Source organism: Bison bison, unplaced genomic scaffold (genome assembly GCF_000754665.1).
Source record: "Bison bison bison isolate TAMUID 2011002044 unplaced genomic scaffold, Bison_UMD1.0 scf7180017864107, whole genome shotgun sequence".
NCBI classification, from domain to species: domain Eukaryota; kingdom Metazoa; phylum Chordata; class Mammalia; order Artiodactyla; family Bovidae; genus Bison; species Bison bison.
The window spans coordinates 360,801-412,877 of record NW_011494679.1 but is presented as its reverse complement, the minus strand read 5'-3'; the positions used below and the strand labels follow the sequence as shown (position 1 = coordinate 412,877).

Below are 52,077 nucleotides of genomic sequence, written 5' to 3'. Positions count from 1 at the left end.
TTTTCCTCCACTAAAGCCACCTCATGAATATGCATGTACCCTTAGCCTAAAACTTCCTTGAATTTTGCTGTTAGGGGACAGATCCCCAGTATTCTCCTTACTTGCTGCAAGTAATATAACTTTTTTTCTCCTGATCTTTGGCTTTGTTTTATCTAATGGCTCACACTCACCAAGAGATGAATCCACTTTTTGGGTAATAGTAGCAATTCCCATTTTTTCAAGCATTACCTTGACACTGTTAATCACTAAAGATATCTAATAATGTAAAATTTGGAATTTTACACCACTGTGAAATATATTCACTGAAATGAGAGGGAAGGTGGCAGGGCACAATCTTTAAAAGAATGGCATAGCCATTGAGGATATCACAAAAACTGGTTAGAACCAACTAGGTCCAAGATGGTGGAAGATCTGAGGTCCAGCTGACCTCGAGCTTCATTATATACTCATTGTAATACAAGTGACACATGTAATAATAATGACACAGCACACTAAATGACACACCAGCCATGACGTATTTCTAAGGCCAGCCATAAAAGGCCAGAAAATGGGAAGTGGCCAAAATCCTGGAAATCCTCACCTTTTCTCCAAAATAGTTGGAATAATCTTTCCACTTATTAGCCTATGAAATTAACCAATGCATCAAAACTAACCACCCGATATTGCAGGGCTACTCTCAAGCCTTTTGAGATGGACTGTATTCTGTCTATGGAATGTGTATCCCTCTAAATAAATCTACTTCTTACCTATCATTTTGCCTCTCACTGCATTTCTTCTGTGTTGAACCTCATTAAGCTTCATTAGATCCAACAGAGTGCCTGATGAACTATGGACGGAGGTTCGTGACATTGGACAGGAGACAGAAATCAAGACCATCCCTAAGAAAAAGAAATGCAAAAAAGCAAAATGGCTGTCTGAGGAGGCCTTACCAATAGCTGTGAAAAGAAGAGAAGCTAAAAGCAAAGGAGAAAAGGAAAGATGTAAGCATCTGAATGCAGAGTTCCAAAGAATAGCAAGAAGAGATAAGAAAGCCTTCTTCAGTGGTCAGTGCAAAGAAATAGAGGAAAACAATAGAATGGGAAAGACTAGAGATCTCTTCAAGAAAATTAGAGATACCAAGGGAACATTTTACACAAATATGGGCTCAATAAAGGACCGAAAAGGTATGGACCTAACAGAATCAGAAGATATTAAGAAGAGGTGGCAAGAATACACAGAAGAACTGTACAAGAAAGATCTTCATGACCCACATAATCACCATGGTGTGATCACTGACCTAGAGCCAGACATCCTGGGATGTGAAGTCAAGTGGGCCTCAGAAAGCATCACTACGAACAAAGCTAGTGGACGTGATGGAATCCCAGTTGAGCTATTTCAAATCCTAAAAGATGATGCTGTGAAAGTGCTGCACTCAATATGCCAGCAAATTTGGAAAACTCAGCAGTGGCCACAGGACTGGAAAAGGTCAGTTTTAATCCCAATCCCAAAGAAAGGCAATGGCAAAGAATGCTCAAACTACCACACAATTGCAGTCATCTCACACGCTAGTAAAGTAATGTTCAAAATTCTCCAATCCAGGCTTCAGCAATACGTGAACCATGAACTTCCAGATGTTCAAACTGGTTTTAGAAAAGGCAGACGAACCAGAGATCAAATTGCCAACATCCGCTGGATCATGGAAAAAGCAAGATAGTTCCAGAAAAACATCTATTTCTGGTTTATTGACTATCCCAAAGCCTTTGACTGTATGGATCACAATAAACTGTGGGAAATTCTGAAAGAGATGGGAATACCAGACCACCTGACCTGCCTTTTGAGAAACTATATGCAGGTCAGGAAGCAACAGTTAGAACTGGACATGGAACAACAGACTGGTTCCAAATAGGAAAAGGAGTATGTCAAGGCTGTATATTGTCACCCTGATTATTTAACTTCTATGCAGAGTACATCATGAGAAACGCTGGGCTGGAAGAAGTACAAGCTGGAATCAAGATTGCTGGGAGAAATATCAATAACCTCAGATATGCAGAATGACACCACCCTTATGGAAGAAAGTGAAGAGGAACTAAAAAGCCTCTTGATGAAAGTGAAAGAGGAGAATGAAAAAAGTTGGCTTAAAATTCAACATTCAGAAGACGAAGATCATGGCATCCGGTCCCATCACTTCATGAGAAATAGATGAGGAAACAGTGGAAGCAGTGTCAGACTTTATTTTTCTGGGATCCAAAATCACTGCAGATGGTGACTGCAGCCATGAAATTAAAAGATGCTTACTCCTTGGAAGGAAAGTTATGACCAACCTAGATAGCATATTGAAAAGCAGAGACATTACTTTGCCAACAAAGGTTCGTCTAGTCAAGGCTATGGTTTTTCCTGTGGTCATGTATGGATGTGAGAGTTGGACTGTGAAGAAAGCTGAACGCCAAAGAATTGATGCTTTTGGACTGTGGTGTTGGAGAAGACTCTTGAGAGTCCGTTGGACTGCAAGGAGATCCAACCAGTCCATTCTGAAGGAGATCAGCCCTGGGATTTCTTTGGAAAGAATGATGCTAAAGCTGAAACTCCAGTACTTTGGTCACCTCATGGGAAGAGTTGACTCATTGGAAAAGACTCTGGTGCTGGGAGGGATTGGGGGCAGGAGGAGAAGGGAACGACAGAGGATGAGATGGCTGGATGGCATCACTGACTCGATGGATGTGAGTCTCAGTGAACTCCAGGAGTTGGTGATGGACAGGGTGGCCTGGTGTGCTGTGATTCATGGGGTCACAAAGAGTCAGACACGACTGAGCGACTGATCTGATCTGATCTGATCTGATTTTGAGACTGTAAAGACTGTGTCAAAGACTGTAAAGTCAGTAAAATAATACATGAAAAACAGTTTAATTTTTTTCCCATTGAAAATATGCTCTTGAAACTTCATGATGGTAAAAAATAAAATAAAACACAACTGAAAGTCAGTACTTTTATTTTTTATGAGCCATGTATTATCCTTAGCGACAAGAAAGTGAAAGTGAAGTTGCCCAGTCGTGTCCAACTCTTTGCCACCCCAGTAACTGTAGCCTACCAGGCTCCTCCGACCATGGGATTCTCCAGGCAAGAATACTGGAGTGGATTGCTATTTCCTTCTTCAGGTGATCTTCCCAACCCAGGGATCAAACCCGGGTCTCCCGCATTGGAGGCAGATGCTCTAACCTCTGGGAGACAAGAGGGCCCTTTCAAATCAAAAGTGCAGGTCTGTAAGAAGCAAAGTATAAAGTTTACACTGTAATGAATGGCCCGAGAGGGATTCAGGAGATGAATAGGGCTAAATCTTGTAGGAGGTCTCTGAGAGGCTGGAGATGAGGGAGTGGATTTGTGAGGAAAACCAGAGAGGAACCGACTCAGCATTAAGGGACCCCAACACTGTCAGCGCCAGTGAGCAGAGCAGTGTGGGGGCCAAGGAAATGTCTGAGACTATTTCAGATCATGTACGCCTTTCTAGGAATCGCTGCCCCCCGACTTTGCTACACAGTCATGTCAACTCATCTGCTCTGTACTGAGTTGTGAAGGCTGTCAGTAACTGCCCATTTGTTGCCTCTGGATTTCCAAAGAAGTGATACCTAACCAAAGCCGAAGAATTTGCTAAGTCCTGTTCAAACTTCCCTGTGTAGACAACCCTATTTTTGATGGCTGAGAACATGGTTAAAATTCTGGTAACTATACACAGGTTGATATTCAAATTGGGATAGGGAAGGGAAAGCACCAGTATCAGAATTTGGGTGGAGGAGGAAAACAGATCAACTCACTACTTTCATGGGCTTTCTTCTTTGAAATCCCTTCCTTGGAGTCTGTGTACTACCTTTATCTATTTATTAAAAATATGCATTCTAGACTAGTAAAACTTGATTTATTGTTGGATGTGCCCTAAGGACTTCAGCTGATACATAATTATGTACTCCTTAGTAGTTCTGATACAACCTTCATATTTTTTTTACTTTTTTTTTTAATAGGCTGCTTCCCTACCACGGATGAAACCTGCACCCCTTGCAGTGAAAGCACGGAAACTTAGCTACTGGACCACCAGGAAAGTCTCTTACTTTTTCAACAATACAATGCTGTGATGTCTAGATAAAGCATATAGTATTGTTTTATCACACAGATGGCAAAACTGAATAACAACTCAAGTAAATGTATTATCCAAGGCTGCAATGTTTAAAAAGGCAAATACATCATTTTAATGGTGGTTCTCATTTTAAGAAACCATTTCCAATATATGTCAATTTTCCAAAATACAAGTTTGGGAAGTATACAGTGTAACAAAAACACAACATCCATCTATGATTAAGACTGTGAAAATGCACATAAGAACATACCTAAACACAAGCTGCCTGCACTCACTTGTGGTTTTCTCTGCCATTCATCCAAAGCCATGGGTTCACTATGTTTTCCTTTCCCTCTGTCGTCATAAGAAGGAATTTTCCAGATAGTGGCTACTCTTGCAGTCTGAGCCCTGGAGTGGATGAGAGTCTCTGTCAGGCTGTAATTGATCTGCTCAGGCACACTGCTTTTAATGGCATTCTTGATGGTTCAGTGGGTGAATTACCCGCCTGCAATGCAGGAGACATAGGAAACTCAAGTTTGATCCCTGGATTGTCAACATTCCCCTGGAGAAGGAAATGGCAGCCCACTCCAATATTCTTCCCTGGAGAATCCCAGGGACAGAGGAACCTAGCAGGCTACCATCCATGGGGTCACAAAGAGTCAGACATGACTGAGTGAGGCCAGTATAGCTCACAGCACACTGTTTTAGGATGTAAGGGGATACAGCACATGCTACATAGTTCTGCACTGCAGGGCCTCTTGAAAACACCAGAGTTCTTGTGGGCTTTACTAAAGCTCCAAAATAGGAAGTCCTATTTTATCATCCAATTTCTACCATTTTCTTTTTCATTTTTTTTTTCGTATTGCAATATAGTTGATTTACAATGTCATGATAGCTTCAGGTGTATAACAAAGGAAATCATTTATACATAAACACATATCCACTTGTTTTTAGATTCTTTTTCCATATAGTTCATCACAAAGTACTGAGTAGAGTTCCCTGTGCTACACAGTAGGCCGTTATTAGTTATCTATTTTATATATGGCAGTGTGTACGTGTTAACCCCAAACTCCCAATTTATCTCTCTCCTCCTTATCCCCTGGTAACCATAAATTTGTTTTCTACATCTATAATTCTATTTCTGTTTTGTAGATAAGTTCATTTTTATCCCTTTTTTTACATTCCACACATAAGTAATATCCTATGATATTTGTCTTTCTATGTCTGACTTACTTCACTCAGTATGACAATCTCTCAGTATGACTCAGTGAGTTCATCCATGTTGCTGCAAAGTCATTATTCCATTCTTTTCTATGGCTGAGTAATGTTCCATATGTGCCACATCTTCTTTATCCATTTCTCTGTTGATGGACATTTAGGTTGCTTCCATGTTCTGGCTATTGTAAATAGTGCTGCATTAACATTGGGGTGCATCTATTTTTTTGAACTATGGTTTTCTCTGGATATATGGCCAGGAGTGGGATTGAAGGGTCAGCTGGCAGCTCTATTTTTAGTTTTTTTTTTTAAGGAACATCCATACTGTTTTCCATAGTGACTGCACCAATTTACATTTCCACCAATAGTGTAAGTGGGTTTCCTTTTTTCCACACCCTCTCCAGCATTTATTGTTTGTAGATTTTTTAATAATGGCCATTTTGACTGGTGTTGAGTGATACCTCATTGTAGCTTTTATTTGTATTTTTCTAATAATTAGAGCATCTTTTCATGTTTGTTGGCCATCTGTATGTCTTTGGAGAAATGTCCGGTATTTAAATCTTTCACTCATATTTTGATTGGGTTGTTTGTTTTTATATTTAACTGCATAAGCTGCTTTCAGATTTTGGAGATTAATTCCATGTTGCTTGCTTCGTTTGCAAATATTTTCTCCCATTCTGAGGTTTGTCTTTTCGTTTTGTTTTGGTTTTCTTTAATGTGTAAGAAGTTTTAAGTTTAATTAGGTCCCATTTGCTTTTTTTTTTTTTTAATTTTCATTACTCTAGGAGGTACATCAAGAAAGATATCTTGCTGTGATTTATTTCAAAGAGTATTCTGCCTATGATTTCCCCTAAGAGTTTTATAATATTCATTCTCACATTTAGGTCTTTAACCCATTTTGAGTTTATTTCTGTGTATAGCGTTAGGGAGAACTCTAATTTCATTCATGTAAGTGTAGAAGTTCAGTTTTTCTGGTACTACTTATGAAGAGACTATGTTTTCTCCATTATATATTCTTGCCTTCTTCATCATAGATTAGGTGACTGTGGGTGCTTGGGTTTGTTGCTGAACTTTCTATCCCATTCAGTTGATCTATATTTCTGTGTTTGTTCTTTTGCTTTTGTTTTTTTAGCTATGCACCATGTGGGACCTTAGTTCCCCACAGGTGGCATGGGATCAATTCATGCCACCTGCAGTGGAAGCATGGAGTCCTTACCACTGGACCACCACCCAGTACCATGCTGTTTTTATGACTATAGTTTTGTGGTATAGTCTGAAGTCAGGGAGCCTGATTCTTCCAGCTCCATTTTTCTTAATATTGCTTTGGCTATTTGTGACCTTCTGTGTTTCCATACAAATTATGAAAATTTTCTGTTCTAGTTCTGTGAAAAATGGCATTGGTAATTTGATAGGGATTGCACTGAATCTGTAGATTGCTTTGGATAGTATAGTCATTTTCACAATATTGATTCTTCTAATCCAAGAACATGGTTTATCTCTCCATCTGCTTGTGTCATCTTTTCATCAGTACCTTTTAGTTCTTTGAGCATGGTATTTTTGCCTCCTTAGGTAGTTTTATTCCTGGGTATTTTATTCTTTTTGATGTGATGATAAATGTTTTTTTTTTTTTTTCTTGGTTTTTCTTTCTGATCTTTCATTGCTGGTGTATAGGAATGCAAAAAAAAATTCTGTGTATTAGTATCTTGAAACTTTACTAAATTCATTGATAAGCTCTAGTATATTTTAGTACCGTCTTTAGGATTTTCTATGTGTGGCATGCATGGCATATGCAAACAGCAACAGTTTTACTTCTTCTCCCATTTGAATTCCTTTTATTTCTTTTTCTTCTCTGATTGCCATGGCTAGGACTGCCAAAGCCATGCTGAATAATAGTGGTGAGAGTGGATATTCTTATTTAGTTCCTGATTTTAGAGAAAATGCTTTCAGTTTTTCACCATTAAGAATATTTGCTGTGGGTTTCTCATATATGGCCTTTATTATGTTGAGGTATGTTCCTTCTATGTTCACTTCCTGGAGAGTTTTTATCATAAATGCATGCTGAATTTTGTTGATTAGGTTTTTCAGCATCTATTGAGATGATCATATGGTTTTTAATCTTTAATTTGTTAATATGGTGTATCACATAGATTGATTTGGGTATATAGAATAATCCTTGCATCTCTGTGGTAAATTTCACTTGATCATTGCGTATGATCCTTTTAATATATTGTTTGGTTGTTTTCAAGTATTTGGTTGAGATTTTTGCACCTATGTTTGTCAGTGATACTGGTGGCCTTGCAGAACGAGTTTGTGAGGGTTCCTCCCTCCGCAATTTTTGGGAGAGTCTGAAAAGGATAGGTGTTAGCTCTTCTTTAAATGTTTCATAGAATTCTCCTGTGAAGTCATCTGGTCCTGGACTGTTGTTTGTTGGAAAATTTTTCATTTTGTTTTGTTTTGGTGAAATAAGTAAACTGTTGATTAGGAGGAAAAAGGTTACAAGTGACTAGACACACAAGCAGACTTGGAGAAAGACTGTTGGAAGATTTTTAATCAGTTTCAATTTAAGTACTTGTGTCTGTTCATATTTTCTATTTCTTCCTGGTTCAGTCTTCCTGGTTCAACCTTTCAGTTAGAAAGCTTGTACGTTTCTAAGAATTTACCTATTCCTTCTAGGTTGTCCATTTTATTGGTGTACAGTTATTTGTAGTAGCCTCTTATGGTCCTTTGTATTTCTGGGGTGTCTGTTATAGCTTCTCCTTTTTAGTTTCTAATTTTATTGATTTGAGTCCTCTCCCTTTCTTTCATAATGATTTTGGCTAAAGGTTTATCAGTTTTGATTTTAGAACTTCAGAGAACCAGCTTTTAAGTTTCATTGATCTTTGTCATTGTTTCTTCATCTCTATATCATTTATTTCTGCTCTGATATCTATGACTTCTTTCCTTTTACTAACTTTGGGTTTTGTTTGTTCTTCTGTCTATAGCTGCTTTAGGTTTAATGATAGGTTGTTTATTTGAGATGTTTTTGGTTTCTTGAGGTAAGATTGTATTGCTATAAACTTCCCACTTAGAAGTTCTTTTGTTACATCCCATAGGTTTTGGATTGCCATATTTTCATTGTCACTTGCCTTTCTATTGTTTTCCTAGACATTGTTTTTTGTTGTTGTTGATGATACTGTCCTGTTTCATTTTTATGGGATCTTAGTTCCTTGAGGCAAGGATTGAACCCATGCCAGAGACTGAGCAGTGTAAGTGACAAGTCCTAACCACTGGACCACCAGGGAAGTCCCATAGTTTTCTTTCTCTAGGTTTATACGTACAAAAATATTTTAGAAAATTTTTGCTCATAAGGTTGTTTTGAAAGAATAAATGCTAATGTATGGAAAGGAAAGTATTTGTATAGAACCAGGACCACAATAAAGTGATATCTGACAAATCACTTAATTTCTGTATTGTTTATTGTTCTGGTAAGTTGAAATGCTTTATTTGAAATAAGGATTAAGAAAAAAATAGACTACGTACAGGATATATGAATTAACACATTTTACGACACTATTTTTAGCTGCTTGGATATAGATGCAACTATATAAAAAGATTTTTTTCATGGCTTCATTCTATAACCCCAAAAGCTAAGGGATGAATTTATACCCAGGATGTCAAATAGATCAAAGCTATGGCTCAGTCTTGGTCCTTTTGCCTACTGCCCTATTTGGCATAAATATATGCCCTCTGTCTTTATATATGGATAGTATTCAGTAGCTTTTTTTTTCTATAGCCTTCTATGTAACAGTAGAATATGATGAAAGATAAAAGAAGTTGTGTCTTGCCTAAAGCCACTTAGTGTCTTCTTTGGCTCTCAAACCAGAACACATGAGTTCCTATTTAAGGTAAACGCTTCAATGCACCCTTTCCTTCTCACTGACTTTTATTTTTAAAAAAAGCTTAGTACACAACAAAGAACGATAGTACTGTCATAGTTTATATATCCATTCCAGGTGCCTTCTTTATGAAAAATAAGGTATATCTGTATATTGGTGAAGGGCAAAAAAGATAAAAACTGCATAACTAGGCAATTCTATACAACTCACAGACAGTGATGCTATCAGTATGCTCCATCTGTTAACTGTAATTGGAGTAAGGGAATACTCCATTTGAGAATGCAGGTGTAGTGGTGGTATTAGGCACTGATCAGGGAAAGCATCCCATGGATGGAGGAGCCTGGTGGGCTGCAGTCCATGGGATCACTAAGAGTCGGACATGACTGAGTGACTTCTCTTTCACTTTTCACTTTTATGCATTGGAGAAGGAAATGGCAACCCGCTCCAGTGTTCTTGCCTGGAGAATCCCAGGGACGGGGAGCCTGGTGGTCTGTCGTCTATGGGGTCACACAGAGCCGGACACGACTGAAGCGACTTAGCAGCAGCAGCAGCAGCAGCAGGGAAAGCAATGAAGAAAATGGTCTAAGTGATTCCCAGGGAAATCACCTTCCCTTTAATATAACTGACAAGCATAGGTTATTGACCTTATTTGTTCATAAAGTTCTCTTAAATGCAAATGGGCTACATATATTTCCTCCTCCAAACTGTAAGCTTCATGAATGCAGGAGTCATGCCTGCCTTTTATATCCCTAAATCCACCAATTCTTGGGTTAAGTGATCACTTATTGTTTGAGTAACTGACTGAATGAGTTGATACTCTACATGGACCCAGACCTGTGTCTTTTCCTCCAAGAATTATATAGATGCAGGTAGTCTCCTATCCAGTCACTACATTCTGCTGAATCTCCAGAATCTCCAAGAATGAAAGGACTTTCTTCCTTACAGAGGGAAGTGGTTCTCTATCATCCAGTGACATGTAAACTCAGAAACAATTGTCTTTCCCCACTGTCATGCAACAAACAACAGTGGAGAAGGGACACAATAACCACAATAAACATTCCTATTTATGCCTATGTGTCTGATGAGGCATATGTTTTTAAATGTACAGTTCAGTGAGTTTTAACAAGTATATACACCACCACTTCAATCAAGACATAGAATATGACAATTACCTAAAAAGTCCCCTTGGAATTCTGCTCACTGTTATGTGGCAGACTGGATAGGAGGTGAGTTTGGGGGAGAATGGATACATGTATATGTGTGGTTGAGTCCCTTTGCTGTCTGCCTGAAAGTATCACAACATTGTTAATTGGTTATACTCTAATTAAAAGTTAAAAAAAAATTCCCCTGGGCCTCTTTGCAGTCAAGTTTTCCACCTCCATCACCACCCCAACCCAGTTCCCAAGCATCAATGATACTTGTCCTACACATAATTTTGACTGTTCTAGAATTTTCTGAACTATCAGCTAATGTTCAATTTTCCAATTGTCCCATACGTTGGGACAAATATGGGACAAAATATTGTTTACGTCATTTGAATAAAGACTCAAGTAAGAATCACATGTGAAAAATGATTGATCTGTTTTTTAAACATCTTTTACAATTTCCTTCTTTCTCCTTCACTCTAATACTTTGTTGTCGAATCTCTGTCATTTTCTTGTACATCTTCTGATAGCCTAGATTTTACTGATCACACTGAGTTTTAACATGTTTCTCTGTCCTCTACTTGCCAAAGAATAATCAAACTACCACACAGTTACACTCATCTCACACGCTAGTATATTAATGCTCAAAATTCTCCAAGCCAGGCTTCAGCAGTACGTGAACCGTGAACTTCAGATGTTCAAGCTGGTTTTAGAAAAGGCAGAAAAACCAGAGATCAAATTGCCAACATCCGCTGGATCATCAAGAAGGCAAGAGAATTCCAGAAAAACATCTATTTCTGCTTGATTGACTATGCCAAAGCCTTTGACTGTGTGGATCACAATAAACTGTGGAAAATTCTGAAACAGATGGGAATACCAGACCACCTGATCTGCGTTTTGAGAAACCTATATGCAGGTCAGGAAGCAACAGTTAGAACTGGACATGGAACAACAGACTGGTTCCAAATAGGAAAAGGAGTACATCAAGGCTGTATATTGCCACCCTGCTTAACTTTTATACAGAGTATATCATGAGAAACCCTGGGCTGGAAGAAGCACAAGCTGGAATCAAGATTGCTGGGAGAAATATCAATAACCTCAGATATGCAGATGACACCACCCTTATGGCAGAAAGTAAAGAGGAACTAAAAAGCCTCTTGATGAAAGTGAAAGAGGAGAGTAAAAAAGTTGGCTTAAGGCTCAACATTCAGAAAACGAAGATCATGGCATCTGGTCCCATCACTTCATGGGAAATAGACGGGGAAACAGTGGAAACAGTGTCAGACTTTATTTTTTTGGGCTCCAAAACCACTGCAGATGGTGATTGCAGCCATGAAATTAAAAGACACTTACTCCTTGGAAGGAAATTCATGACCAACCTAGATAGTATATTGAAAAGCAGAGACATTACTTTGCCAACAAAGGTCCATCTAGTCAAGGCTATGGTTTTTCCAGTGCTCATGTATGGATGTGAGAGTTGGACTGTGAAGAAAGCTGTGTGCCGAAGAATTGATGTTTTTGAACTGTGGTGTTGGAGAAGACTCCTGAGAGTCCCTTGGACTGCAAGGAGATCCAACCAGTCCATTCTAAAGGAGATCAGCCCTGGGTATTCTTTAGAAGGAATGATGCTAAAGCTGAAATTCCAGTACTTTGGCCACCTCATGCAAAGAGTTGACTCACTGGAAAAGACTGTGATGCTGGGAGGGATTGGGGACAGGAGAAGGGGACGACAGAGGATGAAACGGCTGGATGGCATCACCGACTCGGTGGACGTGAGTTTGAGTGAACTCTGGGAGTTGGTGATGGACAGGGAGGCCTGGCTTGCTGCAATTCATGGGGTCGCAAAGAGTCGGACATGACTGAGTGACTGAACTGAACTGAACTGTCCTCTACTTACAAGCGGTATTTCTTTATAGACACTTGATTTTGTTCAAATTTGGGTTAAAAAATAACATTCTTTTGGTTCTAGTGACAGAGAACTTAATTGCATAAGCAAAGCAGTGAGATTTATTTGCTCAAGTATCTCAAAATTCTAGGGTACAGCACAGACTCATATCGTAAAATGTCTTCTTGATTTTTCTTTCTGCTTAATTCAGATCTCTTCTGAGTTTTGGCTTCATTCTCCACCTCCTTTCAGGTTCAAGTCCATAGGAAATAAAGTTGCTTCCTGATGCTTCAGTTTCACATATCCATTCTGAACCAATTAATGGCATTCTGCAGAGTATTAGTGGTATCCTAAGACATTTTGGGGGGGATTACCATCAGTATTAAGGCAGATTGGAAGCTTCGTGAGAAAAGTCGGGATAGCTTTGACAACTAAAGGCGGTCAACGAGTCAGTAGCCCTCAACTTCTCCATTGGAGGCAGCCTCACTGAGTAACTGGGCCAGGCAGAGAGGAGCCACACCCCTCCCGAGCCACGCCCCCTGGCGGCTGTCTCTGAGCGCGTCACTTCCGGCCTCGGGCCATCCGCATCCGGGTCAGGCTGCACCTCTGGCTATAGGAGTGTGTGACTCGCGGTGGTGCCGCGCCGTCAGCGTTCTGTCGCCAGTGTGATCCGCCAAAGTGCCTACAGGCGGGGACCCCCGCGGCTTTGCGCTGAGAAGGACGGGCAGGGGACCTGGGAGCGAGCGGCGGCCGGGCTGCGCCGCTCGGGGGCGGGCTGGCGGCTCTGCTCCTTCTCTTGCTGCTGCCTCTGGGAAGCGGGAGCCAGCCCTGAGGAGTCCTCAGCAAGCAGCGACCCCCTTCCCCGGCTCGCCTGCCCGCCCCGCAGGGGAGGGCGGAAGATGCCGGTGAAGAAGAAGAGAAAATCTGGGGTGGCAGCGGCAGCGGCGGAAGACGGAGGCCTCAAAAAGTGTAAAATCTCCAGGTACCGCTGCCCCCTGCCCTTCAGTCTTTTCTTTTTGCTTCAGGACCGAAAGAGGAGGCGGCCGGGCAGGCCTCGGGCCGGGGAGAGGCGAGCCCCCTCTGATAAACCGGGGTGGCAGGCGCCGGACCTCGTGAGTCTGTGCAGGGCTCCACCTCGTGTTGGGTTGTGTGCTCAGGCGCCGCTGAGGGACTCTTGAGAGTCGCTTCCCGTCCGACTCTGCGTGCCGAGGAGGGTGGGGGAGACGAGTACCCCACCGTTCCCTAAGCCTCCCCCGCCCTCAATTCAGACCTGGCAGTGTACAGATCCGTGCAAGGGTCATTTCTAGAATTTCTCTGTAGACTGTGAAGAAAGGAGCAGAGCGCGAGGAATTTCGTCCTGACTGCTGCTTTGGGAGTCATAGAAAGAGCAGTTCCTTGTGCTGGAATTGGCCTCCAGATTTAGTATTTGGAGTGATCTAACCCGGACCATCCCAGCAGGAGCCCCATTTTCTGGAAGCATAGTGTCTCCACCTGCCAAATAAAGTGCCTGGCTATAGTGCCTCCATAGCTAAGTCGCTGTGTGCAAAGTTGAAAAGGCCCTGCATGCGTTTTGTTGTTTAGCCATCAGGATGTTGTTAGCTCTCAACATAAATATTAATAATTTGAGAGCTATTATACTCTGCATCTTGGAGAAAAAGAAAGCAAGGCAGAGTTGTAGTTGTATAGCTCTTTGGTTCCGTTGTAGCATGTCATTAAGGCATTACAGCAACACTATGCTGCAAAAAATCAGTGCGATTTACGTGTGAGAAGTGGGTTTTTTAAATCTCCTTATTGGATGTCTTGACTGTCTTACTGGTTGGCACTTAAAGTAAGAACTTCAGATGCTACCATTTCAAGTAGCCAGCATTATTAAGAGGAGATAATGATAGAGCTCTCCTTAAAGAGAAATCTGCTTAAAATGTAAGGTAGGTGACCTCTTTAGTCTGCTTCATCTTTTTTGTAATTGGTTGGATTTTTCCTCTTATTACTGTGGTTGGCGGAAGAGCCCCGAGGGTATTTGACTATTACTGTGAAAGATACTGCTGTATTCTTATACCTCTTAATAACTCATACTAGAATTTGACATATACTCCACTAGCTCATATTTGTATGACGCATGCAAATTAATTCCTTTTACTTTAACTTGTAGCAATCTTAAATGTATAACGTATTAAAATTATTTGAATTAAGCACATTAAAACGGCTGAGCCGTTAGTATTCTTAGCACTCAGGTGATACTTTGCTCTGTCAACTTAAAATTTTAATTTGGCACCCTTATGTTATATTACATTATTCAAAAACTATTACATAGTTGCAGAAGTTAGAGCATTCCTGTCATTGTGGTAGTATAACTGAGCTTGAGAAAAGTTTCTCTATTCGTTAAATCTTAGAGGCCACTTACGAACTTTCTAAATTTTAATAATTTTATGAAAAAGATAGATCCTGGGATTAAACTGCTTTGGCCCAATTATTTGAACTGGTATGATCTATTAGAGTTTTTTTTTTTCTTTCTTTTTAATCTGTGGAATCTAATTATACCTTTAAGTCCTATATTATCTTTTATCTTTAAAATGTTTAAGTTTGGTAGATGGTAAATAAACAACTCCTAATATATAATATTCTGAAATATTGATTCACTGGGTATCAAAATATACTTTGTAAAGTTCATTTTCAAATTATACACATACAGAATTTTTATGCAAATCAGCAGAATCACTGTAAAGATTTACATTTTCCCAACTACCAGTCCTGCATTGAGACCATTAGGTTGAACTTCTATGTGGATTTTTGAAATCTGGGAGCAATAATTTTAGTGATATTTTTGGTATTTGATAGTGAGCAAAGTAGCATTTGGGCTTTGTTAGCCAAAAATTTTTGTGTGTAGATTACTGTTTCAAATTGCATATATTTAACAATTCCAGTTTTTCCCTATAACACCAACTGTAAAAAAAAAAAAAAAAAAAAGAAAAAAAAAAAGACTTTGGTTTGAATTGAAGTAGTTCATATTGAACTTAGCTTTTCACTAAAAGTTGAGACTTGATAAAATTCTTAGGCATTTGTGTGTTTTCTAAGCTATTGCAGATCCCAACCCCCTGCTAGACTAATAAGTGGAGAGGAACATTTTTCAAGCAAGAAGTGCCTGGCTTGGTTTTATGAGTATGCAGGTAATGAAATTAATATAAGAAGATATCAGTCACATGCTTTAAAACTTTTTTTTTTTGGTTCATTCATTTAACAAATATTTATTGCAGGCCTGCTGTGTGTTAGTGCTCTGTGCTGAGATCAGGGTCAAGACTGAGGATTATGGTTAGGCTAAGAATTTGGTGCCCTATCAGGCTGATATCTTTTTAAATATGTAATTCAGTATATGTTTAGTGGGTAGGGTGAAACTCATTTACTGTTAGCAAAATTTGTAAATAGATTCATTATTGGTTTATGTCCATTGGCTACAGTAGAGTTGGTATTCTGGAAAACTATGTGTAATAGAACATTTTATACTTTATATGGTTCTTGTTTTTCTTTTCAGTTTTCTTTGAAGTTTTTCTGAACCATAAGCTTGTATTTTCTGAAACTTTTTTTTGTGAAACTTTTGGGAAGATATAGTAAAAGATTTTAAACTCATATATCATTCCATGACAGTTTTACCCTTTAATACAGTCATTTATTTAGCCATTCACTTCCACTGGAGATGCAATAATAAATAAGAAACTAAACAGACTGATGTTAGTATAGTATTCTATATGCTATTAATATATTAGGAAGATGCACTGTGAGAGTTCATGGGAGGAGTGTATAACCCAACCTTGAAAGTGTCAGTGAAAATTTCTTGAAGAAGCTGGTTTAACCTGCACTAAATCTTAGAGGAGGTGAATGAAAAACTCTAGGTCTAGGATGAGACTAGTTCAGAGGTAAAAGTCAAAAGCCTGGGATGAGGCCAGAGTTAAGTATATGAAAAAGGAACTTGTTTCTCATTTATTATTAACTTCTAAGTAGCAGTTAAAGGGGAGATTAATTCATATTAAATTTTATACGTTTTTCCCCCATAGAATCGTTAGAATGATTAGTTCTTTTTGGAATTATTGATTTTAAATCTGCCCTCCACTCCCAACTGTTTCCTTGTTTTAACCTGCCTCCCTGGTTGGGTTTTTTTGGGTTTTTTTCCCCTTTTACCTATCATCCTCAGAGTGTTTGTGTAGAATAAAACACTGTATATGCAGTCATTGTCTTACATTTAGTGATAATAAGGCATAGATCTCAAGGGAATTTTGAACTTAAGATTTAGTTTTAGGTTATGTATGGAAAAAAAGACTATTTTGAGAGACAGTAACTTCACTGTTGGTATCCTCTGAGCAATCTCAACAATATAATTTGAAAATTGTTTAGTAACAGAACAGATTCTTTATAGACGAGAAAAGCTGCTATTACTGGCATCCCAAGACAACCACTAACCCAAATTAAATAGAGGGAATTCATTTTCTTTTGACCTCCATTTGAAATGTTGACCCAATATTCAAAATGCCAGTTTTACTGGTATGCATGGTAAGGTATAGAATCAAAGGCTGGTCATCTTATTTTACCTATAAAGGGTACGAGATACATAAAATTAATTAGTCTTTTTTTTTTCTTGCTTGCTTGATTGTTTTACTTCTCATAGGGACTTTCCTGGGTAGCGTAAGATTAGATTTCGTTAACCATTTATTTTCTATGCCAACATTTTTTAATAGCCAGCAAACTAATTGCTATCTTTATTCTTTATTATCTAATTTTTTCCTGTGACCATTCTGCTAAGTAGGTGGTGGTATTCTTGTTTTATAGGTGAGAAACAGGCTTAGATCAAGTAATTTGCCTAAGATCATACAATGACAAGAGCCTGGGTTCAAACCCCGGTCATTCTGACCATGTAGCCTATGCTTAACTGCTACTATCTGGTTTTAAAATTTGTACGTGGCAGCCAGTTTTCCTTTTCCAAAAAAAATATTAGTAAGTATACTTGAGGTTAACTTATTTTCTGTCATTCATGGAATGATGCATATTTATGGAGCACTTGTATCCATTTGTCAGGCACTGTGCTGAGTGCTGGGAATATAGTGGTGAACAAGTCAGACAAGATCCCTGCCCTTTGGGGACTTGCCTTCTAATGGGGAAGACACAGTAAATAAGCAAGATAATTACAGATGGTGGAAGATTATAAAAGTAATGTGGTGTGATGCAGGGATGGAAAGTAGAAAGTTGGGATAGACTTTCAAATAAGGTGACTAGGGAAGGCCTCTCTGGAGATTGCTTCAGTCAGAGACCAAAACGATGAGGAGGTGCTAGATGTTTGTCAGTTAGAGTAACTGAGATGTCCTTGTTTAAAATGGAGACAATTGTGCCTTCTGAGATAAAACATGTAAAGAAAACACTTAGTACTGTACCTGGTATGTAGTTAGAACCCAATAAATGTTAGCTTTTATTAAAAAAGTGATAGTATTGCAGCATCAGATTTACTGGTTATATATTTTTACAATACTGTTCCAAAAAATTAACAATGTAGCTCCTATGTAGCTTATGTTTAAGGTGCTGTGTCATGCTTTGAGCAGATTTTTTTTTCCCCTCAGCATTTGCTCTGGCTGGCATTGTTTTAGACCCTGCAGATATAGCTGGGAACTATATGGTTATTAAACCATCAGAAAATTGATTTTCTTTTAAATTTTAAAAGCGTTTCCTGGAGGAAGAAATGGCAACCCACTCCAGTATTATTGCCCGGAAAATCCCATGAACAGAGAAGCCTGGCAGGTTGCAGTCCATGGGGTCTGCAAAAGAGTCCGACAGGGTTGAGCGAAACAACTGCAACAAAATGTTTTACTACAAATCTTCTTAGTAAGATATTGTAGGTCATAAGTGGTGTGTGAAAAGCCTGATAGTTTTTCCCCTTCATAAGACCTCTCATTTTGAGTGATACTTGCATTGGCAAGGATTCAGGAATATATTAGGCCTGTTGTTGAAGAAAGGTGTAGGAAGTGAAAAGGCATTTTAAAGTCTTATAAAGAATCAAAAAAGGAGAGATAGAATTGCTTAGTCCTAGTAAAGTAACCAGCTGGTAGAGTGAACTAAATCATTTTCATAGCTTCTTAAGTTGAGTAGAAACCCATATTGTGCCTGAAATAGTTAAATTCTACTCCAGAGGTTTTACCCTGGAAGTAGTTTTATTGGAAGAGTTTGTTTGAAGAAGTATAATTGATGTTATGTGATCTGGGGAAAAGAACATTAGTATAGACTTGGTTTTAGATTTAGATTGTTGTTATTTGTTTTGTGAAAGTCACTTGACATTTACAAAAAGGTCTTATATGTATCTTATATATCTTTATATAACACAATTTAACTTGATTCTTATCAAATTTTAATCAGTAGTCTCCCATTTTCCAGGGAGGCTATTTTTTATGACAGTAACTGATATTTCTTGATATGACTCTTCAGCTTTCTCTCATAATTACTCGTGATGGCAGTGTGGAGGGCAAGTTTGCTTTCTTGCTGCATTCAGTTAAAATATATTTTCAATCATGACTTAAAAAAACTTTGTTTTCTTCCATTCAGTTTTTTTATCTGGTTTTTATTTCCATCCAAACCACATATAAGGATGCACATTCAGTTATTTTTTTAACACCTTAATTGTGTATGTGTGCTTTTAAAATTACGTAATTAACACATTTTCATAAAAAAAGTCTCCAAATGTATATTAGGAAGTGAAAGTTTCCTATAATTATCACCCCTTAACCTTTTAACATTTCACTGTATAAAAAAGTATAGTACTTATTTAGACCAAAGAGTTTTTAAAACATTTGGTTTCAGATCATGTTGTTAATATCATCTTAGTATCTGGACCTCATCTGAGACAATAAAAGCTTAACTGGTCCCATACTGGGTGGTTACATTTTTCTACTGAGAAAAACTGTAGTACATTGGCCCCATGTTGTGCTTATGAACTAATGATGGTGATATAAAATGCCACCTGAGCAGCCTTGGTCTAGTCCATGACATATAAGCTGGAGTATTTTTAGTCCTTAAGAAAGGAAACAAGTTTCTCTTAGCTACTTTAATATTTGAAGACTGTGTTTTCTTTCAAAAACCAAGTGTGGTAAACATATTTGTATCATATCTAGTTTTAAAATTTATTTTAGCCTTTTAAATTGAGGTATATCATTATATTAATTTCAGGTGTACAACATAATGATACATGTTTTTATCACAAAATTATTACCACCTGTCACTACGCATGGCTACAAATTTTGTTTTCTTGTGATAAGAACTTTTAAGAATTTACTCTCCTGCTGCTGCTGCTAAGTCGCTTCAGTCGTGTCCGACTCTGTGCGACCCCAGCTATGCCATAGCTGGCAGCCCACCAGGCTCCCCCGTCCCTGGGATTCTCCAGGCAAGAACACTGGAGTGGGTTGCCATGTCTTTCTCCAATGCATGAAAGTGAAAAGTGAAAGTGAAGTCGCTCAGTCGTGGCCGGCTCTTCTCGACCCCATGGACTGCAGCCTACCAGGCTCCTCTGTCCATGGGATTTTCCAGGCAAGAGTGGGGTGCCATTGCCTTCTCCGGATTTACTCTCTTAGCTACTTTCAAATACACGAAATAGTATTATTAACACTATATTCCTCCTGCTCCATGTTACATCCTCAGGACTTACTAAGTTTGGAAGTTTGTACCTTTTAACCACCTTCACTCATTTTGCCCACCCCTGCCTCTGGCAACCACCAATCACTTCTCTGTATTTGAGTTTGATTGTTTTTGGTAGATTCCTTATACAAGTGAGCTCACGTCGTTATTTCCCTTTCTCTGACTTGTTTCACTTAGAAAAATGCCCTTGAGGTTCATCCATGTTGTCACAAATTTGTTTTATCAAGTCAAAAGATAACATAAAAAATAGGAGAATTGATGTACTGACTTATGTTTAGTATTACTAAGGGAAAAAATAGGAAAAATGTCCTTAATTTTTGAACTAATGATAGACATAGCTAATTGAGGGATTAAGCATTTATTTCTACATTAAGATTACATAATATTCATGCTTTACTAGGAAAATATCTCATTCTGGAATCTCAGTGTAGCCATTTCTTATATCATTATTGTTCTATCTTTAAAAAAGTATTAAATTTTTATGGATATATTTCAGAAGGTTAATGAATGACCATCTGTTTTAGTAAGAAACAGATAGTCTCCTCTGTTTACTGTCTTGAATTGTGGGTTGGTACTGGCACGTTCTAGTAGAATAAGGAGCTCAAACCTTCTTGTGCTTCTTTATATTGATGCATTGTCAAAAAATTTCTTCAGAGGAAGCTCTCAGTAAATGTATTTTTAAGGATAGATTCAAGTGATTGTACAACCTAGTGATTGTCATTAATGTTTGTTTTTATGTCCTTAATTATATTTTATAATGTGTTCAAAGAGGATTTCAAAGTTAAAAAAAAAATTTAATCTGTACAAATATTCATACTTTATCAAAGGTATGTCAAAAATCAAAGTCAGTTATTCACAAAAAAATGTTATGTATTCATAAATTCCTTTAACACAGTGGCTTCTGTTTTATGTTGATATAAAGTTATAACAATAAAATATATAAATTATTTTTGTCTTTGAAGGTCCTGATGAAGTTGTAGGGCCAGAAGGAATGGAAAAATTTTGTGAAGACATTGGTGTTGAACCTGAAAATGTATGTTTTATTTTTAAGTAGAATGGAATGCAAGTGGGGTATAGCATATTCATCAATTTCTAAAAATTGAAACAGTTTAATCTTACAAGAAAATTTTGTTTCTTCATGAATATTGCAGATTTTCATTTAGGTTTTTTTAAGTGAATTTAACTTGGGCATGTATTATCTTTCTTGATATAAATGTCTTTTGTGATAGAGTAAGAGAGATTCTACCTTCAGAAACTGTTAGAATATTTTGCTTTTAAGAAATTGACCCATCTAAATTTCTTTACAGTTAATAATTCCAGAGATTGTACTCTTTAATAGTTGAAGGATGGAAATAGTTGTATAAAAAATGCTCTCCATGATAAATATAGACATGATAATCTCTGTGCTGACTTCTCCCCTATCCTTTATGTTCTGTTCTTTCCAGATTATTATGTTAGTTTTAGCGTGGAAATTGGAGGCTGAAAGCATGGGATTTTTTACCAAGGAAGAATGGTTAAAGGGGATGACTTCATTACAGTAAGAAATTTTTTTAAAAAACAAATTTGATGGCCTATTTGAAAATCTTAATTGATATTTTGTGCTTCGTAATTTCAGGAGTAAGGCTTCACCTTAAATTAGTAGGATTGAAAAAAATTATATTATGGTCTTTGGCAAATGAACAGTTACTCCATTTTTCATATTTTCTAAGAAAGAATCTTTAAGCAGTTCTGTTAAAACCCACCTATTCTCCTGATGCATGAATTAGAGCTTTATGATAGAAGTTATTTACTCATGGAATGTTTGAGCAATGAGGGACTTCTTTCTCAGAATACAGAATTCTACTACGGGAGTAGTTTGTTCTTTGGCAGTTCTGAGCTCTGGGGCCTCCTCTCTCTTCAGTTTTATACTTAACTTAAAAAAGAAATTTGAAGTGAGTTACATGACAGTTTTAAAGAATAAAAGTAGAAATATTGTTTGGCATTAATAAATAAGTGTGCAACATTTAGCCATTTTATAGTTGTATACTTTCAGATTGTATGCTGCTTTTGAATGCTTTTATAAGTTATAAAATTGCTTCTTTTTCACAAAATTGCTTCTTTATAGAAATAATTTGATTTTGGCTTTCCAGAGTAAAGTGTGCTTAGTTTCAATTGGTAATTATATGTAATTTTATGTCATATTCCTGATGTTCATCCAGGAAGTAATTAATAATCAACATTCTAAAATAGAGCAAGCATAAATTTATAATATTTGTGGAGCCCCAAACTGGAGGTTAATTAGTTTCCTGTTGTATGTTTTTAATTAACATGCTTAACTGTTCTTTACTCTTTGTTTGCCTATCCTTAACTTTCAGAATACCTGTTTTTTCAAGTGTATTTGTTCATATGGAACGTAAATATTTTTGAATTTTCAGTGTCTAATATTTTCTAATTCTCCTTTTAAACCAGCATTAACATTTAGATATTTTATGTGTGTATCTACACTCACAATAAAGAAAAGAGAACACACTCTCACTTTTATTATTTATAGGTGAGATGATTCTGAAATTCAGAGAGGTGAAGAACATTTTTGCCAAAGTTTACATAGTTCCTGTGTAACTAAGAATAGCAGAGCTAGAATGTTAATTTCCTGATTACCAGTCTACCATACTGCGCTTCCTATTGTGTCATTCCTTTGTTAGCACTCTTTATAAAATAGAAGGCCATTATCAACTTTTAAAATCATAGTGTTTATAACCAAGACCACAAATTCTGCCATTCATCTAGGTGTCATAACATGCCAGATTAAAATAATGTTGCTTCTGAAATTCTTTGAGCTGTTTGCCACCATTTAATTAATTTTTTAGAGAAAGAAAAACTATACAGGAGTATGCAAAGAATATAAAGAATTTTATACAGCTCAGTCTGTTTTATTAAAACCTGTATTGGTTGTCACATAGCTCATTAATTGTGAGACCTTTTATTTGACATTACAGTTGCTTTTTGTACTCTTCTGCTGCTGCTTTTGTCCTACTTTTTTCAATATCTCAGCTAACAAGTGTTTGCATATTTTTAAACCAAAAGTTTCTAATTGCTTTTGAATAACTTGATATTATATAAGGAGCCTCTGTATAACATATATAAACAAAAATGTTTCTAGTATTTACATATGGCTTTAGGTATATGCTAGGAAAATTGATGAACCCATGAACATGTTGATTATTAGGAAATCTTTCCAGTAGGAAGTTCACAGGCTTTACATAATAAAAGCAATATTTAGCACTTAAAATTGACCCAGAGGTTTTTGTTTCACTCATGTATTATCCCCTACCCATTTGCCTAGAGCTCTATATTGTAGAGCCTTGAAGTTACTAAAATTAGGCAAGCATTCTTGACTGGGAAAATAGTTTTTTTCCTCTGATGATCTAGATTGCTATGTGATATACAAAGTATCTTTTCTTAGTTGGCAAAGTCTTATTATCCCCTGAATATTCTTATAAGGAACTTGTATAAAATAGTTTACAAAATAAACCAAGAGAGACCGAGCTCTTAGTTTTTTAAAAAATGTATAGTTTTCTAGTATACTTGGTTTTATATAATTATAAAGTATAAAATTTTACAGACTTGGTTCTTTTTATAGTTGTTTATATTTTTAGGATTTAATATAATCTGAACATAGTTATTTGATGATTCCTGAATCACTGTAATGTAGTTATCAGCTGTTTCAAATTAATTAATTTTAACCCTTAGAACACTTGAGTAGAGCTCTGCCAAAGAATAGAAACAGTCTGATAGTTATGCTATGCTAAGTCACTTCAGTCCTGTCCGACTCTGTGGGACCCCATAGACGGCAGCCCACCAGGCTCCCCCGTCCCTGGAATTCTCCAGGCAAGAACACTGGAGCGGGTTGCCATTTCCTTCTCCAGTGCATGAAAGTGAAAAGTGAAAGTGAAGTCGCTCAGTCGTGTCTGACTCTTAGCGACCCCATGGATTACAGCCTAACTGTCTGACTCTTAGCGACCCCATGGATTACAGCCTAACAGGCTCCTCCGTCCATGGGATTTTCCAAGCAAGAGTACTGGAGTGGGGTGCCATTGCCTTCTCTGACATTATGGTAAAGAATAGTAGAATATCATAATCATGGTTAATTAAAATCTGTAATGGTGTAATACTTAACTGTTTTCAGAATACTTTTTTTGAAAACATTTATTTATTTTAAAGCTGTTATTCATACAGACTTTCCATAACTGAATTGTCATTTTCTTTTGTGTGAAAGAATTTATGGGTATGACTTTGTACATAATTGGAGTAGAATGGTCATTTTGTAAGTTTTGGGGATGTGATTGCCATATCCTTTCCAGATATTTTGCTCTATTTTGTTTTCATTGTTTTTTATTAATAGTCAAATTTCCCTTCAAGTCAGATTTAATTTAATATATATTTACCCTTATTTTGTCTAAAATACTGTGCGCTTACTGGTGATCACAGTGAGGCATGGGACACAGCTTTTACTTAGTTACATTCTAGCAGGGCAGGGAAAGTGTTACAATACTGTAAACATAAATAAATCTCCAGTGGCTCAGCGATAAAGAATGTGCCTGCAATGCAGAAGATGTGCGCTCCATCCCTGGGTCAGAAGGGCCCCTGGAGAAGGAAGTGGCAACCCACTCCAATATTCTTGCCTGGGAAACCCCATGGCAGAGGAGCCTGGTGGGCTACAGTCCACGAGGTCTCTGAAGAGTCGGATACGACTGAGAAACAAACCATAGATCCATGTGGGATGGGACAGATGCTGAGTAAAAGTAACAGATACTGTGAAAGCACAGCTGCTAAGGGGATGAATTACCACTGAGTAGACAGGCAAGTCTTTGCTATAGGTGTGGCATTTGAACTAGACCTTGAACAATGATTAGGATTTTGATGGTTGAGGATATAGAAAAATGTTTCAAGAGAAAACTGTGAGCAGAGCCTTGAGAAGGAAAAACATATGTCTAGTTTGCTGGAATCAAAAGGTACATAAAAGAAACTGACAGCAGTTTTAAACTCCAGATAGTTGAGATATGGCTGCATTATGCAGGACTTTGACTAATATGTTGAGAGAGTTTGAACCATGTGTTTTAGCTTGAGAAGGCACCAGGTTACTGAGCACAGGAATTATCAAAGATTTGGGGGATGATTTCAATAGCGTTGATTTTCCTTTTTTTAAAAAAATGTTTTAAGATCATACACTCTTGAAAATCTTAGGGAAACTGTGAATCTTATCCCCGTTAAAATGCACAAATGTTGCTACACACAAAATGTTGCATATGGATCTTCTTCCTTGCATCTATAGCGGCAAGATTCCAAGGATACTTGAAAATTTTATTCTGCCATACTTACTGGAGCAAAGGACTTTTCTCATATGTACCAGCTGAAAGTTTGTTGTTGGAGCAAAGATGAGTTACCATGCTGCTAGAGGAAATTGTGGGCATAGATCTTTGAAAAGAGTATACCTGATTATGATCATGAAGAACGAGGGGAAAGAATAGCATCTGATGAGAACACTAGTACACTAAGCTGTCTTCCAGTAGCCTACAAATTGTACACCTTCTGGTCTCTATATTGAGCTCTGTACTTTGAAGAGTAAAGGCTTGACGGACTTTACTTTCTTAAAGGATTTAGAGAGGAATGGGGAACATTTATATAATTTTTTTTGGTGAGAGTAGAAGAGTAGATTGTATGCTATACTGTGTGTGGCATATGATTTATCGTTCACTTAGCATTTGGGGCCCAAGTACCATTTGTCGTTGGTGTGGTTCTTCCCCTTTGCTCTCCCGCAGAGTCACTGTGACTGTTTCAGAATGTCCCCTCTCCACATTTCCAGGTGCCTGCAGAGGTGGATTTTTTGTATTGTTGTGGTCAATAGACCTGATTCAGAGAATGTTCTAAATCCATAACTTTGTGAATAAAATTCTTCCTATTATAGCATCAGTGTGTCACAGCATTCTTATTGGGACTTGAAGATTAAGGAAGAGAACCTCACTTAGACCTAAATGAAAATGTTCTCTCATTTTAAAAGTCATTAATGAAGCAGAAATTAAAGTCTCTCTTGTTAATAGAACGTTTAACAATATTCAGGAAATTAATCCCCAAGCCTTTATGTTGAAATTTAAACCCATTTCTATTCATTCTAACAGCAGTGGCTTTGAAGATGGTTATTGTATTGTGCCAGTGTTCCCTGAAAAGTATAGTTTTATTTGATATTAAAAAATAGACTATTCTTATTTTCCATGCTATACTACTTATAGTATGTGTTTCTTTTTAGTTCAGAAGAAATATTCTTCCTACTTTAAGAGGTGTCAAGATTATTAACTCCTGTGAGTCTATTTTGGAGCTAGATTAAGTATCAGAATTGTGTGTTAATAACAGCTTGGGCGTGTTTACTGGTTTTGCTGGGTTCAGCCATGTCTTTATGATGTTCGTGATAAATGTGGAAGTTTGTGTTCTAATTTTTTTCACTTTTCTCTAAGAAGAAACATTGACTGTCAGTTCTATTAAATTCTTTCTCTGCTGAAGGTGTAGAGGAGCCATTAGGAATGATAGTTTGGAGAGAGCCACCCATGTGAAGATGCCTGTTAACTCAGCCTGTCAAGCTAAGAATTGTGTTACACATTTAATATATGACCCTCATTAGTAACCTTATGGCTGTCTCATTGTTTTTGTGGTTTTAAAATGAGAAACAGACTGGAAAAGATTAACTTACCTAAAGCCACATGGCTGGAAGTGGAAAACTTGGAATTTCAATTCTCTGTTTGACTTGAAACTTTGTTCTTTATCTCTGTATTATTGAGGTCTCATCCTAAGTAATATTGTTACTTTGTGTATTTCCCTGGAGAACAAAATGGCAACCCATTCCAGTGTTCTTACCTGGAAATTGCATGGACAGAGGATCCTGGTGGGCTACCTACCATCCACGGGGTCACAGAGTCAGACATGACCAAGCAACTGAGCACACACAACTGTGGAATGTAAAATATTTGGAAAGGACTGTAATCTCTTAGATTATCTCCTAGAGAGAATTGTCAGTCACTACTTACATGCTTAACAATTCTGTTTGAACTATAGTTTTCCACTAACCTTTTCCCAGATGGGTATTTTGAAACCTTTTGTAATACATCATCTACTTTGTGTTTTATTTTTGATATTCATACCTTTATTTAACAGACAGTTTTGGAATGCTGGGGCCTATATGCCAGGCCCCATGTTAATACTGTGAGGACGATTTTTGAATTCTGGAAGTATTGAGAGAAAAAAAGCTTTTAAAGTAGGGAGATATCCTTTAACTTGTTTTCCCTCCGGAATCTCAAGTCTGTTAAGATTTTGTGTGAAAATGTGAGTCACATCATTAAAAAAAGTGTGAAAAGCTGCTTGAAGAAGCTCTAAAGATGTGGAAAACTAGGCCCCTACTTAAAGGTAGGTCCTGGTGGGAACGGGAGCACCTGTGACTAGTCACTTCTAGTACTAGGACCTTCGGAACATTCTCAGTTGACAACTCTGGAGATACTGAAGTTTTGAGATGTCCCAGTTTTCAAACACTATTATAATAGCATGTAATCTCAGAATTTGTTTCTTTTGCGTATTCTTCTGGTAGAAGTTAACTGCATTTTCAACTTTCATTAAAACATTTTCATAGAATGAAGAATGTTTGCACTAGTAGAAGCCATTTATTGAAATAGTAAATAATAAATTTCTCATAAATGATAATAAATTTTTCTTATTTCTTCTTGAAACATTTTGTGTACTTATTCATATGTAAGGAAGTAGGCCCCAAACAAATTAGATGATTAACTTATCCAAACTTTGATTTCCATTTCTGGCAGTTACGGCATCCTAAGTATGCAAACAAATCATTTCCCATATTACACACCTAAATGTTGGTTAAAATATGAAACATCTTTTAAAAAACATACTTGTACTTGACTATAGAAAAATAAATCAGAAGCCAAAAATTATGAGAGATGGTAATTCCATAGGGCTCTATGGAGCTGGCATTTACCCTGAGGATACCTGCCTGTTCTTAGTCAGCTAGGTTAACCTTTTATGCCTGTTGGAAACTGTAGACAAATTGCATTGAGAATCATGTTAAAAACTCACACATTTAGTTATTGATGCCAAATCTATCCAAAAGATGACTTGTTTGCTTGGGCTTGGTTTGACACATGCAGTTGGAGACAAAGGGCTTCTAGTAGAGAGAATTTCTAACTAAAAGTGCTTTTTGGGGAGTTCCCTGTTGGTTAGGATCTCAAGACTTTCACTTTCATGGTCCTGGCTGGGTTCAGTTGCTGGTTGGGAACTGAGATCCTGCAAGCTGAGAGGCATCGTCAAAAAAAGGAGCTCTTTGTCATGAGGATGTAGACACAATCCAAAAATGCATTTTAGTCTTGTCTCAGGTAATTAGTACTCCCATGTGTTTAGTGGAAGCAGTTCTGTACAGGAAAGCATTTTAAACAGAAGCCTCAATTTCTTCAGAGAAAAGTTCAGTGATTGTTAACAATCAAAAATCACTGAACAAGTTAGGAAACAGATCTTAAACTTCAAAATAAGACTCTTTAAGGCTAGTATTTTGAGTTACTACAATTTCAGTATAAAATAACTACATTAATGTGTATTAAAAAAGAATGGTCTCAGATGATCAGATTTCAGATAATTTCTAAAAGCGAAATATATAAAAGATTTAAAACTCAGTAGATGAACTAACTGCAAAGGAGATGGATATAAATGATGACCTACCATATTTGAGGAAAACAGAAAATAGAAAAGAGGCTAAGAGCTATAGTGGATTGATTTTTTAAAATTAATTTTGAGTCTGTTTTGTGAATTTTGACTGTGTTCTCTATATTCTAGATTTAAGTCCTTCATTGAATATGTGGCTTGAAAATGTTTTCTCTGTGTCTGTAGCTTGTGTTTTTATTCTCTTACAGGGACTTTTATACAGAATAAAAGTTTTAAATTTTGATGATGTCTGGTTTATTAGTTTTTTCCTTCTTATGTGTTTTAAGTGTCAAGTCTAAGAATTCTTTGCCTAGCCATGCATCCTGAGGATTTTTCCTTACTGTTTTTTCCTAGAAGTTTTATATTTTTACATTTTACTTTTAAATCAGTAATGCATTTTGAATTGATTTCTATTAAAGGTATGAGACTTAGATTTTTGGTTTATTTCTTTATCTGTGGATGTCCATTTGTACCACTACCATTGGTGCAGAAACTCTTTCTCCTATTGAATTTTACCTTCATCAAAAAGCATCTGGCCTTACTTGTGTGGTCTCTTCTGGGTTCCCTGTTCTGTTGATCTTCTTCCACGACCACACATTCTGCATTACTATAACCATGTACTCAGTCTTGAAGTCAGGTAGACTGATTGATCTTTTCTCGAATTTTTTTTTAGCTACTACAGTTTCTTTCAACCTCCTTTTTCTTTCTTGGTCACACTGTGTGGCGTGTGGAATCTTAGTTCCCCGACCAGAGAGTAAAACCTATGCTAGGAATGGAGTCTTAACCACTGGACCACCAGAGATGTCCCACTACTACAGTCTCTTTGCTTTTCCAAAAATTTTAGAATAATCTTACATATTTACAAAAAATCTTACTGAGATTCTTGTTAAAGTGCATGTGAATTTGAGAAGAATTGACATCTTTGCTCTTTGACTCTTCCAAAAATAGATATGTCTCCATTTACTTAGGTGCTTGGTTTCTTTCATCATTTCTTTGTAAAACATGGACGTCCTGTACATACATGTATTCTAAGAGTTAAACCTAAATATTTCGTTTATTTCAGTCACTATAAATATTGTGTGTTTAATTTTCGCATCTGTATGTTCATTATTAATATATAGAAATAGAATTAATTTTTGTATGTCCTGTATCCTATGAACTTGCTGAACACACTTATTGTAAGATTTTTGTGTGTGTGCTCTTTGGGTTTTCCACATGGACAATTGTGTCATATGATTATGACACAAAATAGGGCCAGTTTTATTTCTTTTCTGGTCTGTACATCTTTTATTTCTTTTCCTTGACATATTGCATTGGCTAGAATGTCTACTATTATGTTGAATAAGTGTGGTGATAGTGGACATCCTGTTTTGGTTCCCCATGTTAGAGATAAAGATAACAGTTTTTCACCATTAAGTATTGTTATTGGTAGGTTGTTTGTAGGTTTCTTTTTTCTTTTTAAATCAAATTGAGCAAGTTCTCTTTCTGTTTTTTTGTGAGTTTTAAGGTGAATAGATATTAAATACTTTAAATACACTTTCTGCATTAAATCATATAGTCATGTGGTTTTTCTTTTTTTAGCCCATTAATGTGCTTATGTTAATTTTTTTGTGAGTACTGAATCAGTCTTGCATACTTAGAATAAATCCCACTTGATCATGGTATATAATTATTTTAAATATTGCTTAATTCTATTTGCTAATATTTTGTTAAGGCCTCATGAGGGATATTGGTCTATAACTTTATTTTCTTTTTCTTATTTATTGCGTTATAATGGACATAAAATGTTATATTAGCTTCAGATGTAAAGCATAAGGATTCAATATTTGTATATATTACAAAATTAAGGACTTCCCAGGTAGCTCAGTGGGTAAAGAATCCATCTGCAATGCAGGAGACATAGGTGACATGGGTTTGATTCCTGCAATACTATCACCATAAGAAGTCATTAACATCCATTAGTATATATAGCTGTAAATTTTTTTTCCTTGTGATGATTTTTTTTTTAATTGTCTTTGATTTTAGGGTAAAGGTAATACTGGCTTTATAAAATAAATTGGAAAGTTTTTGCTTATACTTTATTTTTTGAAGGAGGTTGTAGAACTGATCTTCAAAGATGGTGAAATTCTCCAGTAAAACCACCTGAACCTGTATATGTCTTTTATAGATGTTTCTAACTTTTGAATTCAGTTTATTTAATAGTTCAATAGTTACACAACTCAAATATTGGTCCATGTCACCTGTTTTTGTTTTTGGCTATGTTGGGTCTTTGTTGTGTTGTATTGGGGCTTCTCTTGTTGCAGAGCATGAGCTAAGTCGCCCTGCAGCATGTGGGATCTTAGTTTCCTCACCAGGGATCAAATCCGCCTCCTCTACATTGGAAAGTCAATTCTTTAAAAAAAAAATTTTTTTTTAAATTTATTTGTTTATTCATTCATCCATTTAGGGCAGTGCTGGGTCTTGATTGTGGCAAGGACTTCTCTCTAGTTGCGAGGAGCAGGGGCTGCTCTCTGGTTGTGTGTGGGCCTCATTGTGGTGGCTTCTCGTGCAGAGCCGTGCACGTGTAGCTCGTGGGCTCAGTAGTTGCAGCTTTCAGGCTCTCGAGTTGTGGCGCATCGGCTTAGGGCTCTGACGCATGTGGGGTCTTCCTGGATCAGGGATTGAACCCATGTCTCCTGCATTGACGGGTGGATTCTTGACCTCTGAGCCACCAGGGAAGTCCTGGAGAGAGAATTCCTAATCACTGGGCCACCAGGGAAGTTCTGAGTCTGTTTCTTCTTAAGTTATCAAAGTTATATCCTTTTGATACTTGCAGGTCTAATGATATACTTTGTTTCATTCCTGATACTGATAATTTAATTATTTACTTTTCCTACTTGCCATAGATTCAATCTGGTCTTTTTCAGTAATCTAAGCTCCTATTTTTGGAATCTAGATAAGATTTCAAAAGCAGGAGCTTAGATTGTTGACTGAGACTGTTTTCTTCTTTAATGTTTGTATTTATATTTAGTGCTATAAATTTCCCTCTTAGCACTGTTTTGTATCTCAAACAATTTGATACATGTTTTCATTTTCATTCAGTTCAGTATATTTTTTGGTTTCCATTCCCATGGACTGTTTAGGAGTTGGCTGTTTCATTTCTAAGTTTTACTTTCTAGTTTGGTCTCGTTGTGGTCGAAGAACATATTCTGTGTGATTTCAATTATTTTATATCTGTTAAGATTTGTTTTATGGTTTAGGATTGAAAAGAAGTATTTTGTTGCCATTGAGTAGAATGTTCTTTCCAAGTCCATTGGATCCTGTTGATTGTTGGTATTGAATTCTTCTACATGTTTACCGATGTTCTGTGTTGTTCTGTCAATTGCTGAGAGAGAGAGATTGAAATCTAACTGTAATTGTGATTTTGTTTATTTCTCCTTATATTTTGCAGCTCTTATCTGGTGCACATGTTTGGGATTGTTCCATCTTCTTGGTGGATTGACCTTTTGTCATTATGTAATATTCTTTGCTCTGAAGTCTGCATTAGCTGATACTAGTTTAGCCACCTCTCATTTCTTTTAGTTGTTTGTACAGTATATCATTTTCTATTCTTTTACTTTCAGCCCGCCTATATTGTTATATTTAAAGTCAGTTTCTTCTGAACAGCATAGTTTACGGTGTTTGTTGTTGTTGTTCCACTCTGTCAGTCTCTAATCTTACAATTGGTTTATTTAAAACACTTATATTTGATGTAATTACTGATGTATTAGGGCTTAAGTCTGCCCTGTATTTTACAGTTCAAGAATTGTGGTTCTTTTGTTATATATTTCTTTCCTTAGACTTTCAGTTTCTTTGCTGATAGTTTCTGTCTTTTCATTTGTTTTAATTTCTTCTTGATTGCTTACTGGAGCATTTTTATAACTGCTTTAAAATCTGAGTTGAGTGATTCTAAACATCTTGAGCATTTCAGGGTTTGCATCTATTGATTGCCCTTTTGCTGTTGAGATCTTGGTTCTTGCTATGGCAGGCAATTTTTTTTTTAATTGAAACCTGGAAGATTGGAGTATGATTTTGTTATGAAAGTCTGGATCTTACTTGAGGCTTCTGTTTTAGCTAGCTTCCTCTAACACCACTTGGGCGGGAGAGTTGAGGGCCTCATTAGTTTCAGGCGCCCATAGAAAGTGAAGTTCCTCTCTGCATCCTTGACATCTGGGGAGGAGTCCTCATGACTGTCAGCGGAGGTGAGAAGCCTCCACAGATGCTTGATCTCCACTGACACTGCTGGAGTGACGGCCGCGTTCCTGGGTAAAGCTGACAGCCTTGACTCATCCTCCTCTGACACTTGCAGAGTGGAGGAGGAGTGTCTGCTTTTCACTGCCTGATGGGAGTACCCCTTGTGGTTTCCGCTGACACTGCAGAATTTGAGAGGGCGGCCTGCTTATATCCTAGTGTTTTGTTTGTTGTTTAGTCCCTAAGTCGTGTCTGACTCTTTTGTGATCCCATGTACTCTAGCCTGCCAGGCTATCTGTCCATGGCATTCTCCAGGCAAGAATACTGGAATGGGGTGCCATTTCCTCCTCAAGGGGGTCTTCCCAAATCAGGGATCCAATCCAAGTCCCTTGCGTTGGCAGGAGGACTCTTGACCACTGAGCCCCCTGCTGCTGCTGGGTTGCCATTTCCTCCTCCAATGTATGAAAGTGAAAAGTCAAAGTGAAATCGCTCAGTTGTGTCTGACTCCTAGCGACCCCATGGACTGCAGCCTACCAGGCTCCTCCGTCCATGGGATTTTCCAGGCAAGAGTACTGGAGTGGGGTGCCATTGCCTTCTCCAACTGAGCCCCCAGAGCGCCCCATATCCTGGTGAGGGTGGACCATTCAGTTCCCCCCATTCAGGCTTTGCTGGCGTTGGTAGGGGTTGAGCCAGTTTTCTCTTTGGTGTTTGACTAGAGAAGAGTGGTTTGTTGTTTTTTTCCCTTAACAATTTCTGTCTTGCCAGATTGCTTACTTTGGGCTAGAGGGGGAGAGCAGGCTTTTGTGTTTGTTTATTTTTTGTCTGCCCTCGTTGGCATTTCTGTTTTGCTGACTCCTTCAGCTCCAAGCTGGGATAGATGAAGCAAGAAGAAAACCCAGGGAACATGCTACTGTATCATTTCTCAGATTCTTTCAGAGTCTTTTTATGTTTGTTTTGTATATAATGTATAAGGCTTTTAATTGAATTAACAGGAGAGACGTGAAATAACACTTCATCTTCTTAGAAGCAAGTTGTTTCTCTTATTTTTTCTTAAAGTGAACTTTCTGCCTTCCTTCCCCATCGTACTCTACTGCCTCTTTTCTCTGCTCCATTTTAGAAACAGATTCTTTGAAAGCAATTGTCTAGGCTTCTTTTCTCTAGTTTCTCCTCTTTCGCTCTTTTAAACCTATTCTAGCAAGACTTTATCCTTATAGCTCCTCCGAAATCACTCTTGTAAAGGCCTTATTTACAAGTGAATAATCAAACCAGTTAATACTGACAAAGCTTTGGGTGAAGCTAAAATTGTAGAGGGAAGTCTGTAGCATTAAATATTATATTAAAGAGGGGGAAAAAGTCTAAAACCAAATGAACTGGTATCTAATTTAAAAGGATTAACCCAAAGAAAGGAGATAAAAAGTGTTCCAACCCTGGTAAAACAGAAAAAAGATACAATTGAGAGAATTAAGAAATTCTGACAAGGTAATCAAGAAGAACAAAAAAAAGGAAAAAATATATAATAATCATGTTAGAAAATATTGTAAATATTTTAATTGGCATATTTAAGTAAAATTATATGTGAAATAAGTAATCAGAAAAGTGTATAAATGACCAAAACTGATTCAAAAAGACATAAAAAAATCTGACTGGTCTAATAACCATTTAAAATGCTGATTTAGTAGTTTAAAGGTTTTTCTTTTCTTAGTAAAAAGGCCCAGGTGGTTTTTCAGCTGCTGAGTTTGTTCATATCCTGAATCCAATGTTGAGTAAACTTTTTTCGGAAAACAGAAGAAAGTGTACCATTTTTCATTTTGTTTTTTTGAGGCTTATGCTATAAGCTTGTTACAAGACTAGCAAAAAAAAATGTGAAAGAATGAAATTTACAGCCAGTCTCATTTATGAACAGCAGTGTATAAAACAGGTAACATGACCAAGTTTGGCTTATTCTAAGAATGCAAGTGTTAAGCAACACTAGAAATTTATTCAGATATTTTACACATTAATAAAATGATAAGTTACTACACATCACATTGTTGATTCAGAACAGTGAAAGGCTTGGTTAAATCTGAGAATGCTAGGTGTATTGTCATGAGTACTGAAATCAGTTTTGCGTGGAAAACTATTGGTCACAGTAGATGGCACAGCTAATTTGATTGAAGGGAGTCAGATGATCTCAGGACAAACTGTGAGTTAGTTCTGATGAGAGATTTTTTGACAAAATATTAGAAGGAACAGCATATCAAGTAGATAAAATAATATGTGCTTAAAGCATAGATATGGCATTTGGGAATGGTAAGTGAATTATAACTAGAGCACAGTTACATTTTAAGGATATTGGGCCCTGGCTGGAGATGAGATTGGAAGTTTATGCCAATTGTGAAAGGCTTTGTCTGCCTTATTTCTTGCTAAATAGTGGAGTAAATCAACCCAGGTAAAGTCAGAAAGCCAGTAATACTTTGGAACATCCCATCTCTTTAGTTCCTTATATTTAGTTAGTTGTACCTTTAGAGATAACATCTATTGCTTGTTTGCATTCTTTTGTATATGTACCTGATGTAAAGTTAGGTGCTGTCACTGATATACTTTGATTTTTTGTTTACTAAAAATGTAGTGACTGAATCACTAATATAATGTATTTCCTCTGGATTACCTACTAAACTTTTAAAAGCAATCATGGTTAGTCTCTTTCACCAAGATGGTGCCTGAGAATTTGTGTTAGAGGCCTGATTAATTTTATTTGTTCTGTCATTTTAACTTTATTTGTGGTAAAAGCATATATCTTAGTATGTTTCTTTTTACCAAATATTTGTGATTTTATTCGAGGTTATGCTTGAGTTGTGGGTGTTTTTTTTTTAAAGAAAAGTTATTGGAGTGACGTTTCATAGATTGCCAGGTTTTCTTTTCCCTTTTTCCCTTTTGCATTGTATTGGTAGGTAGAAGGCAACAGTTATTCTAAATTTGTGAATCAGAGATTTTAAACCTAAACCAACTTCATAAATGTGCTCACTTTTTTACTTAATGCATTCATTCTAACCCCCAAAGATACTTTTATTTAATTTTCTTAATTATATAACATTTGATTTTTTAATTTAAGGTGTGACTGCACAGAAAAGTTACAGAACAAATTTGACTTTTTGCGCTCACAGTTGAATGATATTTCTTCGTTTAAGAATATTTACAGATATGCCTTTGATTTTGCAAGGGTAGGTGGAATTTCCATGTTTGCAATTTTAATATTTTTTTTATTATCTTGAAACCACACTTAGGAAAACTTTTTTATCTTTTGTTTTAGGATAAAGATCAGAGAAGCCTTGATATTGATACTGCTAAGTCTATGTTAGCTCTTCTCCTTGGGAGGACATGGCCACTGTTTTCAGTATTTTACCAGTACCTAGAGGTATGTATATATTTTTATTTTTAAAATAATATTTAAAAACTTCAGCTGAATGAACAGCATACCTTTGAATGAATAAAAACAAAAAGACTGTAGCTTTTAAAAAAATCTGTATAAGTGGTTGAAAATTTGTTTAAATGTATACCTATCTGCTCTCATTTAGACATGAGTTCATGTTCATTAATATATTTTGTGCATAAGCCGTGTATATTCCTTTCCTCACAGCTCTTCTCCCTTCGAAAAAAAAAAAAAACAAAGATAAATCTTCAAAAAAACAATTTTAGCACAAATGCCCTTAATGTAAAATTAGTTTCTTGGGATTTTTCAGGAGAGAATTGATGCTAGTGTACAAATCTCAAGCTTCTAAATCAAGTTTCTTTCTATATACAGAATATTAGACTGAAAAAATCAATTTTAGAGAACCAATTTTAGTATTAAAGCTTAGGCTCAATCTAAAGAATTAGAATAAACTTTTTATCTTGTTGTTGTTTGTTGCTCAGTTGTATCTTACTCTTTGCGACCCCATGGACTGCAGCACACCAGGCTTCCCTGTCCTTCACCATCTCCCGGAGCTTGCTCAAACTCATGTCCATCGAGTCGGTGATGCCATCCAACCATCACGTCCTCTGTTGTCCCCTTCTCCTCCTGCCTTCAGTTTTTCCCAGCATCAGGGTCTTTTTCAGTGGGTCGGTTCTTCCCATCAGGTGGCCAAAGTATTGGAGCTTCAGCTTCAGCATCAATCCTTCCAATGAATATTCGGGATTGATTTCCTTTAGGATGGACTGGTTGGAGCTCCTTGCAGTCCAGTTGAGTTGAGTTCAGTTCAGTTCAGTCGCTCAGTTGTGTCCGACTTGTTGCGACCCCATGAATTGCAGCACGCCAGGCCTCCCTGTCCATCACCAACTCCCAGAGTTCATTCAGACTCACGTCCATTGAGTCAGTGATGCCATCCAGCCATCTCATCCTCTGTCGTCCCCTTCTCCTCCTGCCCTCAATCCCTCCCAGCATCAGTCTTCGCATGAGGTGGCCAAAGTATTGGAGTTTCAGCTTTAGCATCATTCCTTCCAAAGAATACCCAGGAATGATCTCCTTCATGATGGACTGGTTGGATCTCCTTGCAGTCCAGGGGACCCTCAAGAGTCTTCTCCAACACCACAGTTCAAAAGCATCCATTCTTCGGCGCTCAGCTTTCTTCACAGTCCAACTCTCACATCCATACATGACCACTGGAAAAACCATAGCCTTGACTAGACGGACCTTTGTTGGCAGAGTAATGTCTCTGCTTTTCAATATGCTATCTAGGTTGGTCATAACTTTCCTTCCAAGGAGTAAGCATCTTTTAATTTCATGGCTGCAGTCACCATTTGCAATGATTTTGGAGCCCAAAAAAATAAAGTCTGACACTGTTTCCACTGTTTCCCCATCTATTTCCCATGAAGTGATGGGACCGGATGCCATGATCTTCGTTTTCTGAATGTTGAGCTTTAAGCCAACGTTTTCACTCTCCACTTGCACTTTCATCAAGAGGCTTTTGAGTTCCTCTTCACTTTCTGCCATAAGGGTGGTGTCATTCTGCATATCTGAGGTTATTGATATTTCTCCCAGCAATCTTGATTCCGACTTGTGCTTCTTCCAGCCCAGCATTTCTCATGATGTACTCTGCGTATAAGTTAAATACGCAGGGTGACAATATACAGGCTTGATGTACTCCTTTTCCTATTTGGAACCAGTCTGTTGTTCCATGTCCAGTTCTAATTATTGCTTCCTGACCTGCATATAGGTTTCTCAAGAGGCAGGTCAGGTGGTCTAAGGGACTCTCAAGAGTCTTCTCCAACACCACCGTTAGAAAGTTTAATATTTTATGTCCCCAAATATGAGAACGTACTTAGATATAGTAATTACTGAGACATATATGCTGAATTTATAAAGGAAGTATTCTTTTAGAAGAAAGGCTTTATCCTTATACCTGTTGTTGAAGGTAAGATTCTAAGAAGATACTGTCCTTTTTTTCCATTTCTTGCTTTGGTAGTGTTTTTTTGTTTTTGCAATTTTGTCTTTTGTTTTGGTGTACTTCTTACCATTTCTTGAATATAGATGCTTTTGCTTTGAAAATAATTTCTCATGAAGCTGATTGTTTATCATAGCAAGTTCCCCAGATTAGTTTTGTTTAAAGCTTGTGATAAGAGACAGTAATATAAAAAGGTCTTATATGCACACTTAAATCTTTTAGCCTAATAAAGCAGATTAGTTGATGGATATTAACCTGTCTTCCTCATATTAGTAATTTGGGGACAGAGATAAATATTCCTTGTAAAAATATTCCCATGTAAAAGTTGCTGAGAGAACTAAATATTTTCAAATGTTTGTTGTGTGGAGGGTATGTAACATACATTATCTTTTTAAATGTTTATAACACCATTTTGAATTATGTTTTATTTTTACTTAGCCAACGAGTAACTTTCCCAAGGTCACTCAATTAAGTAACAGAAGTAAGATTTGAACGCAAGCCTGAAAAATGCCAACTTCAAATGTGGCTAAAGATTTGAAGTTGCATAACCTTATGCAAAGAAACAATTTAATGAGAAACAGCAGGAGGGAGTTTACTGTGTATATGAAACATTATATAGCTTGATCTCACTGGTGATTACACAGCATATACATTGGTAAAAATTTATTGAGTTTTACCCTTTTTGTTAGTGCCCTTGATGCTGTGTTATTCCTCAGGAATAAAAAAGGAAAAAATAAATTTGAAGATGTTAACATCTAAATGACCCTGAAAATTCTCTTAGAAACACAAATAATTAAAAGAGGAATAACTGTTTTAGGAAAGACTAAATCAAAACAAAGTTACAACTATGTTTATTGAAGTCAAATCCTAATAGATATTGCTTGTTCTGTAATCCAAATGTTTATATCGTTTTCTGCAGCAATCAAAGTATCGCGTTATGAACAAAGATCAGTGGTACAATGTGTTAGAATTCAGTAGAACAGTCCATGCCGATCTTAGTAACTATGATGAAGATGGTGCTTGTAAGTATATAATACAATGTTTTCTTACCAAAATATAGTTCTTAAAGCTATTAAATGAGAACGTGGATTTGTGTAGCATTACTATAAAGAATTTAAACTTCCTAACAGACCTTCTTGTTTTAATTGTGTGGGAAGTGTAGCGGGGAGGCAGGTATAGAAGGTAGAGAACTTAGATTGAGCACCATTATAAAATGTGTGCTGGTAAATCAAATATTTTCAATTACTTGGTAGCAGAGCACTATAGCTAAATTCAGAATATAATTTCTGCAGCTAGAAGCTAAAATTCTGCTTTATTCCTGGCTTTCCTGGCATTTTACTATGTAAGAAAAGTGCAGTCATGATTTTAAAAATAGGAAAGCAAAACAGCTATAGTAGCAAAAGCTTTAATATCATAATATCCATTCACAATATGGCAAATAATGTCAAAGTAACTTCCTTCAGAAATTATTGAGTAAACAGTCAATAAACTATGATTAAAATATCTGTCAGTCCCCTTGAGTGGAAAACCCAGGATGCCATAGGTGTTGGAGGCAATGATGAATTTTTAGATAAGCCAGATGAATTTTCTAGAGCTGTAAGTTTTTCACTCCCATCACAAGTTTGGCTGCATGTGTTGTTTTCATGTTGCAAAGCATTGTATAGAAAAGATTGTTATTGCTGTTTGGTTGCTAAGTCGTGTTGAACTCTTTTGCGACCTCATGGACTATAGCTCTCCAGACTCCTCTGTCCATGGAATTTCCCAGGCAAGAATCCTGGAGTGGGTTGCCATTTCCTTCTTCAGGAGATCTTCCCAACCCAGGGATTGAACACGGGTCTCCTGCATTGGCAGGCAGATTCTTTACCACTGAGCCACCAAATGTAAACTGAGGTTAATGGACTTTTGTGACACTGAAGAAACAAAATGCTGAAGAAAGGATAACTTTATTTCTTTCTGTATATATTGTGTCTTCCATTTACAAAATAGTGTAAAATTTAATATTTTTATAAATAATACCTTACAGCAGTAAACTGGCAGCTCAAGGACTATGTCTGTCCTGTAGATATGTATTTTCATGTGCATTTGAGTCACCGTTTTAACTGAGAGGTTTTGAATAAAAATATAGCTTCTAGATTTGTTTGAAAAATTACAAAATCTGACAGAACTGTTCCTGTGTTCTTCTATAGGAATTCGGTTGGAACCACGTAGTGGCTTATGTTGTACTGGCTTTCTGGTGTGCTGGTCCACAGTATGACAACATCTAGGTTGCTTTTCAGTTGTCATTTATTATTATGCTAGTCTCCTGTTTTTCTTACAGTAGAGAAATATCCATTAAAAGCGAGAGAAAAAGTGAGCTCACCAGAGGGTTGTAAGAAGAATAGGGCAAGCATATTTCTTTATGGCAATGAGTTTTCCCTACATTTCCAAACAATAAACGGTGAGGTTTAAATATTGCCTATCTGACTTCTATAAGTAAGTAAATTTGAACTCCCTGTAATATAAAAATATCTTTTTACAATAGTTCTTAATGCAGGTGTTGATATTTATTAGGTACTTGCTTTGTGTTCAGATCTATAGTAGGTCTTGTACCTGGAACAGTATATGGCCACACCTTCAGTACACTTACACATTTCTTGGTAAGGTAACAGAAATACTACGTTAAAACACTTTTCAGATTATTTAATAATTAATTGGCAGAAAGCCATGGGCAGTTAGAAAAAGGGAGAGGTTAATATTGACCGAGTTATCAGAGAGTTCATGAAACACTTAAATCTTGAGAATGTGGTTTGTACAAATATCCATTGTGGAAAGTCCCTTATGTTTTATTTAAAAAAAAAAAAAAAAACAAATGGCCAAGAAAGCACCTATTAAGTAGAAGAGGGAGTCTGGAAGGAAAATACCTAAAGAAGGGAAAGGTCAGTTCCCTATTGTCACCATAGAGTTTGTTTTATATAATTTAAGAGATAAGTTCACTGAATTCTAATAAAAGTTGTTTCTTTTATTTCTAGGGCCTGTTCTTCTTGATGAATTTGTTGAGTGGCATAAAGTTCGTCAAGCATCATAGCAAGAAGTATTGTGAAGAAAGTGCAAACCTTTTGATCCTGACGTGTGTACAGGCTAATGAGATGAGAGGGGAAAAAACCTAAGGGGTGCATTTTCATTCATATGAAAGACTTCTCATAGTACTTTTTTTTTTTTCCTTTTTTTTTTAAAGGACGTTTTCTTGTTACATGTTATGGGCGTTGAGCCACACCTCTTCTGAGACTGAATATTGAAGTTTTTGTTTGAGTTATGTTTATAACATTTATTTCAGAACAATAAAGATTCAGATTTGTGACAAAGGCCTTAAAGTGAAGATGTCCGTTGAGTGTCAAGAGTGGTATTTATTTTTGTAAATTTTAATTCTTGAATTTTAGAAGTGTGTCATACCAGAAATTTGTGGAATTTTAAAGGTTTTAAACAGTCTTAATATTTGGCAATGTACTCTGTTCATGGTATAGCTCATATATTCATCTCTGCACAATCAGAAAGAATATTTATTGGTCTTGACTTCTTGGGTAATTTCTGATGCAGCTAATAAAATACGTTTCTGGATATTGGGCAAGTTTAGCTGTGGTTTTCTGTGAAAGTTGCCAACATATTATGCATATTCTTTATCTGAAAAGTTTACAGTTGGAAAGATTATTGTGTTGTTACTTTGTTTTCTAACCATTAAATAGTATTGTCAATAAGTATAAATCAGCATCGTATGTATACTCTTAATGTGAATTTTACGTTTTCTGTATTCTATCAGTTTAAAATTCCATTATATTAGAGCAAGTTTCATATATTAATGGTCTCAAAATCAGTTAGCCTTATGAGAAAATTAAGACCATTATTGAAGCTGTATATCATCATTATTGTTGTTGTTCGTGACATATATGTGATCTTTTTAACTATCATTTCGTGATTTGGGGAGTTGTGTTGAGGACCACTCCATCCCAATCCCCCTTCTTTTTGGTTATTTGAGAACCTTAGCTCTGATGTTGTGGATTTAGTTAAAATATGTATTAGAAAAACGAGAATACGGACTCATGGGAGAATTCTAGGTGTAATTGTGCACAACTCAAGGGTACCATTTACATTGGTACAAATTACATTGCTAATTGTCACAATTCTCTGACCGTTGGCAGTGAAGTTTCCTGAAGACAGGACCGTCTTTTTTCTAATTCACACAAAAGGTGTCTTTTTGGACTAGCAGCAGGGCTGTTTTTACATTCCTCTTAAACCATCCAATATCCCAGTGAAATGAAAACCGTGTTCACATTTACAGTCAGGTCACAGCTTCAGGAATGTAATTCCTAATTATATGGAGAAAAGCAAATAGGTTGCTTTTCCATAATAACATTTCCATTGGGATTTAAGGTAAAGGTTGGTTTTTGGTGGTGAATTTAATGAGTGATTACAGTAGTGATTACTTAGGGAGAATAGCATTTTAAATAATTTTATGTTTTTGCTTTTTTTTTTTTTGCTTTTTGGTTGAGAAAGAATGATTGCCGTTTTTATTTCTTCATGACATCACTATGTACGACTTTGTGAAACACTGATATAATAATGGAAAACAGTTTTTCCCTTAAATGTCTGATAAGGATAATTTTCCTGGAATACTGTGTCAAGTATTAGAATCACTGAATTATCGGAACTGAGCATACTGACAGTGAGTGTTACGACATTATGACTGGTGTTTTAGTATTAAATGTATTATAAGTACAGTCAGTCCTCGAACAACATGGGTTTGAACTGTGTGGTTCTGCTTATAGGCAGATTTGTTTTCAGTAAATACGCAATCAACTCTCTGTGTCTGTGGACCCTGCATCCGTGTATAACAGGACCTGTGGGATAGAGGACCAACTGTGGCTCTTGAGCATCTGCAGATTTTGGTAAACTCGGCAGCTGCTGGAGCCAGTGTCCTTTAGGTCCTGCGGGATGACTGTAAAGCACTTAGGTTTTAGACATTTGAATCTTTATGATATGACTCTTCAGGGAACAACTTGTGAATTTGAAGAATATTGCCCATCTTTATTTAATTCCAAAATATATAATTTAAATGAAATTTTATAAGTTGTCAATTTATGGCCTGAACAAAATTGTTTTGTCTTTATAAGAAACATTTAAAAATTATAGATGCCTTTTAAAGAAATAAAATATATGAAACAATTTACTTTGCTTACTTATCCAAAGATTCCTTTAAGACTTTGAATCTGGAAATTTAAATGAAACTTACTTTATCCTGAAGTCAACAGCCCCATTTTACTCAGGCTGTGCTTGGTTTACTCTGCTCTTTCTAATTCTCCAACCTTCTTAGAGTCATAACTCAACTTATTTTGGAAGCAAACTTAACTCTGCCTCATTCATCTCAGGATATGGGCTTGTCCCTTCTGGTCATTTCTTTTTTAATTAGTATTTGAACATAATTTAATTTATTGGAACTAATGATCAAGAGGTTAAGTAGTGTAAGTAAAGAGGATAGTATTAAGGAGCCAGCAGTATGAATAACAAATCTTCTGTTGGGGCTCTTGTTTTAACTAGTTAGCTTTAAGTGCCTTCCCAGGAATCCTGTTGTAAAACTTCCTTTAATGTGGAATAAAATTCACTGGTGCTTTATAATTAGAAACTACTTTCTTCTTATAGAATAACATACAGATGGAATACTACTGGAAGAAAGTAGAGCCAGGTGTTGATTCTGAACTGTGAGTGGATGGAGAGGTTGTCTCCCAACCCCTTGAAGCCAGTGATTTATTAACAAGGCATAGTATCTTTAGGAACTTGCCAGTTATTCAGGTAACTTATTTGAATAGGAGATAAAAAATGGTGTGTTGTGGGCTTATCTGACTTTATTGCAATGTTATCTCTTATTGTCTTACAATGTCTTCTTTTTTGACTGCTCACAGTAAAATTCTTGACGTAATCCATTTTTGGTTGTAGTAGTATTTTTATGTGTAATGTACAGGTTTTTTGACTTGAGTTTTACTTTGAAGTACTCTAGTGTTTCTTAAAGGGCTCCCTGGTGGCTCAGTGGTAAAGGATCCACCTGCCAAGTAGGAGATGTGGGTTTGATCCCTTGGGTCTAGAAGATCCCCTGGAGAAGGAAATGGCAACCCACTCCAGTATTCTTGCCTGGAAAATCCCATGGACAGAGGAGCCTGGTGGGCTACAGTCCATGGGGTCGCAAAGAGTCAGACATGACTTAGCGACCGACTACACACAAGTATTTCTTAAACTGGAATTTGAGGGCCTTCTATGGGAATGTTAGATTGACCCTGAAGAGTACTTCTCTTAAATTCAAATGCCTTTTTCATCTAGTGAGCCAAAAATTTATCTTTAGTAGAATTAATGCCATCACTTTGTGTGGGGAGGTGAGTAGGATAGTAGAATTTTAAAGCATAGTAGTTAATGTAGAGTATTAGCAATGAAACATTTTACTTTGAACAAATGATTTCTTTGTCAAAACATGTCCTTTCTCCTTAATTGATGATGTGAAGTTATGAAAGCATTTATTTGAAATATATTACATACTCAGCTTGATAAACAAGAATACTGACTTTTTTTTTAAAAATTGCTTTCTTGAAGGGTACTTAAAACTGTTGTGATCATTCCTAATTCAATAAAGTTTTGTTTGGGCTCTCAAGGCTCTTAGGGCCTAAAGTTTTGTAGCACATCTCATGTGCTTACTAAATGTCTAAAGCATCAAATAAGTTGAGGACACTTTAATTTACATAATTTAAATGCATTTCTCTGTTAAACTAAGAGAAAAGGCAAAGCCATCTCTTAATTGTACTTCTAAAGAATTCATAAAGAATTCTCTTTTTCTTGAGATAGTATATTTCTTGAGTGATATTAGGAATCATTACGTGGAAACATTTCAAGGTAGTGTTTATTTACTCTTCAGGAGAAAAGAGAAATAACAGCAAAATATCTTTGATTTTGTCAGGAAAGGCTGGTCTGGATTATTAAATATTCTAGATCATGTGATTTTTTAATGAATATGGTTTTATAAATATTTGTTAACAACCAGACAAGTTGCTTAAGATCTGGTCTTTTTTGTTGATAAACCTAGTTACCTATAAGTAGTAATGTGGAAGCCTAAACAACAGTCTGACTTTTATGGTCAAATTTATATAGATACAGATTATGAAAAGGTAAATTCCTGCCCCAAACCTCAGGTGAATTATTTCTAATTCACTGTTTATTGTAGAGGCTTTTCTAGTGAACTTTTACTTCACTGAAGCAAATCTTTAGCTCTTTTAAAGCACAATTTATTTACTTTTCGTCAAATACCATCTTAATAAAAAGTAAATTTGCTGTCTCCGTCTTACAGTCTTTTGTGTCCTGTACACATTGTGCTGCTTTTGTTCCTAGACCAGTTGTTCATTTGATCATTTTCTTTTTATTTTGTGTGCTTTTATTTATTAAACCTTTTTTAATATGGCTTATTTTTACATGGGTTCTGGTTTATCATGTGTTAAATATTCTTCAAAATATATCCAGTAAAAGGATTAGACTTTAACATGAGTATGAATTCTTACCTTAGAGTGCCAGTTTTTTTGGAGCTTTGTTGTATTTTATGGATCTGTGCTCCACAAATGTAAAACGTATATTAAAAATTTCTTAGTTTTCCCCCAAATTAGATCATGTTGAAGAAGTTTTATCACTTGCAATTTTGTTTTTCTCAGCTTTAGAATAATAAGGAAAACTGCCATACATGATGGATTATTTTAAGTATGAAGTAAAATTGTGGGTATTATGAAATATTCCAGTATGAGACAATTATTTTTAAAAGCCAACAAAAATAAGCAAAATGGATATATATAAAACCAGCTTTACCCAAATCGCTATGTGTGTATAAGTAAATTGTGTATCACCCATAATTTGTCTTTTCATGTAGAAAATAGCGTGGATAAAAGTTTTCACATATTTTGGTGAAAAGAGAATTTGCTTCCATATGACTGCTGTCAGTTGCATTTGAAGAGGAAATGTGCATGTGAAAGAGGAAAGATAAAAGATAAATTATTTCAATAACTTGTTGTTAGAGACTTAGTATTATTAACTTACCAAACTTAGCAAAATTATTTTTTATGAATATTACATTAAGTACAATTAGTTTACCCTTAGTTCTTTCCTTGTATTATTCTGTCATACAAATCAGATGACTTATAGCAAGTTTGTGCACTTTTACTTTTATCTACAAATGCAGAAACCTTACCTGTTTTTGGATTTATATCATTTCTTGAAACTGCTATGAATATTGAGAGAGTTTATAGAAGTAACATCAGAGAAGCCTGATTTGATCTCCTCTTTGCCACATCCTTGTTACGTCAGTTTTAAACAAGTCACGTCACTTCTGTCATCTTCAGTTTTGTTGTCTGTAAAATAATATACTTACCAGTACCTTTAGGAACTTCAAAACAGTGCCCTATCCACAGTGCTAAGTAAATGTTGAATGAATACACCTAGATAATTAAATAGAAAGCAATTTGTTGTTGTTCAGTCGCTCAGTCATGTCTGACTCTTGCCCCATGGACTGTAGCACGTCAGGCCTCGCCCAAACTCATGTCCGTTGAGTCAATGATGCCATTCAGCCATCTCATCCTCTGATGTCCCCTTCTCTCGCCTTCAGTCTTGCCCAGCATAAGGGTCTTTTCCAGTAAGTCAGTTCTTCACATCAGGTAGCCAGAGTATTGGAGCTTCAAAATCAGTCCTTCCAATGAATATTCGGGATTGATTTCCTTTAGAGTGGACTGGTTTGATCTCCTTGCTGTCCAAGGGACTCTGAAGAGTCTACTCCAGCACTACAGTTCAAAAGCATCAATTCCTCGGTGTTCAGCTTTCTTTATGGTCCAACTCTTAACAACTGTACATGACTACTGGAAAAACCATAGCTTTGAGTAGATGGACCTTTGTCGACAAAGTAATGTCTCTGCTTTTTAATACACTATCTAGGTTTGTCATAGCTTTTCTTCTTAGGAACAAGCATCTTTTAATTTCATGGCTGCAATCACCATCTGCAGTGATTTTGGAGTCCAAGAAAATAAAGTCTGTCACTGTTTCCATTGTTTCTCCATCTATTTGCCATGAAGTGATGGGATTGGATGCCTGATCTTCGTGTTTTGGATGTTGAGTTTTGAGTCAGTGTTTTCACTCTCTCACCTTCATCAAGAGGCTCTTTAGTTCCTCTTTGTTTTCTGCCATAACAGTGGTGTCATCTGCATATCTGAGGTTATTAATGTTTCTCCTGGGAATCTTGATTCCAGCTTTGTGCTTCATCTAGCCCGGTATTTCGCATGATGTACTCTGCATGATTTAAATAAGCAGGGTGACAGTATACAGTCTTGACATACTCCTTTTCCAATTTTGAACCATTCTGTTGTTCAATTAACTAGTTTTTGTTTTTTTTTTAAACAAGTTTTTCCATCCTGTGTAAACCGAAATAGCTGAAATTTTTGTTTTATTTTACCACTAATCAGACTTAATTCCTCTTGAACTAAATACTGGGTTGGCCATAACGTTCATTCAGGTTTTTTCGTATCAGAAGAAAAGCTCAAATAAACTTTTTGGCCAACCCAGTGTTTCAGAAAATCTCAAGCATCTAGTATGTTTTAGGCCCGGATACAGCAGGACACAGAATAGACAATTATTTTTGAGCCTTATGGGATTTGGCTTTTAATTGATAAAATACAAAATTTATCATATGGTCGCATGTTATTAAGGGAAAATAAGTCGAGGAAAGGGTCTGGAGAGTGAGAATAGATAGGGTTGCTATTTTAAATAGTGTATACGCTGATAATGTGGTTCGGAGCAGAAATCTGAAGAAAATGATTAAGCCATATATATAATCAGGAGAAGAGCATTCCAGGCAGGAATTTAAAGTCTACTGTTCTGAGCTGGTAGTCTGCATAGTGTTTATAAGAAATGGCAAGGAAGTCATTGTGACAGTAGTGAGGAAGACGAGCTACTAGCCGGATTAGAAGTGAGGTTAGAGAGACTGGGAGTAGAGTGCCTGATTATAGTTAATCTTTGAAGGGCATCGTAGACCTTCCTACAGACTTAGACTTTGAAGTGGGAAACAGAGTGCTGATCAAAGCAAGGATGAAAATCAGTAGACTTAGTAATCTACATGAGAAGTGGGGTAGTTTGAATTAGAATGAAGGCAGTGGAAATAAGTGGTCAGATTCTGAAAATACTTTGAATAAAGCCAGTAGTATATGCTGATGGATTGGATGTGGGATATGAGAAAGAAGAATCAAGAATGGCCCCAAGATTTTTGGCTTGAAGAATGCTAAGAATGAAGCAGCCATATTTGATACTAAGGAGAGGAAGGCTCAAAGGAGGAGGTTTGAGAGGGAAACCGAGAATTTAGTTTTGGATATGTAAGGTAGGCCTTTCACATGTCACTTCCCAGAGGAAGTGTCAAGTAGGCAGTTGGGTACTTGAGTCTGAAGTTAAAGGAACAGAGCTGAGGTGGATATGTGTATGTGACTTCAGTATATAGCCTCAGTTTTAAGTCAGGATGGGTGAGATCTTAGTCAGGATAACCAGAGAATAGGATTGGATTGAAAATACGTGATTTGTGAAATTTTAAGCCAGCTTTTGTGGTTTTTCAAGTAGAAATGTAATGTGAGCATTTTCTACTACACACAAAATCATTAATGTTATGGAAGCTGTGAGATTTAAGAAATAAGATTAAGAATATATAAGCATATGACAAATTTAAAAGGGGAATGCCATTTTATTCTTTTAATGAGGCTTTTTGTTTTGGGATAATGATACAGTTTTACATTTTAATGTCTCTGAAATGCTAGTTCTTTTTTTCTGATAGTTGGAACTTGCTGTTCTGATTGCGTTTGTGAGTTTGAGCACTAGAGGGCAGACTTGCCTCGAGACTATAAGGTGCTGTGAATGGATGTAGCCAAATGTCTGAACTATATTCAGTCCCAATTAATGGATAGATTTGTCTTGCAAGTGCCCAGTGTCCTATCTACTATGTTTTTTCAGCTCCTGGGAAACCATAAAATTACGATTTTATCCTATGATTGATTTTAATATCCTAGACTTTAATCTAGAATCAGTAGTTGATATTAATATGTATTTGCACATGAAGTCCCAAGAAATATACCTGTAGCTTACTACAGTTATATTAAGATCTTATATAGAGCATCCACACATACATTAACATAAGAGAATTTGAAGCCAGTCAGAAGAAATATTGGTCATGAAAACATTTATTCAGGAAATGTATTGAGCTGTTAACTTTGTGTTATCAATTGTGATAAAGAGTTGGGACTACAAAAATAAGTAAAATACAGTCCCTGCTTACATAAGCTTTGGTGTAGCATATTATAGCACTTAATATCTTGTGTTGTGTTTATTTAGATATCTTCTTCCTTCAGTGATAGAAGTCCTGACTCATTTATTTTTGGTACTTCCAAGTGCCCATCACAGTGCCTGGTACTTAAGTTAGTTCATAGTGTATGGATAAATTAATGAGAAGAGACAGAAAAAGAAAAAAGAGGACTTTTGCAAAAATCTTATTTTCTTTTCATAGTTTTTCCCTTGCAGAAAAGCCCTCCTGTTAACAAAAATGGTTATGGAGATTATTCCAATACTCCATCTGCTCCCACTCTTGCTAATAGTCTTCATCTCCGCCCATGGTTAAGAGCTATGAATAGAAATATTAATGTCCTCCTTAGAACCGCTGAGAGACTTCAGAGCAGCAGAGGGGAAAGATGCTGTCACCCCCCGCTTCTGACCAGCGCTGGGATCAGTCACGCTCAGGAGTCTGGTGCCTGCACTGGCAGCGGAGTATCTTCCCTGGTACCTGCCTAGCTAAGGGGCTCCATGGCTGCATGACACGACGCCCCATGCAGCCGTGCTTCTGTTCCTACAGCAGGGTTCTCTTTACCTTTGGTTTCCTACCCGCCCCAAACACAACTTAATTTCTAACCAAATTAGTATGGCACTAGTTATGCGCTATGTGCTTAAGATCCTTTATTGTGATATCCTGTGGATTTAAAAACTTTAATTCCATCTTTTTTCCCCATCTGCCTTATATTTCTCACCACCCTGCTTGTCAATCTTACAGTCAGATGAGCACTATTAACTTAAATATGAAGTTTAAAAATGAAAAAAAAAAAAATTACCTTCATAGAGAATGGAGGTCTAGCCTTTTTATAGTCCCTGAAGTGGAGAAGAAAGAAAAATGCGGAAGATGGATGACTCCTATCTGGCTCTTGTCAGTCTGAGAAGTTTGAAGTGAGACAGTTTTCTGGAATGAGGGCACTCTTCACCCAGTAAGTTTGTCCACACATGATCGTGCTCCTTAGACCTTTTAGGGTCCCTACTTCTGCATGCTAGTTCCTCAGTTTTCTTACTGAGAACAGAATAATATTCCTTCCCTCGTAAGATTATTTTGAGGATGAAATGAAATAATCCGTGCAGTAAACATGAGTTACTCTGGTGTCTGGACAGCAGACCAGTTGGACTTGGTAGGATGGATTGGTGTTTGTTAAGTGTCATTTATTATATAGTAGAATTAAGTCATGGTTCTCAGACAGGAAAGGATCTGCCTGCAAATGCAGGAGACTGGGTTTGATCCCTGGGTCAGGAAGATCTGGAGACGGGACTGGCTACTCACTCCAGTATTCGTGCCTGATTCCATGGACAGAGGAGCCTGGTGGGCTACAGTCCATGGAGTTGCAAAGAGTTGAACGTGACTGAGCAACTAACACTTTTACTTTTTTTTTCAGAATTAACTAAATGGCAAAAAAAAAGTTGATCTACTAAATCAGATGTGTTTAGAGATGCAAATCTTTTAACAAATTAGTCTCTAATGTCAGTGATATACAGTGACTTGTTTTATTTGCTCCATTAATGTGGGGCATTATAGTGAAATTGTTCTTCAAAGAGATGTTGCTGCTGCTGCTGCTAAGTCGCTTCAGTCGTATCCGATTCTTTGTGACCTCTGAGACGGCAGCCCACCAGGCTCCCCCGTCCCTGGGATTCTCCAGGCAAGAACACTGGAGTGGGTTGCCATTTCCTTCTCCAATGCATGAAAGTGAAAAGTGAAAGTGAAGTCGCTCAGTCGTGTCCGACTCTTCGCGACCCCATAGACTGCAGCCTACCAGGCTCCTCCGTCCATGGGATTTTCCAGGCAAGATGTGACTAAATGAGATAGATGATCAATTTAAAGTGTACTTGGCACCAAGTAGTAAGCACTCAGCAACGTTAGCTCCTGTAGCTGTCTTTAAAAGTGGACCAATTTGATCTTACAGGAAGGACTCTATTTTTTTTGAGACAAATAGTTAAAAATTATAAAGCCAAAATACTATGTATTATTATTTGACTCTCTTAAACAATTGTTTAATTAAGTAGCAGGATTCTTTTCCAAAAGAACTTGTACTTAAAAGCACAGTATTTAAAGCAGAGCAAACTGACATGCTCTGGTTGAAGTAGGAAAAGTCCTCTCTCACCACCCCCACTGCCGCTCTCACTTCTGAGAAACCTCAAAGGAACTCCTAGGTCTCTCACGTGCATATTTTGAAATCTACTGCGCCCGTATTTGCATTTTGGCCTGTCAAACGTGAATAAAGTAATAGAATGAGAAGGCTCGGACTCTAGAAATTTCTATTTAATTCTCTGCATAAAAGTAAAAGTGTGGCTGACATTGTTTTAGGATGAATTGAGATGTATTTCAGCGTCATTGGAAATGTTTATACTAGAATGATAAAGGGTATGATCATTCTGTTTTAGGTTCGTTATCTAGAGTTCATGACTTCCCAGGTGGCGCTAATGGTAAAGAACCCACCTGCCAATGCAGGAGACATAAGAGACACGGGTTCGATCC

The 52,077-nt window shown here is 36.8% G+C and overlaps 1 protein-coding gene across 1 annotated transcript; it reads left to right on the top strand.

Annotated features, from left to right (window-relative positions):
- Positions 1-12,770: 12,770 nt before the first annotated feature.
- Positions 12,771-41,932, top strand: DCUN1D5 (DCN1, defective in cullin neddylation 1, domain containing 5). Its single transcript, XM_010838871.1, has 8 exons — positions 12,771-13,183; positions 15,274-15,365; positions 20,823-20,893; positions 21,306-21,397; positions 35,891-35,999; positions 36,089-36,193; positions 39,118-39,220; positions 41,207-41,932. The coding sequence occupies exons 1-8, from the start codon at positions 13,101-13,103 to the stop codon at positions 41,260-41,262; spliced, it is 711 nt and encodes a 236-aa protein (XP_010837173.1). The 5' UTR covers positions 12,771-13,100; the 3' UTR covers positions 41,263-41,932.
- The last annotated feature ends 10,145 nt before the right edge of the window (positions 41,933-52,077 follow it).

Excerpts from the sequence above, each read along its gene's own strand:
- DCUN1D5 (XM_010838871.1), top strand. The coding sequence starts at position 13,101 with ATGCCGGTGAAGAAGAAGAGAAAATCTGGGGTGGCAGCGGCAGCGGCG. Across the intron at positions 15,366-20,822 it reads TTGGTTTTATGAGTATGCAG|GTCCTGATGAAGTTGTAGGG; the intron begins GTAATGAAATTA and ends TTGTCTTTGAAG. Across the intron at positions 39,221-41,206 it reads CTATGATGAAGATGGTGCTT|GGCCTGTTCTTCTTGATGAA; the intron begins GTAAGTATATAA and ends TTTTATTTCTAG.